This window comes from Macaca thibetana, chromosome 17, assembly GCF_024542745.1.
Source record: "Macaca thibetana thibetana isolate TM-01 chromosome 17, ASM2454274v1, whole genome shotgun sequence".
Classification (NCBI taxonomy): domain Eukaryota; kingdom Metazoa; phylum Chordata; class Mammalia; order Primates; family Cercopithecidae; genus Macaca; species Macaca thibetana.
In genome coordinates this window covers 68,236,051-68,308,139 of record NC_065594.1, presented here as the reverse complement: position 1 = coordinate 68,308,139, position 72,089 = coordinate 68,236,051, and the positions used below count along the sequence as shown (strand labels likewise).

The following is a 72,089-nucleotide window of genomic DNA, read 5'->3' as shown; positions in this document are numbered from 1 at the left end:
CCCATTCCTTTCTCTTTTTACTAAAGTAAAAGAGTCTCTGAACATGGTCACCACCATCCCAGGCTGCAAGTGCTGCCTACCATCGATGTTCACTCAAGGCCCAAAGGCTCTTTTTTTTTTTTTTTTTTTTTTGAGATGGAGTCTGGCTCTGTGGCCCAGCCTGGAGTGCAGTGGCCGGATCTCAGCTCACTGCAAGCTCCGCCTCCCGGGTTTACGCGATTCTCCTGCCTCAGCCTCCCGAGTAGCTGGGACTACAGGTGCCCGCCACGTCGCCCGGCTAGTTCTTGTATTTTTTTTAGTAGAGATGGGGTTTCACTGTGTTAGCCAGGATGGTCTCGATCTCCTGACCTCGTGATCCGCCCATCTCGGCCTCCCCCAAAGGCTCTTTAGTCGACTTGTGGTGAATACTGCCAGTCCTGAGCCTCTTCCTTCAGGGTAGTGGGCTCCCTTCTGTTTCAGGACAGGTCTAGAAACGCTGTCCAGGAGCCAAGGTGTGGAATCAGAGATCCCAAGAGCCAGCTTAGAGCTTGACTCCAGTGTGGCCAAGCTGGTACCCAAGCTGCAAGACGTAATCCTGTTTACCCTACCCTCTGCTTTCCTCAAGCAGAAGCATTCTCTCCCTAGAGCCGCTACAGCTGGGAATGTGCTGGGTCACGCCTGAAGCCAGCGTGGCTCTGAGTCTCATCTAGCACTTCCTGGGTACTGCTCCTGATTACTCAGGGCCCAAAGGTTGTTTAGTTAGAAGACAATAAATTCTGCCAGGACTGGGTCCTTCCCTTCAATGAAATAGGTTCTCTTCTGGCCTAGGGTGTGTTTATAAATGTTTTCCTGGACATAGGGTCTGAAATGGAGGCCTCTGGACCCTGTCTGGTGCCCAAAGGAGCTTTTGTACTTGGCTAAATTGGTACCCAAGTTGCAAGTTAAAGTCCCCTTTACTCTCTCCTCTAGAGGGAAGGAATCTGTCCTCCAGCTGGGACCTTAAATGCCAGGAGTTGGGGGAGGGATGACGCAAACACTCCCTAAGCTGCCCGGGCTGGTGTCTCATTAGGTCACGCGGACCCTCAGTCCAGTGGCTCCCAGCCCAGCCTAGTACCCAGAATTGCCCAGGAATTGCCATCCTTGTTGTCTAGATTGCTTGTGAGGTTTATTTAGAACCCCATAACCCATTAGTCTATGGTGGTGGGCCCAGCTGGAACTCAGGTTCTGACTGATGGAAGAGACAATTGCCCTCTGACTAGGACTGGTCTAAATACTCCTTCCATGAGTGTAGTCTGAGTTCTACGCCATTTGCTTTCCACTGTGACAGGGTAGCGCTGATTCAATGCAAACTTTCCCAATCCCTACGTTATCCCTCCCACAAGCACAAGATTCTCTCTCTGGTCCATGTGGCTGCTGCCAGGTGATAGGGGAGGGGTAGTATGGAATTCAAGCCTGTCTTTCCTACCCTCTTTAGTTTCTCCTTCCATGATATGATGTTAAAACTAGGTTCTATGGTCTGTCACCTGATTTTTGGTTCTTATAAAGATGCATTTTTTTATGTGGTTAGTTGTTCAATTTGACATCCCTGCAGGGGGGATAATTACTCGGGGCTTCTTTTTAGCTACCATGCTTTACCTCCTCTCTCAAGATTGTTACACATCTGAATGCTTTTTTTTTTTCTGTAAATACCATGTTCACTCATTTTCATAAATTAAATATTATATCTACTCTTTAAAAATAGAAATATGTATTATGTTTATAGTTCTTTTGTCTAATTATTTTCCAAGTGACTTTGTTTTTATTTTTCTTTTAATATTATTGTTTTAAATTTCATAGATTCAGGGGCTACAGAGGTTTCTCTGTTACATGGACATATTGCGTAATGGTGGGGCTTGAGTTTGTAGAGTCCCCATTACCTGAGTAATGAATATAGTGTTTAGTAAGTAAATTTTCAGCTCTCACCACAGTCCAACCATCATCCCCTCTCTTGAAGTCTTCAGTGCTTGTTATTTCCTTCTGTAGTCCATGTGTCCTCATTGTTTAGCTCCCACTTACCAGTGAGAATATACAGTATTTGATATTCTATTTTTTAGTTATTTTACTTAGGATAATAGCCTACAGCTTCATGTATTTTGCTTCAGTAGACATGATTTAAATTTTTATGGCTGTGTAATATTCCATGGTGTATATGTACCACATTTTATTTGTCCAATCATTCACTGATGGACACTTAGTTTGATTCCAAGACTTTGCTATTATAAATAGTTCTGCTATAATCATACAAGTCCAGGTGTCTTTTGATGTAATGATTTTTTTTTTCTTTTGGGTAGATAGCAAGTAGTGGGATTACTAGATTGAATGGTAGTTCTATTTTAAGTTGTTTGAGAAATGATACTGTTTTTCTTGGAGACTGTACTCATTTATGTTTCCATCAACAGTGTGTAAGTATTCCCTTCTCACTGCATGCTCACCAGTATCTTTCGTTTTTTGATTTTGATAATGGACATTTTGACTGGTGTGAGATTGTATCTCCTTGTGGTTTTAATTTGCATTTCTTTGATGGTTAGTAATGTTGAGCATTTTTTAATATTGTTAGCCACTTATCTGTCTTTTGAGAAATATTTGTTCATGTACTCTGCCCATTTTTAATGGTGTATTTTTTTTTTCCTGTTGAATTAGTTGAATTCCTTTTGGATTCTGGATATTAGTCCTTTGTCAGATGTACAGTTTGCTAGTATTTTCTTCCATTCTGTATATTGTCTGTTTTCTCTACTGAATATGTATTTTGCTGTGTAGAATCTTTTTAGTTTAATTACGTTCCATTTGTATATTTTTGTTTTTGCTACATTTGCATTTGAGGTGTTAGTCATACATTATGTGCCTATGTTAATGCCAAGAATATTTTTTCCTAGGTTTTCTTCTAGGATTTTTATAGTGTTCAGGTCTTGCATTTAAATCTTTAATCCATTTTTGTTACTTTTTGTATATTATGAGAGATATGGTCCAGCTTCATTCTTCTGCATATGGCTGTACAATTTTCCCAGCACCATTTATTGAATAGAGTGTCTTTTCCTTTCCTCGTTGTATATTTTTGTAAACTTTGTTGAAGATAGGTAGGTTGTTGGTATGTGGCTTTATTTCTAGGTTCTCTATTCTGTTGCATTAATATAGATGTTGATTTTTATACCAATGTCATGCTGTCTTGATTACTACAGTCTAGTAGTATAAATTGAGGTCAGGTAATGTGATGCCTTCAGCTTTGCTCTTTTTGCTTAGGATTGCTTTGGCAATTCAAGTGCTTTCTTGTTTCCATATAAATCTTAGGATTGATTTTTCTAATTCTATAAAAAGTAACGGTAAATTAATATGAATTTTGCTGATCTGTAGATTGCTTTTGGCAGAATGGTCATTTTGATGAAATGTATGCTTGCAATCTTAAATATGTTTCTTCTCCCCTTTGTTTGTGTCATCTATGATTTCTTCCAACATCTTGTAGAGATCTCTCACCTCCTTGGTTAAATATATTGCTAGGTGTGTGTACATGTGTGTATGTCAGTGTGCAGGTGTTTGGCTACTGAAAATGAGACTTTGTTTTTGATTTGGTTCTTAGCTTGAACGTTACTGGTATGTAGAAATGCTACTGATTTTTGTATGTTGATTTTGCATCCTGAAACTTTATTAAAGTCACTTATTAAGTCTAATAGTGTTTTGGAGCTTTTAGGATATTTTATGTATAAGATCATGTTATCATCAAACAGAGATAATTTGACTTTCTGTTTTCCAATTTGAATGCCTTTTATTTCTTGCTCTTGCCTGATTAAATAAGGAATTTAAGGACTATGTAGAATAGGAGTGGTGACAGTGAGCATCCTTGTCTTGTTTCAGTTTTTAGGAGAAATGCTTTTAGCTTTTCCCCATTGAGTATAATGTTGGCTGTGCACCTGTTTTAATATGGTTTATATTATTTTGAGGTATATGTCTAATTTGTTAAGGATTTTTATGATGCCTGTTTTGTTAAGGGTTTTTGTCATGAAGCAATGTTGAATTTTATTGAAAGTTTTTGCCGCATCTATGGAAGTAATTGTGTTTTTTTGTTTTCAATTCTGTTCATATGGTGAATCACATTTATTGTTATTTATTGATTTGTGTGCCTTGAGCCATACTTGCTCCCTGGGTTAAAACTCACTTGATAGTGATATATCATCTTTTTGATGTACTGTTGGATTTAACTTGTGAAAGCAAAATGAATCTTGGGGCCCCAAAATCACCAAGCTCAATAGAAGAGTCAAGCTGAGAACTGCTTAAGGCAAACCTGTCTTCTATTCCTTTCAGAGTCATCCCTCTGCTCACTGACATAAACACATATCTGACTGCCTCCTTTAGAAAGGCTAATCAGACACTAAAAAGAACTAATCAGAAACTAAAAAGAATGTAACCATTCCAGGCCATCCTGTGACCTTGTACATCTTACATATATTAATTGATGTCTCATGTCTCCCTAAAATGTGTAAAACCAAGCTGTGCCCCGATCACTTTGGGCACATGTCATAAGGACCTCCTGAGGTTGTGTTAGGGGTGCGCATCCTTAGCCTTGACAAAATAAACTTTCTAAATTGACTGAGACTTGTCTTAGATATTCTGGGTTCACTGGCTTCCTAGTATTTTGTTGAGGATTTTAGCATCCATGTTCAACAGAAATATTGGCTGTAGTTTTCTTTTTTAGTTGTGTTCTTGCCTAATTTTGATATCAGGGTGATGTTTGTTTCACAGAATGAGTTAAGGAAGAATCCCTTCTCCTAATTTTTTAGCGATAGGTTTCAGTAAGATTGGTACTGGCTTTTCTTTGTATGATTAATAACTTTAGTTTGTTTTGTATGCCACAGAAACAGCAAAATTTTCTTGTCAGTTACACTATTCCTGTAATGAACTCTTATTAGATATTTTACTTTTGAAATTTATCATTAATAAGCTAAACAACAGTGATATTGAGTCTTTTGCCATCTAAATATAGTTATTTTGCTCTGATGTTTCTCTGAAAGCACTTGAAAATCAATGACAGTAAAGTGCTTCGACTTTAATGAAAAGTATATCAGAAACTTAGAAATAACTATGCTACCCAGGTATTCTTACATACACAAACTTCTGATGGCATTTCATAAATAATTTTGAGACCATACCAGTAGACTAACTCAGAATTTTCAGAACTCTCTTGCAGAAGCAGATGTGTTTGTGAGGTTGCTAATCCAATATCAAGCAAAACAAGGATTAAATACATAGGACTGAATGCAACTGATGAAGGATGATTATGGGTTTTTTTGAATATTGCTGCTATTTTAATATATTTTCTGGAAATACAGAACCATTTACTTTCTCTTGAGGTATCTATAACTCATAACAATTTAGTAGACTAAGCTTCTTATGAACAGAAATGAAATATTTATTTATTTTTTACCTGCTAAAACTCACAGAATTTGGAAATTGTTATTGAACATTCTTATGATCATGGCAATAAAGTTATTGGTATAGTTTCAATAAGTGTCTGCTCAACTTATTAACATGAGATAACTAGAAATTGTCTATGCAAATTTTAAATTCTTGCAGTTTCCTTCAATGTTAGCTACAGCACTCTAAACGAATGCTTCCAATTTAGTTCCAAGACTAAAACTTTAATGTTCAGACACTTATTGGGACTGTAAGGTGACTTACAGTAACCTTAGGTATTTCATAGCTGGTTTACCACTCCAGCACCTAAAAAAGGATTCTCAGCAAAAGCCCAATAATTTTACATAGTCCTTTAAGAACTCATCATTTCAGAAGATGAAGCATGGTCTGGATTTCTCCATGACTGAGCCAACGTTTTGACCACTATGTAAAATGCTTTGCTCATGCATGCTTTTATACAAATGATAATCAGAACTATAGGTAACATCTCCAAGAACATTGAATTATTTTTTTCAAAAATCTCGACGAGCAATGCTACATAACCAAAATATTTTTATCTACTAAACTCTTGGAATCTGCTAGACTAAATAGATTCAGGATTAAACTCCTGACTCTTTAAACAAAACTTTTATATTAATAAGTATTTTATTTTTATTCCAAGCATTTATCTTTTAAGAGGTACAATCTTCAGTACTCTAAATCAACTGATGTTTATCATCATGCCTCGAAAGAGTTTAACTAATGTTACAAAGACTGCACAAACAAGAGGCTGTCCAGAGACTATTTCGTAGACCCAAATTCACTCTACTCAAGGAGGCTTATGACTGTTTCTGAAATTTTTAGTGATGAATAATCACCATAAAATGAATGCCAATATTTTTACCTTGAGATGACAAACCAAAACTATAGCATGCAGCTAAAGCAGTGCTTATAGGAAAATTTGTAACTTTAAATGCCTACATTAAAAAAAGAACAAAGAATTCAAATCAATAACATAACCTTTTCATCTTAAGGCATTGGGAAATAAGAGCAAACTAGACCCGAAGCAAGTAGACAGAAAGAAATGATAAAGATTAGGATGGTTATGATGTTGTACTTTACCTGAGCCCTGTAGTCATGGAAAATAGTAATAATTAAAAATTTCCTTCATCCTCTAGTGGTCTGGGAACTGGTTTACAACAAAGAACTAACCTTTCCCATATTATTTAGAGAATACTTCCTCCTCATTCCTTCTCATGATTCCAGTCAGACTCAAAAATGACTCATTGATTTAATTGTGACATTGTCACACACAGATATTTTTCCTTTACCTGAAACTACTTAGGATGCCAGACATAGAACCACAAACTCCCTGTTTTATGCCTCATGAGTAATTAAACTTTGTCCCTGTGAAACTAGCTAAACACAGAGAGAAAGATTTCCTGTTTAGCTGATTGTGACTTCCCACCATCATAATAACAATACCAAATGTAAATTATCCAGTAATCAGTTCTTTATTTCTCCCTGTGAAGGCATAAAACAAAACCATCCTGCTGAGATACTGATGTTTAGATGTGGGGTGCTCACTCTACTGCATTAGGTTGAATAAAAGCATTTTCTTTACTTGACCAATTTTGCCTTTGCAGCAGAAATTAGTAAAATAGTAAAAATCAACAAAGCTACAAGTTGGCTCATTGAAAAGTTGAACAAAATTTGACAAATTTTTAGCTAGACTGATCAAGTAGAAAAAAAGAGAAAATTCCAATTACTAAAATCAATGATAAAGGAAGAAGAATTTACTAACAACTTAATAGAAATAAAATTGATTGCATGAACACTATGTACAACTATAGACAAAAAAATAGATAACTTAGATGGACAAATTCCTAAAAGGATACAAACTATAGAAAGTGGCTCAAGAAGAAATAGACAATCTGAATAAACCTATAACACAAAGTGAAATAGTAAATAAAAAATACCCACAAGGAAAGCTCAGCCCCAGATTGTTTAATGGTGAGTTCTGAACATATTTAAAGAATAATTAATGTCAATTGTTTACGGGATCATTCACAAAAGATAAGAGTATATTACTTCTCATTCTATGAAGCTAGTATTACAATAATACCAAAACTAGACCCAAAAAAAAAAAAAAGGCAAAAACAAAAACTCAAGGAAAACTATAGACCTATATTTCTTATAAATGTAAAATTTTAGAGAAAATACTAGCAATCTTAACTGAGAAACCATATAAAAAGTTATATACTATGACCAAGCCGGATTTATCCCAGGAATGGAAGGTTGATTTAACATCTTTAAAACAATACCTATAACATATTATTAAAATAAAGGAAAATAAACATACCATCTTCCAAACAGATGCAAAAATAACATCTGACAAAAATGAAACACCCTATCATGATAAAAATATTTAACAAATTTAGAATAAAGGGAGACTTTCTCAACTTTATAAAGGGCATCTGAAGAAAAACCACTGCTCACATGAATCTTAGTGATGAAAAATTGAATGTTTTTCTCCTAACAATATGAAAAATATAAGGACATTTGTGTCACCTCTTTTCAATATTGTACTGGAGGTTCTAGCAAGAAAAATCAGGAAAGAAGATTAAATAAAAGTCATTAAGATTGGAAGGAAAGAAGTAAAACTATCTCTAATTGCAGAACACATGATATTTTATGTAGGAAATTCTGAGGGATCCAGTGAAGAACATTATAGCCAGTAAACAAAGTCAAATCTATAGAGACAAAAAAATTGGTTAGTGATTTTTAGGGACTGGAAGGAGTGGGTAATGGGAAATTACTGCTAATAGGTATGAAGTGATGGAAATCTTCTAAAATCATGTTTGTGACAATATTTGCAGAGTTCTGAAATACTAAAAACCCTTGAATTTCACACTTTAAAGGTGAATTACATGGCATTTGAATTACATATCAACAAATTTATACCTTAAGAAAATAAAAATGAAAGAAATAGATTTTTCTGGTAGAATATATGGCAATGGGAAATAAAACTTACTATTTTTAAATTTATGTAATGCAATTAGTTCAGTTTCTGTAACTCTTGAACTAGAAAGTAAATTAAATAATGTAATAAAATGGTACATATAAAAAGTATACATTATATATACATATACTTTAATATACTTTATGTATAATTTTATTGGCATTCTGCATTATATTTTCTTACACAAACAAATTATTATAATTTTTACTTCTGAACTCAAAATGTACAGGAAACCAAAATGCAGTATATATAGTAAACAATGTGGAACGCATCTCAATTTAGGCTTTTCTTCACCTTATTAAATTTTATTGCCCTCATAAAACTCATAATTCAGTGGCAGGTTTAATAGTGACTGTTCTATGACCTGATCTTACCAAATGATTTAACTTACTTTTCAATAAAAGATATTGTTTTTTAATGCCCTCTTTCCACTAGTTTCTACAATAATTTAATAATAAATTTACAATGACAGAGGCAACCAGCATTTAAAACGATTGGGGACCAATGCTAGTTAATTGTGTTAGCCAAATCAGTCAAAACAAAGAGCAGAAGTGAGCATCCATATTAAATATTAGTAAATTAATTTTGTTATATTTATATGGATACTTTTAGGACAAAACAGACTATTTTAGTAAATATGGTAAATTGGTTAAAAGTTGGTTAAGATAATTTTTATACTAGCCTTTTTTGAGTTCAATTCATGAGAATTTATGTTGATTATGTAAAATTACGTTAAAGATTAATTAGAGAGAAGGCTGGATTGAAAACCCCTGTTGTTTTACATACAATAATAATTATCATTGGGCATAAGAAAAGTAGTTTTCTTAATCAAGATTAAATCATTTCAGTTAATTCCATAATGGTGATAGACTGTAAAAGGCAATTCAATTCAACTATATCTTCCTAAATTTTGGAAGCCAAAAAAATGGGATATAATTATTTGCATTCTGGAACACTTAGTAGAAATAAAAACACATAACTTATTATTCTTATTAATAGTTGAGGTTAGTCACCAGATATCACATCTTCTCAGTTGTACCAAGATAAATTATGTTGACACACCAGCAAGTCTTTTCTAATTAGGGTCAGTGGAGCTGGGGGAGGATTGTTACTCAGCTATTTGGCTTGGTCATGGAGAACTATGATTTATCTTTTAGACTTAGGCTAATACAGATAAAATAGATCTACATATGGTAAATAGCCATCATAGTCTGAGAGATGCCCAATATAAGAAGCTAAAATTTATGTGCAGAATTCTAAATAGAATTCAAAAGAGTTCCTGCCAAGCCACTCAAAATGTTATGCTTAATAAATTATTAAACCTATCTGAAAGAGTATAAATAATGTCAATAGGTATTGAGCAGTTACATGTATTTACAATCTACAAATTTATGGCATAACTTTTTGTCATTTAACCATTTAAAATTAGACTATTAATTGAAACAAGAAACAACTATTGTTACTTAGGTTTATTTAAATTATGAGAAAGTTTTAATGGCACTGGTGGAATTCAAAGGGCTTGTCTTTTCAGATATCATAAATCTTGTAAATTTAGAAATATCTTTGAAAAGGGAATCCCATTTATAGACTTAATCATTAAACTAATTATTACACTGATTGTAATTAAAATAGTTATTATATGAATAGTTATTAATGAAGCAATCTCCAATTATAGTTTGACTCCAGTTCATTTCCTATCAAGTGAAGTGTGATTTCCGATATAGTCTATACTAATTTTCCCAAATTTTAAAAATATAGTTTAAACGATATTTCTAAATCCACTAGAATCCACTAGAAATTCCATCACTGGTTCCCTTATTTTTTAAGTAAAGTCTATTGTGAGTTAAAAGTTCATATGAAACTATTGCAGTTCCTTTCTCCCACTAATACCTAACTACATTTAAAAATCACATCCCTGGAATAAATGAAGATGTTCACCATGTAGACATGTAGGCATGTCTGTTTATGTTATGCCTGCCATTCATTTCTCTATTGACCATGGCATGTATAATAAGTCTTAGAGAATGCAAGCAAACCTCTGATTGCCAATGCAGTGCATTCTCTGGCACTCAGCACCCATAAATTTGGGAAATTTATTTTTATATTTTTACTAAACTGTGATCCTCAATAGCAGTATCTTTTACCTGGCAAGTGTATCAGACTGCCCTTAATTTTCTTGCCTTAGTGACAAGTCAAATTTCCAGAACTGCAATATGTTCTAGTTATAGGGACCTAGAGCAAGTCATCATTATATGGGAGATCTTCTGTTTCACCGTATTTATGATGTAATCGTGATTGAACCTGCAAATAGCATTAATCCTGTTCTTAGTTATGTACCTAAGATATAAGTCCCGTAAGTAGTGCAAGGGAAAAAATATCCCATCAGGATACAGAAGTAGGCTACTATAGTGGCATGTTCCTGCATGTCATTCAGAGCCATTTGTGACACATGTGTCTTAAATGGTCATTAAAAATTCAAGCTTAAAAATAAGCTTGGACTGAGGGGAAACTATGTGATGGAATATATGCCTTAGAATTATAAGTACCCTGTTTCTGTGTTTTCCTTGTTTTTAATATTATCTCATACACAATGTAATTTATATTTGTTTTCTTCTACTGTCAATAGAATAGTGATTTTTCATCAGTAGAAATATAGCTTTTATGTGAGCGAAGGAAATGAAAAGACACTTCTCAAGAGAACACATACATGCAGCCAACAAGCATATGAAAAAAGCTAAACATCACTGACCATTAGAGGAACGCAAATCAAAACCACAAGGAGATATCATCTCACACTAGACAGAATAGCGATTATTAAAAAGCAAAAAGTAATACATGCTGGTAAGGTTGTGGAAAAAAGCAACACTTATACATTGTTAGGAGTGTAAATTTTTTCAAGCATTGTGGAAAGCACTGTAGTGATTCCTCAAATACCTAAAAACAGAGCTACAATTACTGGATATATACCCCAAATAATATAAATCATTCTATTATAAAGACCCATGCAGGTATATGTTCATTATAGCACTATTCACAATAGCAAAGACATGGAATGAACCTAAATCCCCGTTACTGGTAGACTGCTTTAAAAAATGTGGTGCATATACACTACGGAATATTATGTAGCCATAAAAAGAATGAGAGCATGTCCTTTGCAGGAACATGGATAGAGCTGGAGGCCATTATATATTGTTAACAAACTAATGTCAGAAAAAAACCACCAAATACCACATGTTCTCACTTATAAATGGGAACTAAATGATGAGAACCCATGGACTCACAGACAGGAACAAAATGCATTGGGGTCTACCTAAGGGTGGATAGAGGGTGGGAGGAGAGAGAGCCTCAGAAAAAAATAACTAATAGATACTAGTCTTAATACCTGGATAGTTAAGTAATCTATACAACAATCTCCCATGACAGAATTGTACGTATACAACATACCTGCACATGGATCCCTGAACTTTTCCCCTAAAGGGTTTTTTTAACCCCTAAAAGTTTTTTAAAAAAGAAATACACATTTTATGAATAAGGGCTTCCATTCTTACATTGTCATGTGTCTATTTTTAACATAGTCTGAGAATTCTCTGAAAATCTTACATGTTATATTTTTAAATACACTTATCTTTAAAAAACTTTCACTAAAAAAGATACATACATATATATACATATAAAGGTATGTGTATGTATGTGTATCATGTATATGTTTCTCTCTCTCTCCATAGAGAGATACATGTACATAAGCTAATAGGCCTATCTCTGTGGAGTTCCTTAGTCTAATTCTATTCTTAATTTATACAGAAGAGATAGATCTTATAGAAAAGCAGATTGGTCCACTAACATTTGGCTAACGGGTCAACTTAGAGAAAAACAATGTAATTTCATTTTATATGTGCTATTTTATGTGAACAAATATTTAATATTTGGTGTGTTTCATAGCAAAATCATAATACATTGATCCAGAAACAATATATTGAGAAAGGGGTTGAGATACTCTTGGTCCTTTCTGCCCCTGCTGATGATAGTGATTACAGCACTCACACTAATTCCTTTTAATTCTTCTGACTAATAATATTTATTTTATTGTATATAAGTTTTAAGACTAGATTGGGCGTGGTGGCTCATGCCTGTAATCCCAGTACCTTGGGAGGCTGAGGTGGGTGGATCACCTGAAGTAAGGTATTCAAGACCAGCCTGGTAAACATGGTGAAATCACGTCTCTACTAAAAATACAAATAATTAGCCAGGCGTGGTGGTGCATATGTGTAATCCCAGCTACTCGGGGGGCTGAGGCAGGAGAATCGCTTGAAGGGAGGTGGAGGTTGCAGAGAGCCGAAATTGTGCCACTGCAATCCAGTCTGGGCAACAGAGTGAGACTCTGTCTCAAAATGACAAAACAAAACAAAACAAAACAAAATTTTAAGACTAATGGGCAGGAACATTTTAATCAGAACACAATAATATATGCATTCAATTAGATGCTGACACTAGTGTAGTGTAAGTGAGACAAATGGGCAAAATGTTGGGTATTTCTTGAGGTAATTGACTTTTCCCTTTCTAAAATCATTTTATTGAGGTATGGCTGACATATAAAAAGGTATACATGTTTAACATAGAGATTTATGAATTTGGGGATAAACATGCATGCTTAAAATCATCATCATCCTGATGGCCATAAACATCCAACACCTCTCAAAGCTTCCTCCTTCCCTTTTTATTGTTATTTTAAATTTGTTTTTGTGGTAAGAACATTTCACAGGAGATATATCTTCTTAGCATATTGTTAGTCATAGGTACTATGATTTATAGTAGATAGATCTCCAGCTTATATTTTTCTTGTATAACTACATTTTTCTACTTTTTTTTTTTAAGATGGGGTCTCACTCTGTTGCCCAGGCTGGAATGCAGTGGCACAGTCTTGGCAGACTGCAGCCTCAACGTCTCTGGCTCAAGTGATCCTTCCTCCTCAGCCCCCTAATGACTGGGACTACAGGTGCATGCCACTACGCCCTGCTATTTTTTTTTTTTTTTTCTGTAGAGACAAGGTTTCGCAGTGTTACTCAGGCTGGTCTCAAACTTCCAGGCTCAAGCAATAGTGTGCCTCAGCCTCTCAAATTGCTGGGATTACAGGCATGAATTTTTTACTCTTTAAACATCATCTTCCTATTTTTCCTTCCCTGCAGTCTCCGGCAACCACCATTCTAATCTCTGTTTCTGTAAGTTGGACTTTTTAGATTCTACATATAAATGTGATTGTGCAGTACTTGTGTTTCTGTCTGGCTTATTTCACTTAGTACCCTTTAGGTCCATCCATATTGTCACAAATGGCAAGATTACTTTTTTAAGGCTGAGTAATATTCCATCCATCCATATTTAGGTTGATGTCAGAAAAGTATGGTGTTAGCTGTGGAATTGTCATATATGGCCTTTATTATCTTGTGGTACATACATTCTATATGTAATATGTTTATAATATTTTATGAATGGATAATGGATTCTGGCAAATGCTTTTCTCCATCTTTTAAGAGGACTACATGTTGTTTATACTTCATTCCATTAATATGGTGTATCACATTAATAGATGTGCGTATGCTGAATCATCTTTGCATCCCAGGGATAAATGTCACTTTAGAAAGCTGTATAGTCATTTTAACATGCTTTCCAGTTCAGTTTGCTAGTATTTTGTTGAGGATTCTTGCATATATGTTCATCAGATAAGTTGGCATGCAATTTTTTTTCTTGTAGTGTTTTTGGCTGCCTTTGGTATCTGGATAACGGTGCCAAAGCAGGTGGATCACTTGAGGTCAGGAGTTGAAGACCAGTCTAGCCAACATGGTGAAACCATCTCTAAAAATAATAATTTTAAAAAATGAGTTTAGAGTATTGTCTTCTCTTTAAATTTTGTTAAGGATTGACAATAAATTTTCTTTAATTTTTTGATAGAATTCTCCATGAAATGTATAGGGCCCTAGGGTTTCTTCATTTGGGGAGATTTTAAATTATTGATTAAATATCCTTATTCATTATTAGCCTGTTCAGATATTCTATTTCTTTATGATTCTGTCTTAGCAGGTTTCATGTTTCTAAGATGTCATCTATTTCTTTCTAGGACAAATTGTTGATGTGTAACTGTTTATAGGAGTCTCTTATGTCCCTTTTTACTTCTGTGGTACCAGTTATCTCCTCTTTCATTTAATTTATAACTTTTTATATATATTTTATAACTTTATATATATATTATTTTTATAATTTATATCTGTTTAAGTTTTCTTTTTTTCTTAGTCTAGCTATAAAAGTTTTCAATTCTGTTTTAAAAACCAAGTTCTTAATTTCATTAATTTTTTCTACTTATTTTTCTAGGTTTTATTTCTTTTATTTATTTCCACTCTATTTCCATTTTTCTACAACTTTAGACTTACTTTTTTTTTATAGTTTCTTGGAGTATAAAATTAGATTAATTGATATCTTTATTTTTGTTAATGTAGGCATTTATTACTATAAATTTCCTTCTTAGAATTGCTTTAACATCATTTCATATGCTTTTGTATATTTTGTTTCCATTTTTACTTGTCTCAAAATTTTAAACAAATTATTCTTATTGAAATTTTGTTTAACCCATTTGTCATTCAGGAGTGCATAGCTTAATTTCCTCACATTTGTGAATTCTCCAGTTTCTTCCTTTATTAATTTATAGTTGCAATTCACCGTGGTTCCAAAAGATACCCGATATGAGTTCATTCTGAAATCAGCAGACATGTTGTGTGGCCTAAAATATGACCTGTTATACTAGACAATGATCCACATGTACATGAAAAGAATATTTATTTTGTTGTTGTTGGATTGAGTGTTCTGCGTATGTCTATAAGTTCCAGTTGATCTATAGTGCTGTTCAACTCCATTTCTGCATTGATTTTCTATGGATGATCTATGTTGAAAGATCACCTTTTGTTGAAAGTGGTGTATCACTCTCTATTTATTCTTTCAGTTCTGTAAATTTCATTTTATATATTTAGGTGCCCTAAAGTGAACACATTCATACTTAAAATTATAATCATTTCATGTGTCATTATATAATAATATTCTTAATCTCTGACAGCATTTTTGACTTAAAGTCTATTATGTCTAATGTAATACAGCCACCCGAGCTCTCTTTGGTGACCTTTTACAACATGTTTTTAAAACGCTTATTTCAGCATATGTGTGTTATTCACTCTAAAGTGAGTCTCTTGTAGGCAGAATATAGATTTGTATTTTCTTAATCTTCTCATCGGCTTTCTGTCTTTTGATTGAAAAATCTATTTACTTTTAAAGTAATTATTTGTAGGTAAAGACTTACTATCACTATTTTGTTAACTGCTTTCTATAATCTTTCTTTCTACTGTCTTTCTTTGTGATTTGATAATTTTGGTAGTGATAGGCTTTGATTCCTTTGTGCTTATATTTCATGTATCTACTACACATTATTTTTGTAATCAGATGAGGATTACCTAAAACACCTTATAGTTATTACAGTCTGTTTTAAGCTAACAGCAATTTATTTTTTCCATACGAAAACTCTAGGCATTTGCTTTTCCCCTCTACATACACATTCTATGTAATTGATGTCACAATTTACATATTTTCATATTACATATTAAAAATATTATAAACATTGTAGCTATAGTTATATTTAATACTTTTGAGTTTTAACTTGTATACTGGAATTAAAAATAATGTATGACCTCTAATTGAAATATTAGAGTATTCTAAATATGACTATATATTTTAAAATAATTTCCACTTATATTTTAAATTCAGGGGGTACATCTGCAAGTTTGTGACATGGGTATATTCTGTGACACTAAGGATTGGGGTATGAATGATCCCATTACCCAGGTAGTGAGCATAGACCCTAATATGCAGCTTTTCAGCCAGTGCCTCCTCACTCTCCCCTCCTAGCAGTTCCCAGTGTCTATTGTTTCCATCTTTATGTCTGTATGTACCCAATGCTTAGTTCCCACTTATAAGTGAGAACATGCGGTATTTGGTTTTCTGTTTCTGTATAAATTCACTTAGTATAATGTCCTCCAGCTTCATCCATGTCACACAAAAACATGGCCTGACCAAACAAGCATTGTTCTCAGACATTTACAACCTTGGAGGGCAACTTTTAAGTTACCCACTCAGAATGTGACCTAGACTACCAAAAGTGCTACTGAGAGTAAAGAATGTTAGAATGGGTGGTAGATACTCAGAAAGGAGAGGATTAGTGTTTGTTTCAGATTTAGGATTAGCTGCATCAATCATCGGGGACTGTGGCTTGCCCTAATAATTATTCTTTTATTTTTATTACTTTTTGAGTTGTGACGACTTACTACTACTTTAGAAAATTGTTGACAGTACAGTGTGAATTTTATGTGGTGTATTTGACTGGATCCAGGCAGTGCATGATGGACTGTAGCGGATTCTGAGTCTTACTCATCCATACTCCCTCTACCCTTCCCATTTCCATCTATGCTTGCCCGACTTCCAGCTACCAAATCTTATGTGTCTTTGTCTGAAAGTTTTTTCTTTTTTCTTTTTTTCTGACACTGTAATTCTATCTGTTAAAAGTCCAAAGATACAGGGGAAATAGCAACTTTGAAAACAATTCTCTATGTGGCAATGGATAAATACCCTCACCATCTTATAGTTATGCTTGAGAAAACAAAATCATATAGTATACTCTGACTATAATGATTAGCAAGCAGAATTTACCTCTAGATATTCACAATGGTTGCTTGTCTAATAATCTACCTTTTCTCTTGACTTTCTTACCTCACTTTCATTCTCTTCTACCACAATTTCCTGGTATCTCCTCACACATAAAATATTAGCATCCAAATCATTCTTTCAGCGGACTCTAACATGGGCGACCCTAGCATAGAGTTAACTTGGATTCATGAAGGTTTTTTTTTTTTTTTTTTAATTCTTATAGAGACTTGGTAAATCACAGAAAGAAAAAGCGATATTCATAGGAAACACTGACATCCGAGGGAAGAAAAAAGGAGTAATATGTACAAAGACTCCAGGAAATAGAAAAACAGAAGGAAACACAGTGAGAATTTTCTGCCAACAAACTGAAAGAAGGAACATTCAGGGAGCCAAAATTTTAGAAATGTAAAGTATTTTAATAACTAAAAATTGTCCATTGTTTTTAGTACGTCGATTATTTCTGTGTAGGCAGCAATCAGATTCTGGTACACTTAAGAGATCAGTGAGAGGGTGATAGTGAGAAGGTCACAACGTGCTAGCAGCCCTCGCTTGCTCTCTGCGCCTCCTCGGCCTAGGCGTCCGCTCTGACCGTGCTCCAGGAACCCTTCAGCCCGCCGCTGCGCGATGAGGACCCCTCCGGGGCTGGCCGAGGATGCAGCCAACTCCCTCTGCACCTGGGAGGTGTGGAGGGAGAGGCGCGGGCGGAAGACCGGGCTGCACGGGGCGCTCGGGGGCTGGCGCGTTTCCAGGTGGCGGTGGTTTCCAGGTGGCAGCTGTTTCCAGGTGGCAGCGGTTTCCAGGTGAGTGCAGCTCAGCAAGCCCCGCACTTGGGGCGGCCAGCCGGCGCCTGCTGGACTTGATGAGGGAACTAGCTCCCTCTGGGCTGCCTACACTGGGCGCGGCTGGCTGGCACCTGCTGGGCTTGATCCAGGAACGAGCTCCCTCTGGGCTGCTGGAGTGCCAGGGCTAGGTGCCACAAAGTCCCACTGGCTAGCCACAGTGAAAGGTGAAACCTGCTTGGCTTTTGGGATGGGTGGGGACTTCGAGAACTTTTGTCTAGCTAAAGGATTGTCAACGCACCAATCAGTACTCTGTGTCTAGCTAAAGAGCCCTCTCTGTTTAGTTAATCTGGTGGGGACTTGGAGAACTTTCGTGTCAAGCTAAAGGATTATAAGTGCACCAATCAGCACTCTGTGTCTAGCTAAAGGTTTGTAAACACACCAATCAGCACTCCATCAAAACGGGCCAATCAGCTCTCTGTAAAATGGACCAATCAACTCTCTGTAAAATGGACCAATCAGCTTGCTGTAAAGTGGACCAATCAACTCTCTGTAAAATGGACCAATCAGCTCTCTGTAAAATGGACCAATGAGCAGGATGTGGGTGGGGCCAGGTAAGGGAATAAAAGCAGGCCACTGGGCCAAGTAGTTCCAACCCTATTGGGTTCGAATTCATTGCTTTTCAAGCGTTGTTGCTGCTATGCTCACTCCTCACTCCACTCGTTGGATGCACACTACGTTTGTGGACTGTAGCATTTTGTGGTGAAGGTTTGTAGTTTCCGTTCTGAAGTCAGCTGAGACCACTGAACCCACGGGGAGGAATGAACAACTCCAGAGCCCTGCTTTTATGAGCTGTATACAACTCATCCTGAAGGTCTGCGGCTGTTAAGCCACCAGGAGTGAACAAAGAATTGCGGATGGGTGCCTTTGAGAGCTGTCATGCTCACCGTGAGGGTCGGCAGCTTAACTCTTAAGTTAGAGCCGCGAACCCACCAGAAGGAAGAAAATCTGGCCATGTCCCAACAGCGGAAGGAACACACTGCGGACACGCCATCCTTAAGAACTGTAACACAGTGGGGGTCTGTGGGTTTGTTCTTGAAGTCCGCAAGACCATAGAACACACCAATTCTGGAGACAATAGACCAAGAACCTACCAATTCCGGACACACTAGGCTGAAGGTAATTTCTGAATGAATGACAGAGAAAGGCAGTGAGTAAATAGTTATTTGCAAGGAGTTGTAGAAGAAATACTTTAGAGACAGAAGGCTAGTAAAGACAGATAGTAATTGATAAACAGTAAGACACCTGAGAGTAACAGCGAGTGTAATCAAGGAATCTGAAAGGATAAGAATTTAGAGCAGAGAATGCCACACTTTAGACTTAGAAAAGTCAGAGGGTGGGAAACGGCTTCTTTGTGAAGGTATATATATATATATATATATATTTTTTTTTTTTTTTAGAGGAAAACAATTTGACATAAAATCGCAGAAACCTGAATTGGCTCTTTGAGATAAAATAGCCCCTGCTTCAAGTAATTACGGAAAAAAAAATTACATAAGATACATTTTTTTACCTGAATTTCAGGTATTCACAGCCAGTATAGCCTAGATTTCTGAAGTAAATAAAAGCTACTTAATTAAGGCTTGACAGAATTATTGCCTGCAGGGCTCCTTGGGCAATTGGCATTTGCCAAAATTACTCCTAGACAAGTCAGGTGGTATGGAGGAGTCAAGCAATTCATGTAGAATGTGTTACTAAATAATTGGTGACCTAAGTGTCCCAGGTTTATTAGGTAACAACTGCTTTTAACTTTTATTTCTATAGCTTTACATTGACAAATTTATCTTTAAGTTGTGAAGTGTATGACCTGTGTTCAAAAACGAAAATGTAAATACTGATTTCAATGGAGTATCATATAAAGACCCTGTGTTTAACCACCGCTCAGGAAAGAAAGCACCGTTTAGAAACACAAAATTAGTTTCACTTTCCAATCACTATCCATTCTCTACTACCCACAAGTAACTACTATCCTAACTCCTAAAATTATAAGTCAGAACTGCTTAATTTTGTACTTTTAAGTAGAAACGTATAGCTTTATATCTAATTTGCCCAATATGAAAATAATCCATGTTTATGTAGCTGTATTACATTATCTTTAAGTGAACTACAATATTCCATAGTGTGAATATAATGCTATTTATCCATTCTATGTATGACAGCTATTTGAACTTTATCAGTTTTTGTCCTGAAAATGTCTTCTGCCCGATGTGGCTTGTAATTGTTCTTTTTGTCATACTTAAATTTACATAATGAGTTTTTATTCATGTGATGTACAAATTACAAATGGCACTGGTGTGAATATTCCCTTACATTCTCTTGGTATACATAAACCTGTTCGGTAGCAGGTTACATATAAAAGTTTAATAGGCAAAGTTATCAGTGTGAGGGTTTTGGTTATTCACCATTCTATGCATACGTTAATATTGACATTTTTTAAGCCATTTTGGTTGTAATACAATGCTACTTAACATTTGATTTGAATTTGAGGTTTTCTAATAGTCAATTCCTCAGGCTCCCGAGTAGCTGGGACTACAGGTGCGTGCCACCACGCCCAGTTAATTTTTGTATTTGTAGTAGAGACAGTTTTACCATGTTGGCCAGGATGGTCTTGATATTCTGACCTCGTAATCTGCCCGCCTCAGCCTCCCAAAGTGCTGGGATTTACAGGTGTGAGCCATGGCGCCCGGCCAACCTCTTCTTATATGGACCATTTGTATGTCAATACAACCTTTTTTATATTGACCATTACTTACATAAGAAAAGGCCAACCTTTTCTTGACTGTTTCTTAAATTTTCTTACGTTGATCATTTGTATGTCTTTGATTTTTTTTTTTCCTTATTTTTTTGAGCACTAGTTTTGTTTTTTGGCTTTGTCTTACGGAGTTTGTTTTGAAAAGTAACCCGTTTTCAAATACATGATATGAAAATATTTTCTCTCATTTCTTGGGCTGCATTTGAAGAGATGACTGCACTCCTATGTTTACTGCAGCATTATTCACAGTAGCCAATGTATGGAAACCTCCTAAATGTCCATCGACAGACAAGTGGATAAAATGTCATCCTCTCTCTCTCTCTCCCCCTCTCCCACACCACAATGGCTGTTATTAAGCTTTAAAGAAAATTCTACCATTTGCAATATGGATAGACGTTAAAAACATTTTAAGTGAAGTGTCAGTCACAGAAGGACTAACACTGCGTGATTCCATTTATATGAATTATAAAAGTAGTTAAGCTTATAGAAGCAGAAAATAGAATGGTGGCTGCCAGGGAGGTATATAAAGTTATTCAATGAGTATGAACTTAACCATTATGCAAGGTGAATAAATATAAAAGATCTGCTCTACAACTTGGTGCCTATAGTTTAGGAAACAATATTGTGCACTTGAATATTAAGCAGATCTTACGATAAATCTTGACACACACAAAGGGACCGAAGATTATTTGGGGGATGATGAATAGGTTTAGGTTTATTACATTGGTTGTGATGATATCACGGATGTATGCATATGTCTGAACTCGTAAAAATTATATACGTTAAGTGTATACATTGTTTATCAATGATGCCTCAAAACTTTAAAAAGTAGGTAGAATAGAAATTTTGGTTTTATTCTGATCTCGGTATAATTTTTTGATAGGCATGATTTTTATTCAAAAGTGCTTTCTAGAATTCATTGGTAAAACAACATAGGTGTAGACGTTTTATCTGAAATACTTAAATTATATAATATTCTGTTCCATTGTTATATTTTGAGTTTCATTTTAAGGTATCGTTTAATTTATATTTTAAAATGTTATAATTTGCCAATACATGCTTTATAATCTTTTTAATTCGCATGTATTTGTATATTTCCTTTTTTCTTCAGTCTCAGCTTGGGCAATTTTACTGGCTTTTTATAGAATTTGTCAGTTATTTCTATTTAATCTTCAGTATTTTACCTTTCTCTCCTTCATGTTTAAATGTTTAAAAATATTTTAATATATATAATTGATATAACTTGGATATTTGTCCCGTCCACATCTCGTGTTGAAATGATTACCAGTGTTGGAGGTGAGGCCTGGTAGAAGTTATATCATGGGGCAGATTCCTCATAAATGGTTTAGCACCATTCCCTTGGTTATAAGCGAGTTTTCGCTCACTTAGTTCACTCAAGATCTGGTTATTTAAAATATTCTGGAACCTCATTTTCTCTCTTCTACACTCACCAGGTGACATAGTGGCCTCCCTTCACATTCCACCATATTTGCAAGCTTCCTGAGGTCCTCAGGACAGCAGATGCCAGCATTATGCTCTCTACAGCCTGCAGAACTGTGAGTCATTTAAACCTCTTTATAATTTACCCACACTCAGCTGTTTCTTTTTAGAGATGCACGAACAGACTAATACAAGAATCATCTTAGCCTGTGTTACTTTTCTAATGTAGACATTTGAAGCCGTAAACCTCTAAGCGCAGATGTGGGTAGATTACTAAAATTTTGATATGTCTTTGTTTCCGTTAAATGTTTTCTGATTTGTACTGTGATTTTCTTTACATGAGTTATTTGGAAGCTTATTTTTCATCTCCCAACTTATGGTGCAGTCACGTGACTTTAAAAAAATTGATTTCTAACTTATTTCACATTGGTCAGGAACATAACCTGAATGATATAAATCATTTAATATTTGAGACTAGTTTCATGGAATATGTGGTACTTTTTATAAATGGTCTTAGTGTTCCTAAAATATTTTGTGAAGTTATTAAGGTATTTCAAGTTTGTGTGTATAAAAAAATATACATGTTATACTTGTATATTTAAGTGTAATATATACATACATGAATATACACATTTTGTGTTTATCAGATGGTTTACAAGTCGTATTAAGATCTTCAAAGGCACTATTAAAGTCGGCTTGTATTTTGTTACTTAGAGGCTAGGTTAAAATACTCCACTTTCATTGTGAATTCTTATTCTATTTTTTTGTAAATTTTTGTAGTTTTTTACTTTCTTGAAGGGCAGTTTTACCTAGCACAGAATCTAGTATGTCAATCATTTTCTTTCAATACTTGAAGATACCAATTTTTTTTTTCTTTTGATGGAGTCTTGCTCTGTTGCCCAGGCTGGAATACAGTGGTGCCATCTTAGCTCACTGCAAGCTCTGCCTCCCAGGTTCATGTCATTCTCCTGCCTCAACCTCCTGAGTAGCTGGGACTACAGGTGCCTGCCACCACACCTGGCTAGTCTTTTTGTATTTTTTGTAGAGGTGGGGTTTCACCGTGTTAGCCAGGATGGTCTCCATCTCCTGAGCCGTGATTGATCAGTCCGCCTCAGCCTCCCACAGTGCTGGGATTACAGGCGTGAGCACCGTGCCCGGCCAATATCACTTTAATTCTTATAGACATCCAGTTTCTGTTGAAGTACTTGAGTTGTCCTATCATTACTACTTTAAAAATATTCTTTCAATTCCGTGTTGCTTTTTTTCCTTGTTTCATTGGGCTTCTAGTATTTTTTGTATTCTAATTTTGTATTAGCATTAAAAAATTGTGCCTTTTTTTAAAATTCAGAGTTTTGGGGATTTTTTTTAATCTGCCTTGATATATTTTATTTGAATATTCTCAGCATTTATTTCTTCAATTACTGCTTCCCTTTTTTCTGTGTTCTCTTGGTGTGACTTTAATTATAAATGATTATATGTATTAAAATGTATCTATTTTAATTCTTACCACCAGTGGCAATTAACTTAAGTGGGCTAGGCTATGCTGTTTGTTCAAATACTATAGATGTATATTTAAAAGGTTTCACATTTACAGTCCGTAAATGTTAAAGTTGGCTATCCTCAATAATGTAGGTAGTCCTCATCCAATCAGTTTAAAGCCTCGAGCAAAGATAGGTTTCCTGAAAAAGAAAAAAAAAAATTCTGCCTCAAGGTTGCAACATAGAGACCCAGCCTGATTCTGTCTGCTGCCCTAAGTTTCAAACTCAAGACTGCAATATAATTTCTTATCTGAATGTACAGACTGGCAGCCTGCCCTACAGAATCCAGGCCAAAAAAGTCTCATAATCTTATAGGCCAATTTCTTAAACTTTTTCTGTGTGTAAGTATATGAATATATGAATATGAATTGAATATGAATATTATAAATATGTAACATACACACATGCACACTCATTCTCTGTTCTCCAGAGAAATAGATGAGTATAATAGGATTCTATTGGTTCTGGTTCTCTGGAGAACCTTTAATACAGTACCTGCTTTTATTCCACCCTATAGTTTCTGTAGGCTTCAGTCTGGATAGTTTTTCTGATTTGTTAGTTTACTAATTCTCAACTGTTAGTTATTGGTTGAATTATTTCAGTTTCAGAATTTGCATTTAATTTTTAAGCATTGTTCTTCCAAAGCTAACATCATTTGCATGTATATCTTTAAACATATTAAACATAATGAAGTTAGAATAGTTAACTATCTGGAATCCAATAAGCTCTGTTTCTATAATCTATTTTTCTCATTTTCTCATGTTATGTCCTATGTCCCCTCTTGCACCTGATAAGTTACATAAAAAAAACACAAACTGAAGACTTAGAAAGGGTTACCTTCCTCGAGTAATTCATTATTTTTTCAAGCTAGTAGGTAAATGATTTATCAATTATGATTACCTTCATCCAATTTCAGGTACTGAAATGACTGTAAATGGCCCTGCTAGTTTGTTTACCCTTATTCCTATTGTCTATTCAATCCAGATATTGATAGTTTATCAGGACTCTCAATTTTGCTGAGCGCTGAATTCAAATTTTCAGTGTTTTCTTCATGACTCTGTTTAAAGATGATTTCCTTTGGTTTCCCAGCAGCTTTTCCTGGAATTGTCAGATATCCCTGGGGGAAAGCTGTCTGTAATAATGAGCTCCTCTCTCTATTTTTAAATCCTTGACCTTATTCCTATAATTTGTCACTGTATTTTAATCTTTTCAATGCCTTTCAATAGAATTCAAAACTAATATTTATTATACTTTGTAATGCTCATTTTGAAGCACTGATCCAATTTTAAGTATTCATTTCCAGAAGGGGATATCTTTTGAATGTAATATTACGACAGGTGATTTAAAACAATCTGAAACTCTTTACTACATTTATATTTAGTCGTAAAAGTGAGCATATCTAGAAATACACTTGGACATTTCATAGTAGAAAATATTCTATAATTCATCTAGCCTATCCCTTCCAGAATAATAATCATATTTCGAGTTAGACTGTAGTTAAGACTTCAAACATTCAGGCACATTATTTGACTTCTTTGAACCTAAGGGTTTTCCCATTTAAAACAAGACAAACATGATTTATCTCATAATGTTGACTTAAAACCATATTAAGTAATGGAATAGAATGGGAAGGCCGTTGGACAGTAAACATAGTTGACAGATCTGGTTCTTTGCACCTTTTATCTTTCAAATGTAGAAACAAGGCCAATCACTTAAGTTGATTACAGGTACATTACTAAAAATTTCTAACAAGCCCATGCTAAAAAGCAGGACATCCTAATTTACTCCCTAGCATTCCTCTAATTAGTGACGGGCATTTGTCAACAACAGCAAACTAACAGCTCATCTCGGTTGTGAAATAGGAGATGGACTCCCCAAGAATATCCTGTCAGCACTGGGTCCTGTCATCTCAACATCAATGTGAAAAACAGCAACTTCTGCAGAGAAAGATTTAATTTAGATCTAATGTCCATCATTCAAGTAGACATTTTTTACATCCCCTTGCAGTTCCTGCTACACATTCAAAAAAAATCTTTTAGTGCTGCGCTTACAAAATATATCTAAGCATTGTACATCCATCTATGCCCAGCTATTAAACATACGCAGCAAATTTTCTATCCATGTTCTTACAATGCTTTCATTAAAGTATAATAAAATTTTGATAGTTTTATTGATATTAAACCACCATGATTTTCTGTTTATTCATGGATTCTTCAGGCCTACTCTTAAGAGTTTTAAGTGCTTCACATAAATCCTTGGTTATGTAAACATTATTTGGCATATGTTTAAACAGACCACTCGCATTTATTTCATCATTCTATGGGATAAAATAAAACAATATTTTCTCCTTGGTTTCTTCAAATGATAATGTAAAAGATTGAAAATAAGTAGAAGAGTAAGTTGCTATTCAGATGCTCCAGACATGTTTCCTCTGAAGGTCACATTAATAATACAAATTTAAGGTAACTTGTATGCTTAATGAGTACAATTAGCCAGTCAATTTGCTGTACTCTTCTATCTGACCTTCTATGGATGAAGTTATAACCTAATACTTTTATTAGCTTTTGCTTTTTTTAATAATGCACATTTTAGAGTGACAGTAAGTCACACACCATGGTCTAATGATGCTATTAAAATTCAACCCACTGCTCATAAAACAGTTTAAGTCTCTTTGCCCTTTGTAAGCCACATTTCTGTAGCTGTATCAGTTGGAAGTGGAGAAGTTATAAAGGTGTCTCTAGGCTCTTCTCAGTAGGTTAGCATGATTCTTGAATATTCACTGGCACCAATTTCTTCTGTGCCACTGGCTCACCTGGAGCTATGTGAATATACTGAGGTGGATGACTTTAGTCATCATTGACTACTCTGGCTGAATCTTTAGTTTTTGGTTGAGGTCTGATACCTGCTTTTGAGCTTCATCCTGTGTAGCCTCTTTGTCGCTATGGAAAATACATTTGGATTGGATATTTTGTTGAAAACAAAAGCATATTAAAATTATAATGTCAGGTTCCTTAAAATACCCAAATACTTAGGGATGACACTCAAGTCTGCATGAAAAGAGCTAAGAGATATGTTTGATGTTTGGCACTAATAACATTTCAAATGGCTTCATGTGTCAGTCTGAGAAATACACTGAAAATCCTCTTTAATTTACATGTCACTGAAAATTTGTGTCACCTCTAAGTGTATATTTTATTATAACTGTTCTTTTAGTTTCAAACATGTTGCCTCCGGCCTGAAGACCTTTTACAAGGTCAGAGATCAAAGGGATTCCTCTAAAGTCCCACATCTTTCCAAAGTCCTATTTCAAACACATCACACATTTAAAAAGAAATCAGATTAAACTCATGAAATCTTGTCTCTGAAATCCTATTACTACAAACATAGCACATATTTTTAAAAATCTGATTAAATTCATGAAAGTTTTATCTACTTTGGAAGTAGTTTGATTACTTTCTCTTTTGAAAATGCCACTACAGTTACATATAAAACTCGGCATATGTTTATAACTTTTTGTGTATGAGAATCTTCTCAGTGAATAAACATGTTAGCTTCTATCAATTTTTCCTCTAATTTCTTGTGATATATTATTTCCTGGATTATCAATGAAAAGGGCACTACAAGCTGATATTAGAAAAAATACAAATGTAATTAGAAAGATGTATATCTGATACGAAGTGAATTCAGCATCAGAAAAGTTTTCTACTTTATGTGGCATTTATTCATTTACATTAATATAAGGTGGGTAGTGGAGGTACTTCTACCCTCAATAGGTATAGAAATTGAAACTGATATATTCAGATGTATTTATAATGTATATTTTAAATACAGTGTATGTCATATATGAGGTTATCCACCTGCACACTGCAGAAAGACGAAAAACTGACTTAAGAAAATTTAGATCTCTCATACAGTTGAGGTATTGTCATTCCAGGTTTGATACTGTAACTCTTGTTTTCGGTTCCCAGACTTTCTTGCTACTTTTCTTAAAATCCAGCTCTCGTCTTTATGGTTCAGTGTATCAGTTGGAGTTCAAATGAAAGAAGAAAATTGTATGTGGTGTGTGTATTAAAATATATTTGTATATATTCAAATGTATTTATATATTACATGTCATATATGTAACATACATAAGGTTATCCACCTGCACATTACAAAACAAGGACTTAAATAAGAATTTATCTCATACAGTTTACTTATGTATTATAAAGTACTTAAAATATTTATATGATAAATAATTTCATGACATAAGTTCATTATACATATTTATAATATGCTTTTATCATTGCCCAAAATGTAGTAACATGGCCACATTCAGTTGCAAATGTGGCAAGAAAAGGTGGTATTTTCACTCAATGAATACAATTAGTGCAAATAAGATAAAGGGGGAGATCAGATTGCCCAGTAGCCAAGTAAAATTATTTTCCTCACAAATGAATTACAACATTTCTCTAAATTTAGAATCTCTTGCTCTTTCCATTAATCTTCTCTACATATTGTACTATTGTTTCTCTCTGTGAATGTGAACTCTTGTATTTACTTTCACATATAATAGTTGAGGTAAAGGAAATATAGTAAAATCTAATAGCACGTGTCTAAAATAGTATATACATTATATGTTTTGCATTTAATATGTGAATCTGATTACATATGGTATAAGATGTGAAAAATAGGTAAATTTAAGGGACTATTTTCTTATGACAGATACAAAAACTATTGTAACAAAACATTTTCACATTTCAGTTTTATTTACAAGCATTCCTTAATGATGATCTAGCCTTATGTCTGGATTGCTTCCAAAAGACCCACAAAACATATTAAGGTCTATTCTGGACTTGATGTTAAGATCTGCTATACATTAATAACCAAAAATCACAATAACATTAACAGCTGCCTAATTTAATGGTGATAATGATTTTCAAATGCTGCATGTTTCTTTTATACTTATATTCAATTTGAAGTTAAAAAAAAAAAATTAAGAACATTTAAATGTGTATGTCAGAATTTTTAAGTGGGTGTCTTTATACTCCAATATCTTTAAAGAGCAACATATTCCTGTGTGTGCAGAAAAATTTATTCAGTTTGATATTCCCCCAGGAACTTTTTAAAATACACTGTCCTCCTCTAATCCACTTAAATAATATACTGCTATTTTCTTTAACTAAAATATAGTCTTAGTTTTACCATAGAGGGGGAAAAAAATCTATTTTAGTAAAACCTTAACTTTTCTCAAAAATTTAGGGCACAAAATTTTTAAGGCTATAAAAAACTCACCCAACCTGACGTATTTTTTTAAAGAAGACTTGTCCTCATCTAGGGGAGAAAACTGATTATTTTAAATTGCTAGTTAAGAAAATTTAAAATATGACTATAACACAAATTTAACAATTAGGTTAATGTATTTGCAGTGTTTTAAGAGATTGCAGAAAATTTTGTAAGATCCTAAAGTCAATCTTAATTACCCTGCATGATTTGAAAGGTTAATCTTGTTTTATATCCCTCCAGTACAATGAGAAGTAGAATAGGTAGTATGGAAATGTTAAGGAACTTAAAAGCAGCTCTAAAAAGTCTGCCTTCATCTATTATGGGCAGATTTCTACTCTGAGTATCATAAACTCACTTATACTCATTTTTCCCCCCCCTACAAGCGACAACTACAACCATAAGCCAAGATCAACCGTTTAAAAATCAGTTTCATGTCTTTAGGAATTGCAAATTAAAACATTTAGGTATTTCCACACACTTACCAGAATGACTAAAATCCAAAACTGACATCAAATGCCGACAATGATATGGAGAAACAAACTTACAAGTTACTGGGAAGAAATGCAAAACAGTACAGACATGTTATAGTTTGGTCCTTTCTGACTATAGTCATTATAGTCTTACTGCGTATTTCAGTAATCATAGTTCTTGGTATTTAACTGAAACTTACATCTACACAAAACCTGTACACAAGTATCTATCAGATTTATGTATAATTGCTAAAACTTGGAAGCAAGCAAGATCCCTTCCAGTACATGAATAAATCAGCATTCTGTGACACATCAATCCAATGAAATATTCAGTGATAATCTTATGGAAGAATCTAAAAGGTGGATCTCGTAGACACTAGAATAGTAGACACTGGAGGTGGGAGAGAGGAAGGGACAATGGGGAGAGGTTGGTCAAAAGGTATAAAGTTAAATGGGAGGAATTTGTTCTATTGCATAGTAAGATTATGGTTAACAATGCATTATATATTTAAAAATAGAAGAGAGGATTTTGAATGTTCCTACCACAAACGAGTGGTATGAGGTGATAAATTCGCTAATTACCCTGAATTGACCATCACATAATGTATACATTATAACTTCACATTATAACTCAAAAATATGTACTCCTATGTGAAATTTAAACTACAATTTAAGGAAAGGAAGAAATGAGCTATCAAACTTCAAAAAAATATGAAGCAACTTTAAATGCATCTTACTAAATGAAAGAAGCTAACCTGAAAATAGTACAGGGTGTATGATTCTAACTATATGACTTTCTAGATAAGGTAAAATTAGAGACAAAAAAATTGCCATGTGTTCGGAGGGACAAATGGTGGGATGAGTAGGTGGGGCACAGGGCATATTCAGGGCAGTGAAATTATTTTATAAGATACTGTAATGGGCCAGGTGCAGTGGTTCATGCCTGTAATCCTAGCACTTTGGGAGGCTGAGGCAGGCAGATCACCTGAGGTCAGGAGTTCAAGATCAACCTGGCCAAACATGGTGAAATCTTTACTAAAGTACAAAATTTAGCGAGGCATGATGGCACATGCCTGTAATCCCAGCTACCCAGGAGGCTGAGGCAGGAAAGAGACTGGAATCTGGGAGGCGGGGGGCTGCAGTGAGCAGAGATCATACCACTGCGCTCCAACCTGGGCGACATAAGTGAGACTCTGTCTCAAATAAGTAAAGATCATGTAATGATAGAGAAATGCCTCATTATGCATTTGTCAATAACCATAGAATGTTACTGAACAAACAGTGAAACCTGATCCAAACATGAACTTTATAATTTATTCATGTTTGCTCATTAATTGTAATGTACCACACTCATGAAATATGTTAATAGCAGGAGAACAGGAAAAATTGGGAAACAGAAGTTCTTTCAGCTCAAATTTTCTGCGAACTCAACCCTTGTAAAAAGTTATCTATTGGTTAAAAAAATAAAGCATCTCAAAATTTTACACTCTGATAGAATTAGGTAGAATTGCTGCTATGAAAAGGATAACGTAAAACATAAAATGTGGTTTGTAAACCAGTGTCTGGCAAATTCTGTAATTAAATGTGGATCAGTCCTAATGTCCTAAAATTTGAGTTTTTCTAATCGCTGTATATATTTTATTTTTGCTACATTTCCTTAGCTTGGTAATTCACTCAGTTAATCTGTTTCCTCAGTGGATCTTATAACATTTTATATTGGTGGTCCCTAAGATCAAAATAGCCATATCTTTGAAAAATTTTACATTTTAGGAGGTCAAAAGATTAAGCTTAAATATCTCTAAGGAAGTTTACACATCAAGTCTAAGAGTTTTTAAAATCATCCAAAGTTTGTTTTCATTCGGACGAGCACACCAGCACAGAGGTATTCTTCAGTTACTTTTCAAACATTTTTTTCACCAAATGTACGTACATTATAGTCTCGGTAAGCAGATGCTAAGAAGACAAACTTATCTGAAGCTTATGTGTTGAGGGAGACAGAGTTAACATGGAGACAAATGAATAAAATAGTAATTCTAGACAATGTTAAGTGCAATGAAGAAAAATATATGAGAATGGGAATTATTTTTGATCAGATATTCATGGAGGACCATATTTGCTTTTGATTCGTTATCTTCTCTCTCGGTTGAGATACGTGTTTGTAACCATTATGTTGCCTTTCAGAAATTGTAAATTGATACAAATTTTGTACCATAAAAATTTCTTAAAATAGCAAATATATTTGGGTAACTGTGGACCAAGTTAAATACATTGCTCCCATGTGGACATAATACCTTAACAGAGTTTACAACGAAAATCTCATTAAATAAATGTTGCTGAAACCTAAATCACTTATATTCAGAGATTACGATTGCTCTTAATCATTTATGTTGAGATATCCCTTTTCATGATGCCAACGTGGATTTCTCTTCACTCGTAATTCCCCATTTCCTAACCCTAGTCTGCACAGGAAAAATTTGATTCTCTTGCCAGTGCTTCTCTGGTTCGCTTTCAGCTCAATTTAAGCCATGTTAAAAATGTTCGTTAATCTTTACCTCAGGAAGAGGGGAGAACTGCCCTGAGAGATGTTTGTGTTGTCCAGAATTAGATCAGTTGAAATTGACAGTTCTCATTGCTTTCCTGTATCAGAGGTCCCTCATGGTATCCCAATAATTTTAATGTTAATCTTTTCTTACAAGGAGCCAGAGTTCAAAATATGCACATGTGCATGCACGCACATATATATATATATATATATATAGCTTATGGAATTAGAGATATCTGTTCTCAGTGGAAGCAGTATTCAATAGGAAAATTCAATGTATTTATAATAGTATACTTGCAAGTAGAAAAACTCCATGATTAAACAAGTGTTTAAATGATTTTATTTACAGCTGATTAAATTTGTTGATGTTTTCTCAAATAATGGATCAATGTAATAGGGAAAATAACTTACCATATTGGTCTATTAATGTAATATACTCCATTAACACTTATACTGATGCACTTTGAAGCTGTTTGGATCATTGGTGAGATAAACAGACTAACCTGGGTCCTGGTCTGTTTCCCATCAATTAGTTGGGATTCTTGAGTAAATTTGGTTATATCAATTAAAATGGTTTTACATTCCCTATGTCATAGTTTAGTATGTGTGATGCACATGAGCTACCACATATTAAACATAAATACTGATAAAATATTTTCTGTATTATTGTACTGATATTTTCAAATATTTTACTGATAAAATATTTTATATTTATTTAATTGTATGATGTAATATAGTCTAAAATAGTTTTCATTTTAACAATGGGCAAATGTGACCTCCTTATACATATTTGTTTTAATTGGCTGTGGGATAATTTATATTTTTGATGATACACAAATTTCAAAAGGTTAGCCATTATTGAATTCCAGTTTCACTTCTGTTTAATCAAGGGATGCCAAGTCAGAAAAAGTAAATACACATGAAGACCACGTTTCTTATGAAAGTTTCTCTTAATATTTAGTTTATAAGGGTTTATGTCTTCGCACATCAGTAAGCAACTTTTAACTTTCTTCAATGCTTAGTTGGGACTTTTTGATTCACGAGGTTTTATGTGAATAAACCCATGAATATTTAACTCATGTTAATAAAAGTTCAGTATTTGCATCTCGAAAGACAATCCAGGTAAACATCCTCACATGCACAGCAAGAGCTCTTTTCTGTTATATGTCACATGCTAGAGTTGCTAATATATATAAAACTTAAAGCAAGAAAATGATTCTTACTCTTCGTTAGCATGTAACATATTGCCAGTACTTAGTCTCCCCGTGTGCTCCTGTACTTTTCTTAACCACCTCATTCTCTGTTTCAATCTGTCTGTATCCCCATGTCCAGTGGCCCCTAGACACACACTTTGTATTTTTCTGTTTTTACACTCCATCGATAGAAAATCTTAGAGGATATATTCTATTTCTTGCTTTTTCGTGCTCAACATGACACATTCTTGGGGTAAATGAACTCTATTTGGTATGTTTCCTTTGATATATTACATAAACTTAGTTATCAATTTTGATAAATTAGTCATTCCAGTTATGATTTCATACTGATTCATCAATTAGTTTGGTATTGATGGCTATTTGGATTTTTTGCAGTTTTATTATAAAATATCTACTGTTGAACATGGGTTAGTTCCCTGTAATTGTCACCTGTTCTACAGGAGTCTCTTTGGCGCTCTCTCGCTCTCTCTCTCTCTCTCTCTCTCTCTCGCGCGCACACACACACACACACACACACACACACACACACACACAGGCAATTTCATCTTGCAAGTTCTTTGGAAACCTTTTTTTACCTGTAGTAAGAAATTCCCGTTTCTCAATTTGTCAACCACCTGATTTGTCTTTTCCAAGGATTACCAAAATGGTTAGTTTAGATGCTGTTTGTTATGGTTTTGTATGTCATTGTTTCCATCACGTATCACACACCCTCTTAAGTGGGAAGAGTTAATGGGATGACCAAACACTGGACAGATGAGACTGAGACTAGTCATATATATCCACAGCCCAGGGAAGAAGGCATCACTTGCCACTCAGGGCCATATATGTGTTGCTCTTGAGAAGCGTGAAAAACCAGAAGCTATGGGAAGCTGACTTTGTGATATCAAGATGATGAAGTGCCCCCTTGGACCCAGTGAGGGATGTGATTGGCATGTTTGCCTATTTCTAGTGGGTGGTGAGAAACTGAAACTCACTATTCAGTGATAAGCAGTACTTGACTTGGTCTAACTGGTAATGAAGGTTGATTGGCTAGGAGAACAGGAGAGCAGAGTGAGGAGGGGAAACTGATTAGGTCATAGTCCTTCTGATTTTTCCAGCTGTCAAAGCATAAATTGCTAGTTTTTAGACCTTACCACATTCGTTTACAATTTTCATATGGTTTTAGGTCACTGATTATCTGTGCATTGCTGGTTTTTTGACTCCTCCTACTTATCCTTACTGTTATTTTATATTTTGCTTTTTGATTGACAGATATATTTTACATATTCTGGATACTCTTCCCTTATTGCAAATTTGCTTTCCTAGTGTTTGATCAGTCTTCTCTTTCAATTTACATATTTTGATATACAAACATCTTAGTTTAAATATAGTCAAAGGTATATTTTTAACATTATTAGTAAATTCAGTGCCATGTTTACTATATCCTTAAACTCCCTAATATTAATCTGTATTGCATCTTAAAATATATAATTTTGACTTTTCCTTTTTTATTTTTAATTTACATGGAGTGAGTTTTTGTGAATGCTGTAGAGTAAGAATTCAATTTGGATGTTTCTTTATTCCCTTGCATATACACAATGGTCCTGAGAATACTTAATATATAGGGCATGCGTTTCTCAGTCGTTTATAATGCCATCTCTACAACAAAACAAATGTGCATATGTATATCCATTTTCAGATTATTTTGGTTTTTCAGTGGTTTCACATTGTCCTATTCCTGTGCCAATGCAACACAATATTAAAATATTCATATTATAAATCTCATTTTTGCCACTTTTATGGATACATAACAGTTGTATGTATGTATAAAGTACATGTGATATTTTGATACAAGTGTGCAATGTGTAATTATCAAATCAGGGTAATTGGGATATCCATCTCAAGTATTTATCGTCTAATTCTACTTCCCTAGTTATTGTGAAATACACAAATTATCGTTAACTGTAGTTGCCTGATTGTGATTAAACACAAGATCTTATTCCTTCTATCTGTATTTTTGTACCCATCAACTATCTTCTCTTTATCCCTCCCTTCCCACTACTCTTCCCAGCCTCTATCAACTTATTCTACTCTCTATGAAGTCATTTTCTTTTTACTTCCCACATATGAGTGAGAACATGTAACATTACTCCCTCTGTGCCTGGATTATGTCATTTATTATGACAGCCTCCAGTTCATCTGTGTTGCAAATTACAGGATTTCATTCTTTTTATGGTTGAATAATATATATATGTCTGTGTGTGTACATACATATATACACACACGTAAATATTCTTTATCCATCAATGGACACTCGGGTAGATTACATAACTTGTCCAGTTTGAATAGTTCTGCAACAAACATGGGTGTGCAGATGTCTCTTCAATATACTGATTTTCTTTCTTTGGATATATACACAGTAATGAGATTGTGGATCAAATTTTAGTTTCATTTTCAGGTTTTTAAGAAACATTAATACTGTTCTCCATAATAGCAGTACTAATTTACTTTCCCATCAACAGTTTGAGGGTTCTTCTTTCTCCACACGCTCACCAGCATCCGTTGTTATCTTTTTGATAAAAGCCACTTTAACTGGGGTGAGATCTCATTGTAGTTTTGATTTGCATTTTTCTGATTAGTGGTGGTGAGCGTTTTTAATACACTCGTTGGCTGTTTGTATTTCAGAAATGTCTATTCAGATCGTTTGCTCATTTTTTAATCACTTTTTTTCCTATTGAGTAGTTTGAGCCTCTTATATATTCCTGTTATTAATCCCTTGTCAGATGAGGAGTTTGAAAATGTATTCACCCATTCTGTGGGTTATCTTTTCACTTTTTGCAGATATTAGAAGGAAGGTTTCAGTTTTTTGCTCTTCGGTGTGATACTACCTGTGGGTTTGTCACATGTGGCTTTTGTTGTGTTTAGGCATGTTCCTTTTATACCCAGTTTTTAACGTTTTTATCATGAAGGTATATTACATTTTTTATGTATTTTAATGAATTTTAATTAAATAAATTTTAATTAAAAATTTAAGAAAGTATTTTATCAAATCCTTTGACATCTCTTGAAATAATGGTACGGTTTGTGTCTTCTGTTCATGTCGTGCATCACATTTATGGTTGGCATATGCTAAAACGCAATCTTTTCAGCCCTAGGATACCCCCTTTTGATCACGATGAGTGACATTGTTAATGTGTTGTTGAATGAAGTTGCTCATATTGTGTTGAGGATTTCTGCATCTATATTTGTTAGGGATATTGGCCTGCAGTTTCCCTTTTTTGGTTCAGTCTTTGTCTAGTTTTAGTATCAGGGTAATTAGTAGCTTTGTGGAATTAGTTTGAAAGATTTCCTTGCTCCTGGATTGTTTGAATAGGATCAAACCCTGGGCTTTTTCTTTGATGGAAGAATTTGTATTACTGCTTTTATCTCATTACTTGTTATAGGTATACTCAGGGTTTGGATTTTCTCATGGCCTTATCTTGGTAGGTTGTACGTATTTAAGAACTCATCTATTTCTTTTGGGTTTTCTAGTTTATAGGCTTTTAACTGCTCATAAGTCTCTAATCCTTTGCTTTTCTATGGTGGCAGCTATGGTATCTCCTTTTTTGACTGATTTTATTTGGGTCTTTTGCTTTTTTCTTAGTCCAGCTAAATGTAAATTTCATTTATCTTTTCAGAAAACTTGTGTGTATTTTGTCTCCATAGTGTATGTTTCTGCTCTGATAGTCATTCTTTTATTCCACTAATTTGGGGGTTCATTGTGCTCTTTTCTAGTTCTTTATGATACATCATTAGGTTATTTGAAGCTTTTTTCTTTTTTGATGTAAGAATTTATTGCTATAAACTTCCCTTTGATACCAGTTTTGGTATATTCCATAGATTCTTGTATGTTTCCATTTTCATTTGTTTCAATATTAAAAATTTTTTTCCTAATTTCTTACCCACAGTCATTCAGGAACATATTATTTTCCTTGTGCTTTCATAGTTTCCAACGTTCCTCTTGTTATTAGTTATATTCCATTGTGGTCCAAAAAGTTACCTGATATGATTTCAATCTTTTTGATTTTTTTTTTTTTTTTAAGACTTGTTTGTGGCCTAACATATGGCTTAGCCTTAAGAATATTCCATGTGTGAAGAGAGAAATATGTATTCGGCAACCTTTGGATAAAATGTTCTATAAATGTCTCATTAGGTTCATTTGGTTTATAGTACAAATGAAGTCTGATGTCTGCTTGTTGAATTGCTATTAGATAATATATCAAATGCAAGTGGATTTAGAAGTCCCAAACTCTGTTGTATTGGGGTCTATCTCCAATATTTGTTTTATGTATTTATGACTTTTCACTGGCTGCTTTTATATTTAAAATTTTATATCCTCTTGCCAAATTCAGTCCTTTATGATTATATAGGGATGTCTTTTGCCTCTTTTTACAGTTTTTTGTCCTAACATTTATTTTTTTTGATTGAAATATGTATACTTTTGCTTTTTTGTTTGCATTTGTGTGTAATATCTTTTTGTATACCTTCATTTTCAGTTTACGCATGTCTCTGTAGGTTAAAGGATTTTCCCGTATGGAGAATATAGTTGGGTATTGTTTTCATTATTCACACATTCTGTGTATTTTGATTGGAGTATATTTTTCATTTCTGTGTAATGTTATTTTTGGTAGGTAAGGACTTCTGTCATTTTGTTGTTTGATTGGTAATGTCTTTTTCCTCCCCCCCTTTTTTTATTTTTATTTTTATTATTTTTTTTTGGTCGTCTTTGTGTACTAGTGATTTTACCTGGCTATACGTTTTAACTTCTGGCTTTGTTTTTTGGTATTACGGGATTTTGCTTTGTGTTTACCATGATACTTAAAATAACATCTGATAACCAATTATTTTACACTGCTAACAACTTAAATCTAATCATAAAGAAAGCAAGCAAAAAGAAAATTTTAAAAAACCTCTGCACTTTAACTCCATCCCTTTCTTTTTTTTACTTTTTCTGTTCACTATTTAACTTTTTCAAATTATTGTCATTATTCCTCTGTGTGTAGGCTTATCTTTTAGTCTATTACTAAAGATATGAGCAGTTTACCCACCGCAATTATGATACTAGGGTATTCTTTGTCCCTATATTTTTACCAGTGAGTTTTATTCATTCATGTAATTTCTTTTTTTTTTTTTTTTTTTTTTTTTTTTTTTTTTTTTTTTTTTTTTTTTTTTTGAGACGGAGTCTTGCTCTGTCACCCAGGCTGGAGTGCAGTGGCCGGATCTCAGCTCACTGCAAGCTCCGCCTCCCGGGTTCACGCCATTCTCCTGCCTCAGCCTCCCGAGTAGCTGGGACTACAGGCGCCCGCCACCTCGCCCGGCTAGTTTTTTGTATTTTTTAGTAGAGACGGGGTTTCACCGTGTTAACCAGGATGGTCTCGATCTCCCGACCTCGTGATCCGCCCGTCTCGGCCTCCCAAAGTGCTGGGATTACAGGCTTGAGCCACCGCGCCCGGCCCATGTAATTTCTTATTGCTCTTTAACATCTTTGTCTTTCATACTGAACACCTTTTAGCATTTGTGTATAAGACAGTTCTGGCAGTGATAAATTCTCTCACCTTCTGTTTGTCTGGTATAGTCTTTATTTCTCATTCATGTTTGAAGGATAATTTTGCTGGACATAATATTATAGGTTGAAAGGGTGTGTGTGTGTGTGTGTACGTACGTACGTACTTTAAATATGTCATCCCACTCCCTCCTTGCAAGTAAAGTTTCTGCTAAGTCTGCCGCCAGATGTATTAGAGGTTTAAATGGTGTTTTTTCTTTTGCTGCTTTTGAGAATATTTTTATCTTTGACCTTGATAATTATATATGCCGAAATAGTCTTATTTGGGTTGAATCATCTTGTACGTGTCTATTCACATCTTTCTCTATTTTGTAAACTTCTGTTACTATTTGAATGTGTTTTCTACCCCAATCTTCCTTTCCCCCTCTCTCTGTCTCCCCCCATCCTTTTTTTTTTTTTTTTTTTTTTTTTTTTTGAGACGGAGTCTCACTCTGTCGCCCAGGCTGGAGTGCAGTGGCCGGATCTCAGCTCACTGCAAGCTCCGCCTCCCGGGTTCACGCCATTCTCCTGCCTCAGCCTCCGAGCAGCTGGGACTACAGGCGTCCGCCACCTCGCCCGGCTAGTTTTTTGTATTTTTTAGTAGAGACGGGGTTTCACCGTGTTAGCCAGGATGGTCTCGATCTCCTGACCTCGTGTACCACCCGTCTCGGCCTCCCAAAGTGCTGGGATTACAGGCTTGAGCCACCGCGCCTGGACCCATTCTTCTTAATCCCAATAACTCTTAGATTTGTCATATACATGCATGTATCATGGACTGCCTTCTGGTTCAGAATGAGTCTAGGAACATAGTCCAGGAGCAAAATCCAGGAATCACAGCGTTTAGGAATCTTCTTGGTGCTTTATTTTACTGTGCCTGAGCTGCTGGTACCCAAGTTGCGAAACAAAGTCTTCTGTACTCTCTCCTCTAAGTGGGAAATGCCATTCCATGAACTTCTCTGCCAGGAGTTGGGGGGAAGGTGGTGCAAACGTTCCCATGGCCACTGCAGTCGGTGTCACACTGGGTTACATCCAAAGTCCACTGCCTCTGAGACCAGGGCAGCTCCTTGGCTTGCCCAAGAATTGCAGTCCTGTGGACCAACTGCCACACAAATTAATTCAGGCCCCCACTATTTAAGTCAGCCAGTAGTGAAGCTGGCCAGGATTTAGTTTCCTTCCACTGGAGCAGAGGATTCTCTAGTCCAGGGCTGGGCTATATGCCTCCTCCAGGGGCGCAAACAGCTACATTATTATTCCACTGTGACAGGGAGGCACTGAGTTCCACTTCTAAGTTCCACACTCACTTTCCTCTCCTTCCCCCAGGCACAGCTTCTCTCTCCATGCTTACACTAGCTGGAGGAGAGGTGGTGCAGGCAATGTAAGACTGTCTTTGCTACTCTCTTCAAATGACTCTTTACTTGTTACTATGTTAAAAGTAGGTACTGTGATCAGTGACCTGAATTTTTTGTCCTTAAGAAGGTGCTTTATGTAGATAGCTGTTCAATTTGATGTTCCAATTTGATGCTAGAAGGTTCTACTCAGCCATCTGGTTCTGCTTCTTTCTCCCAAATGTGAATATTTTTAAGGCAAATATTTTTATTTTAATGCCTTTTTAAAAAAATTTATTAATATGAGCTTGTCAAGTTTCTTGTAGCCTCTTATAGAATTTTGATCACATTTTAAAAAAATATATTGTTTAAATTGACAATTTATAATTGTATAAATATATAGGGTACAAAGTAATATTATAATGTGAGTACGATGAGCAATAATTAGCTAGTTCACATATCCATTACCTCAAATATGTAACATGTTGTAGTGAGAATAGTTAATATTTACTCTTAGCAACTTTGAAATATATAATACTCTATTAACTACTCTCACTATACTGTGAAATAGAACTTAAGGGAAAAAAAACACACATCTTCCTCTTAACTGACACTGTGTACCCTTTAACAATCATTTCCCCATTTCCTTGAACTTTCTCAGCATATGTAATCACCACTCTACTTCCTTAGAAATATGTAAGCTATTTTATTCTAAACGCTCTTTGCCCTCTGATGATAGTATGTTTTTATTTTATCCACAAGAAGAAGCTAAAAGATTGAGACCAAAAAAACCACATGGAGTTCCATAATCATTTGTGTCATCAAAATATGCAGGAATTTCACAAGCTAATTAATTTGCTCTCAGTCTTCTTTATCCTACTGACATTTGTTTTACTTTTCCCCTTATGCACTCCTTCTGTCATAAAAAATAAATGTATTCTATGTGCTAAGAGAAACTAATTTTAACAGTAAAACTAATCAATTTTATTTTAATTATAAGATTACCTGAACATTCATTTATAAAAGGGATTTTTTTCTGAACTGAGTATGATTGTGAGTAGTCATATTGTAATCTTTGTACACTTATATTATTGTGGCTGAATGGAAAACTAAGAGTGGAGGTAATAGGTCAGGAATATGCCAATTTTAAATTGTGGTACATATTATCAAATAGTCCTAACGACTGTATCAGTATAAACCTCGATCAAAAATTTACAAGGGTAACTAATTTATTATGCCCTTATAATAGTGTATTTCAGTTATTTAAATTACATAATTCATATAATGACTTTTCTATCATTTCATATTTTAATAATTGTTGAATTATCCATTGTTTTAGAGCCATATAATTATATATATATTTAAGTTCTAGGGTACATGTGCACAATGTGCAGGTTTGTTAACATATGTATATATATGACATGTTGGTGTGCTGCACCAACTCGTCAATAACATTGGGTATATCACCTAATGCTATCCTTCCCCGCTACCCACATCCCACGACAGGCCCCAGTGTGCCATGTTCCCCATCCTGTGTCCAAGTGTTCTCATTGTTCAGTTCCCACCTATGAGTGAGAACATGTGGTTGATTTTCTGTCCTTGTGATAGTTTGCTCAGAATGATGGTTTCTAGCTTCATCCATGTCCGTACAAAGGACATGAACTCATCCTTTTTTTATGGCTGCATAGTATTCTGTGGTGTATATGTGTCACTTTTCTTAATCCAGTCTATCATTGATGGACATTTGGGTTGGTTCCAAGTCTTTGCTGTTGTGAATATTGCTGCTGTGAATATTGCTGCTACAAACATGTGTGCATGTGTCTTTATAGCAGAATGATTTATAATTCTTTGGGAATATGCCCAGTAATGGGGTGGCTGGGTCAAGTGGTATTTCTAGTTCTAGATCCTTCAGGAATTGCCACACTGTTCCACAATGGTTGAACTAATTTACAGTCCCACCAACAGTGTAAAACGTGTTCCTGTTTCTCCACATCCTCTCCAGCACCTGTTGTTGGCTGACTTTTTAATGATTGTCATTCTAACTGGTGTGAGATGGTATCTCATTGTGGTTTTGATTTGCATTTCTCTGATGGCAAGTGATCATTTTTTCATGTATCTGTGGGTTGCATAAATGTCTTTGAGAAGCGTCTGTTCATATCCTTTAGGCCACTTTTTGATGGGGTGGTTTGATTTTTTTTTTTCTTGTAAATTTCAGTTTTTTGTAGATTCTGGATATTAGCCCTTTGTCAGATGGGTAGATTTTAAACATTTTCTCCCATTCTGTAGGTTGCCTGTTCACTGTGATGGTAGTTACTTTTACTGTGTAGAAGCACTTCAGTTTAATTAGATCCCATTTGTCAATTTTGGCTTTTGTTGCCATTGCTTTTGGTGTTTTAGTCATGAAGTCCTTGCCCATGCCTATGTCCTGAATGGTATTGCCTGGGTTTTTTCCTAAGGTTCTTATGGTTTTAGGTCTAACATTTAAGTCTTTAATCCATCTTGAATTTTTGTACAAGGTGTAAGGAAGGGATCCAGTTTCAGCTTTCTACTTACGGCTAGCCAGTTTTCCCAGCACCATTAATAGGGAATCTTTTCCCTATTTGTTTTTTTGTCAGGTTTGTCAAAGATCAGAATGGCTGTAGATGTGTGGTATTATTTCTGAGGGCTCTGTTCTGTTCCATTTGTCTATATCTCTGTTTTGGTACCAGTATCATGCTGTTTTGATTACTCTATACTTGTAGTATAGTTTGAAGTCAGGTAGCGTGATGCCTCCAGCTTTGTTCTTTTGCCTTAAGATTGTCTTGGCAATGTGGCTCTTTTTTGGTTCCATATGAACTTTACAGTAGTTTTTTCCAATTATGTGAATAAAGTCATTGGTAGCTTAATATGGAGATGGCATTGAATCTATAAATTACCTTGGGCAGTATGGCCATTTTCAGAATATTGATTCTTCCTATCCATGAACATGGAATGTTCTTCCATTTGTTTGTGTCCTCTTTTATTTCGTTGAGCTGTGGTTTGCAGTTACTTTTGAAGAGGTACCTCACATCCCTTGTAAGTTGGATACCTAGGTATTTTATTCTCTTTGAAGCAATTGTGAATGGCAGTTCGCTCAATTTGACTGTTAGTCTGTTATTGGTATATAGGAATGTTTGTTGTTTTTGCACATTGATTTTTGTATCCTGAGACCTTGCTGAAGTTCCTTATGAGTTTAAGGAGATTGTGGGCTGAGACGATGGGTTTTTCTAAATATACAACCATGTCATCTGCAAACAGGGATAATTTGACCTCCTCTTTTCCTAATTGAATACCCTTGTTTACTTTCTCTTGTCTGATTACCCTGGTCAGAACTTCCAACATTGTGTTGAATAGGAGTGGTGACAGAGGGCATCTCTGTCTTGCACCAGCTTTTAAGGGGAATGCTTCCATTTTTTTTTCCCATTCAGTATGATACTGGCTGTGACTTTGTCATAAATAGCTCTTACTATTTTGAGATACGTTCCATCGATGCCTAGTTTGAGAGTTTTAGCATGAAGGGCTGTTGAATTTTGTCAAAGGCCTTTTCTGCATCTATTGAGATAATGTGGTTTTTGTCTTTGGTTCTATTTGTATGATGGATTACTTTTACTGATTTGTGTATGTTGAACCAGTCTTGCATCCCAGGGATGAAGCCAAGTTGGTTGTGGTGGATAAGCTTTTTGATGTGCTTCTGGATTTGATTTGCCAATATTTTATTTTTTGCATTGATGTTCATCAGGGGTATTGGTCTAAAATTCTTTTTTTGTTGAGTCTCTGCCAGGCTTTGGTATCGGGATGATGTTGGCTTCATAAGATGAGTTAGGGAGGATTCCCTCTTTTTCTATTGATTGGAATAGTTTCAGAAGGAATGGTACCAGCTCCTCCTTGTACCTCTGGTAGAATTTGGCTGTGAATCCGTCTGATCCTGGACCTTTTTTGGTTGGTAGGCTATTCATTATTGCTTCAATTTCAGAACCTGTTATTGGTCTATTCAGGGATTCAACTTCTTCCTGGTTTAGTGTTGGAAGGGTGTGTGTGTCCAGGAATTTATTTCTTCTAGATTTTCTAGTTTATTTGTGTAGAGATGTTTAAGGTATTCTCTGATGGTAGTTTGCATTTCTGTGGGATCGGTGTTGATATCCCCTGTATCATTTTTTTTTTATTGTGTCTATCTGATTCTTCTCGTTATTAGTGTTGCTAGCAGGCTATTAATTTTGTTGATCTTTAAAAAAAAAAAAAAAAAAAAAAAAAACCAGCTCCTGGATTCATTTTTGTTTTTGTTTGTGTCTCTGTCTCTGTCTTCAGTTCTGCTCTGATCTTAGTTATTTCTTGCCTTCTGCTAGCTTTTGAATGTGTTTGCTCTTGCCTCTCTAGTTCTTTTAATTATGATAGGGTGTCAATTTTAGATCTTTTCTGCTTTCTGTTGTGGGCATTTAGTGCTATAAATTTCCCTCAATATTGTTTAAATGTCTCAGGTTCTGGCATGTTGTCTTTGTTCTCATTGGTTTCAAAGAACATCTGTATTTCTGCCTTCATTTCGTTATGTACCCAGTAGTCATTCAGGAGCAGGTTGTTCAGTTTCCATGTAGTTGAGTGGTTTTGAATGAGTTTTAGTTCTGAGTTCTAGTTTAATTGCACTGTGGTCTGAGAGACAGTTATAATTTCTGTTCTTTTACTTTTGCTGAGGAGTGCTTTACTTCCAACTATGTGGTCAGTTTTGGAATAACTGTGATGTGGTGCTAAGAATGTGTGTTCTGTTGATTTGGGGTGGAGAATTCTGTAGATGTCTATTAGGTCCACTTGGTGCAGAGCTGAGTTCAATTCCTGGATATCCTTTTTAACTTTGTCTCATTGATCTGTCTCATGTTGACAGTGGGATGTGGTCTCTCATTATTGTATTGGAGTCTAAGTCGTCTTTGTAGGTCTCTAAGGACTTGCTTTATGAATCTGGATGCTTCTGTATTGGGTGCATATGTAGGATAGTTAGCTCTTGTTGAATTGATTTGTTTACCATTATGTAATGGTCTTCTTTGTCTCTTTTGATCTGTTTGTTAGTTTAAAGTCTGTTTTATCAGCGACTGGGATTGCAACCCCTGCCTTTTTTAGCTTTCCATTTGTTTGGTAGATCTTCCTCCATCCCTTTATTTTGAACCTATGTGTGTCTCTGCATGTGAGATGGGTCTCCTGAATACAGCACACTGATGGATCTTGACTCTTTATCCAATTTGCCAGTCTGTGTATTTTAATTGGAGCATTTAGCACATTTACATTTAAGGTTAACATTGTTATGTGTGAATTTGATCCTGTCATCATGATGTTAGCTGGTTATTTTGCTCGTTAGTTGATGCAGTTTCTTCCTTGCATCAATGGTTTTTTACAATCTGGCATGTTTTTGCAGTTGATGGTACCTGTTGTTCCTTTGCATGTTCCATGCTTTCTTCAGGAGCTCTCATAAGGCAGGCCTGATGGTGACAAAGTCTCTCAGCATCTGTTCGTCTGTAAAGGATTTATTTCTCCTTCAATTATGTAGCTTAGTTTGGCCAGATATGAAATTCTGAGTTGAAAATTCTTTAATAATGTTTAATATTGGCCCCCACTCTCTTCAGGCTTGTGGAGTTTCCGTCAAGAGATCCGCTGTTAGTCTGATGGGCTTCCCTTTGTGGGTAACCCAACCTTTCTGGCTGCCCTTAACATTTTTCTTTTTTTTCAGCTTTGGTGAATCGGACAATTATGTGTCTTGCATTTGCTCTTCTTGAGGAATATCTTTGTGGCGTTCTCTGTATTTCCTGAATTTTAATGTTGGCCTGCCTCGCTAGGTTGGGAAAGTTCTTCTGGATAATGTCCTGAAGAGTGTTTTCCAACTTGGTTCCATTCTCCCCATCACTTTCCATGGAAAACCGATCAAATGTAGATTTGGTCTTTTTACATAATTCCAAATTTCTTGGAGGCTTTCTTCATTTTTTATTTTTTTCTCTAAACTTCTGTTCTTGCTTCATTTCATTCATTTGATCTTCAATCACTGATACCCTTTCTTCCACTTGATCAAATTGGTTACTGAAGCTTGTGAATTCATCACATAGTTCTCGTGCCATGGTTTTCAACTCCATCAGGTCATTTAAGGACTTATCTAGACTGTTTGTTCTAGTTAGCCATTCATCTAATCTTTTTTCAAGGTTTTTAGCTTCTTTGTGATGGGTTCGTACATCCTCCTTTAGCTTGGAGAAGTTTGTTATTGCCGATCGTCTGAAGCTGCCTTCTTTCAACTCGTTAAAGTCATTCTCCATCCAGCATCTCAGATTGCTGTGCTAGCAGTGAGTCAAGCTCTGGGCATGGGACCCTCTGAGCCAGGCACAGAATATTATAATCTGGTGTGTCGTTTGCTAAGGCCATTGGAAGAGTGCAGTATTAGAATGGGAGCGTCCCGATTTCCCAGGTACCATCTGTCACGGCTTCCCTTTGCTAGGAAAGGGACTTTCCCTTCCCCTTGCACTTCCCTGGTGAAACGATGCCTGCCCTGCTATGTGAGCTGCAACTCCTGTCTGTGACAAGCCCCAGTGAGATGAAGCCGGTAGTTCAGTTGGAAATGCAGAAATCACCAGCCTTCAGCATTGCTCATGCTGGGAGCTGCAGACTGGAGCTGTTCCTATTTGGCCATCTTGGAACCTCCACACTGATTAACTATATTTCAATGTCAAAACATAATATATAAATATATACTAATACTTTAGGAAGAGTCACAGTGTGTCTGAATGAAAAAGGAAGTTCAAAGCAGTGTGTATTGTAGAATGCCAATTTGTAAATTACGTTAGTTTGTGTTTCTAAGTGCACTAATATGCACACATCTATCTATATATATACTGAAAACTTTGAGAGATACCACTGGTATTAATAACAATGGTAATTTTAAGAAGAATACTTAGACTTTTAAAAATTTAATAATAATCTCCAATAGTCATTGGCTTCCCTGGGCTTCTCAAGATGAAGCTAATACAGAATCTATGACGACTCTTACAATGTTACAAGTAGGTACTATGACTGCTACCTTCATATGAAGGTGATGTCTTGTGTTGATGGTTGTTCAATTTAGTGTTCTTAAAGGGGAATGATTGCTAAAAGGTTCTGCTCAGCCATCTGACTGTCTCCCAAATCTCAATATTTTTAAGGCAAAGATTCACACCTGTGAAATCTGAGCTTACTCACTGAAAATACAATGACTTAGTACCTACTGATAGAAAAGCACTGATGTGTTTTCATTAGACCGTAATTCATCACTAGGATAAATCTAGACAATGTAAACAAAGTCTGTTTCAATAGATGTTGAGCTCTGTTAATCTATAATGTAAAAATATATGAATATAATATGTATGTAACCTATTACATGTATTCATTAACTTGGATGCCAAAATTCTTAAATTTAAAATTTCAAATTTCTAATATATATTAATTTATGCTTCATAGTAGTTTATCTTAGAGATAAAATTACATTCCACAGTTGTAAAATTCACATTCCATATATCAACATTGATATGCTGGGCATGAAGAAATATGACTGTTCACTGCAATAACTTCTCTTGACACTGCACTCATGTACATGTATACGTTCATACATATCTCAAGAAATGTGTTTATTCCAGTGTTTACAGAACTGTTAGCAATATAAGTGTTTAATGATACTGATGGAAACAGTAAATTGAAGACAGAGTACAAGTCAATGTTCTGGTTCTGAAAAAATGTTTTATGCAAATGTGTTAACTCATGAATAAGTTATTACAACAGCGTTACTCTTTTTATATTTGCATGTATTATTAGCTTATTTTAAAGCTATCAGGCCAGTCCTATAATTTAATATACTATAAATTGCATTTTTATTTAAATTAAGTGGCATTTTTCTTTTTAAATACGGATTTACAAAAGAGTTAGATGTATGATGAATATCCTTAACCTTTGGATTATTAATATTCAGGTTTATCCTGAACTATTGAACAGAACAACTGGACTTTTCACTAAGTGGTTAAAAATAACTGAGTTAATAGAAGTATTTTTTGTTGCCATTTTAGTACTTGATTTTTCTCTTAAGCTCAAATTCACCTTTAATCTTTGCACCTAATAGTTATTCTCTTCTATCAAACTTTTTGACAAATACTGGGTATCTTTTTAGTCATAATAAGATATGATGAACAGAAATCAGAACAATGACACTTTTAACAAGTGCACGTCTGATTTATCTTCTCACTTAATAAAAGATCACTTTAGTGATTTACTGTCACTAGAATTTTGCCACATATGAATACAACTATTAAATTTTAAAATTATTTTTAAGTTTGTAAAAAGGCATTTATGGCCTTATCAGATATATTCTGATATTTGGTGATATAACTAGAAAGTGACTAACATAGAAATTATAAAGCTATTTTGGTACTTTCGCTGGAAATTTTTTAATGGCCCTTACACTATGAATGTAAGATAAAATCAAGTAAATATTAGTAAGTCTTAACTAGCATTGATGGAATTTATGCATGAGAATTAAAGAGAAAGAGTGGACTTCCTTAATTTTGAACATTAAAATAATGTGAGTATTTAAATTGAGTAAATATTTTCAAGAAATGTCTAAAAGCCTGGAATATTAGGGCTTCAGGTAATTTTCCCTTAATTTATGTTGTAGCATGATGCATTTTTCTTACTGTAAATTTGACCATTACCATATAAATCATTTATTCTGCTAACAATGGAGTGTGCCAAGTTCTTCCTATTTAAGACACCAATGCCATACAATGCAAGTTGGCTTAATGCCTACTTGTTTTTCAAGGTCTAGTGCTAATGTTATTGCTTTCCTGAAGCTTTTCCAAAATCCATCATTTCCAGACAAAATTAGTTATTAGCAAAACCTGTGGTATTAAACATGAGATTCACAACTTTAATATAGAATAAAGTGCTATGGATATAGTTCATAAGCTAAGAAATTATTATGTGAAAACATTTCTATATGTGTTAAGTTGAAGTATGTATCACATGAGGTGCCTTGATTTAATACGTTGGTAAGATTTTTAAGAAATTTCTATTGCTTTTTATTTAAAATTACTGTATTTAAAATTTCTTCAGCATTAGTAGCCATTAGACATCTTTTAGCTCAAGAGTCAGACTCTCATTCAGTACAGAGTAGAATTTGGGAAATAATACTCTCACAAAAATACCAGATTTAGATATTAGACATTAGAATTAGAGAAAACTTTTAGAGTACTATGGCAAAAAAATGTAACAGGAGGAAAAAAGAATCATTGCTCCCTTTTAGAATATAAAATTTTAGGATGTAATCCCTTTTTTGGGTAAGAAAAACACAACTTAGTCATATGTTTTCCTTTGGGAAGAGACCAGCTCTCATAAAGACATGGAAAATTCTCTCTGCCAAAATGAAAAAAAAAGGAATCTCTTGCCAATTTTTTTTTTTTTCTTCTTGGTTAAGCCTTTTTATTAAAGGGGGGGATAGAAAATTGATTAGAAGTATTTAAATATTTCGTTTGAATGACATTATTTTTGTTTCCTACTTGATACAAGATTTACTCAGATTGATTTAATATTATACTAATCTCCATTTTAAAATGAATATTCTTAAATGAATTATGTAATCTACACAACAGTTTTCTTGTCAAAATTTCTCTGTCAAAATTCTCATACAGTGTTCAGGCATTTTGTTACTATTCAGCATGGTAATTTAAATTAGCTTTTTTTATTTGCCTTTGCTTTTCCAAAATTTGCTGTTTGCCCTTCCAAAACAATGTCTTTTTGGCAGCCTCTCTCAGGAAAGGTTTGATTAACTTATGAATGGGCATCATGCCATGTAAACAGATGAGGTAGAGTATAGCCACTGTGCTGGTATAATCCATGATTTCTTTCTGAGTAGCTGTATTAACGTACATATTAAGCCATAGTCACCTAGAGCATAAACTCTTTAATGATGAACGGGAACTTTTAGAACCTGCTAAAAAAAAATTTATGCCTGTAGGATAATGTGCTATGTATTAAGGCAGCTTAATAAATTATACTAGCTAAAAAAATTTGCACTCTACCAGTCCATCGGTAGAGTAGTGATGATAGCCTAAAGTAGTCTAAATTCCCGTGCATCGTTTTCTTAATCAAGTATTAAGGTCTGCTAATGTTCAGGCAGTGTGATACACACTTAAAAATGTTCTCATTTACGAGGCACGAAATTCAATCGAGCAAATATTCCTATTTTTAGCAGATGAGGAACACAGGCACAGATTATTCTGCCTCCTCCTCTCTCGGTCATTGTAACGATTTTTGTATCTTTTCAATTATAAGTAAGAGTTTATCTTAGCTCTGTGTAAATCTGAATCGGCTGCTAATGGAGAGCTTGGATTTCTTTCAGAATCTAAATATGTGATTGAGTGTGGATAAACCATCTTAGGGTGCTGCTGAAATTGAAGGATAAAATTCCCCACAACTAAGATTGTGGTTTCAGTGAAAGTTGAGCAAAGTGTCGTTAAGTAAAAACAAGTACCTTCGATAGACACATGTTCACCTCTGAAATGGATGATATGCTATAAGTACTCAGAGTGGTCAACAAGTAGATGTTTAGGTTCCTGTTTCTCATTTCGGGGCAGAATCCTTGGACAATTTTCACTTGACACCAAGATTATGTAAATCAAGACCAGAGTAAGACAGCTCTCCCTTTTACCTTCCCAGTTACTTGAAAGTGAATAAAATTCTTAGAAACAAATTTCAATGTGCAAACCTTTACTCGCACAATATTCTGCAGCCGTTTCTCTTCATGCTCATCATTGAATCCTGTACATGAAAAAACAATAGGCTGGGCGCTGTGGCTCACGCTTGTAATCCCAGCACTTTGGGAGGCTGAGGTGGGTGGATCACCTGAAGTCAGGAGTTCAAGACCAGCCTGACCAACATGGGAGAAACCCCCGCCTCCACTAAAAATAGAAAAAAAAAAAAAATTAGCCAGGTGTGGTGGTGCATGTTTGTAATCTCAGCTCCTCGGGATTGCTGAGGCAGGGGAATCACTTGAACCTGGGAGGCGGAAGTTGTGGTGAGCTGAGATTTTGCCATTGCACTCCAGCCTGGGCAACAAGAGTGAAACTGTCTCAAAAAAAAAAAATTTAACCATGTCTGACTTCGTTTTTTAAATGCCATGTTTAATGGACGCAAAAATGGGAAAAAAGAGTCAATGAAATGAAAGGAGTTAGAATTTAAACCCTACCCTGTTCTACGTAATGAATAGTACTTAAGGTGGATAAAACTCAGAAAGGTGAGGTGTACTAGAGTTATAAAGTGAGACATTAAAAGTACTCCAAAACATTAAAGCATCAATCTGTTATTAGAGTAAATATAAAGAAGTCTGCGGTGCCCTGTCCGCACCAAGTGCTTAATAAGAGGTGCAAGTCTGGACAGACTAAGGAAAAGAGTATTTGCAAGTTTGGAGAGAATAAGGAGGAGTATTTACATGAGAAATAAAGCCACATAGCAATGTGCAGGTGGCACAGAAAATATGGTGAGTGCTCCCTGAATGCTAGCTGTATGAAGTGGCAAACAAAAATTTGTTTTTAGGTGGTAGTACTTGTACTCCATTTGTTCTCTTTCCAGCTTGCTTGCTTCCTCCCTCTCTCTCTCTCCCTTCTTCCCTCCCTTTTTTTCTCCCTCCCTCCCTGCCTCCTTCCCTCCCTCCCTGCCTCCTTCCCTCCCTTGCCTCCTTCCCTCCCTCCCTGCCTCCTTCCCTCCCTCCCTGCCTCCTTCCCTCCCTCCCTGCCTCCTTCCCTCCCTCCCTGCCTCCTTCCCTCCCTCCCTGCCTCCTTCCCTCCCTCCCTGCCTCCTTCCCTCCCTCCCTGCCTCCTTCCCTCCCTCCCTGCCTCCTTCCCTCCCTCCCTGCCTGCCTCCTTCCCTCCCTCCCTGCCTCCTTCCCTCCCTCCCTGCCTCCTTCCCTCCCTCCCTGCCTCCTTCCCTCCCTCCCTGCCTCCTTTCCTCCCTCCCTGCCTCCTTCCCTGCCCTCCTTCCTTCCTTTTCTTCCTTTGAATAATAATAGCTAACTAATCTTCAATATTCCGCCCCATTCAGTGCTTTCCTGTTACTATAAAACCTAGATCCCCCCAAAAGGTGAGTATTCCCAAATCTTAGTTAAGAAAAAACAAGTTAATTTCTTGAGTTGAAAAGGGATTACTTAGTTTTGATGCTAGAATAGGTATCAGTGACTTAAATCCTAATTTTGACTTACTCTTTTCTGTAAATAGCCAAAAGTGTTTAACATAAACTGGTTTGGGTTACATATGAATTGTGTGTAAATGACATTTGAATAAGGATTTATTAGATGGCAGTAACTTGAGTTCTCTAAAGAAAAATATTGAGAAGTCTTCATTATCTTGTAATAAAAATCATTTAAATATAAAATATAAAAATAAAACCTATTTTGGTACTTGAGCATACTATCATTGGCCAGTATTGGCTGAAAGCCATTACTGTACAGCTGTGAGCGTCCCACTATAGAAACTATCATTTCACCTTAAGTCATATTTCATCCAGACCTTGTTTATAGTCTGCTAAACCGATGTTTATTGCTTCACAAATGTCAGAAAATAATTTGTTCTCAAATAAGTTGGTTAAGAAAAATTTGTGAGTATTCCACTGTTTGGGTAATATGTTTTAGATAATTTGGCTAATCAACATTTTGGTACTTCTGCAAATGTAACATCAGTAAACGAGCTTGGCTACAAGGAGTTTATACATAACAAATGAACAACTTATTAATTGAATTATTTTCTGGGAAAGAAGGAAGGAGTTTATCTTCCTCATGGTAATATAAATGTATTTTTTAACAACAAATCAATATATAGTGCACAGTATCAGAAAACATGTTACACTGTGTTCTTATCCTGCCGTATGCCAGAAAACCTAAATATAAGCAAGATGTCATATATTTATGTTCTAACATTATAATGATCTAATACGCAATTTTTCAGTTGTGCTTTCAAGGCTTTTCTGTTTATATCGAGTGATAGTAAAATAGATTATCTTCTCTGTTTCTTACATCACTTTAGGCTACTTCAGAAAAATCAATGTAGAACAAAGAAAAATGACATTTTCTTTTCAGAGGACGTTTATGGTTAAGCTCTATTTTATAATATGCTAATGGATATTAAGTATGTTTTTACACTTGAGTTGAAAAACTCTGGCCTTATGTAAATCTGAAATGATCTGGCTAGCATCTTCGTAGCAAAGATTGACCAAGCATCTATGCTTTATATCTATATATGTATATTTATCTCTTGTCATTCTGTCTGTACACATTTTTGTATAAGAATATATACACACAAAATTGATATGTGCATATTTATAAAATTCAGGTATCTGTGTTAATATATCTATAAGAATACTTATATTTGTAGGTATTTTATCCATATATAGATAGCTAACATTACATATGATACAGTTGTAGAGTGTTGGTATTCAACTCATCTAATCACTGCTTAAATGTTGAACCTAGACTTACCTTTGGCTTTTCACATTGATAACCTGGAGTAGTAATGTGTTCCAGTTACCATAAATATATGCAGCTTGTTTGCATTAGGTTTCCTGTCCCTTAGACCCAACAATGCACTAAAGAACTTCCCATCAACTCCCGTGTGACTTAAAACTACTTCTACCTCGCCTGTAAATCAATCCCACCGTTACCATTCTTCAATAGTTTTTTTGTGTGTGTTTTTTATTATACATTGTGTTGTAGGGTACATGTGCACAATGTGCAGGTTTGTTACCTATGTGTACATGTACCATGTTGGTGTGCTGCACCCATTAACTCGTCATTTACATTAGGTGTATCTCCTTAATGCTATCCCTCCCCCCGTCTGCCCACCCCACAACAGGCCCCGGTGTGTGATGTTCCCCTTCCTGTGTCTAAGTGATCTCATTGTTCAGTTCCCACCTATGAGTGAGAACCTGTGGTGGTTGGTTTTCTGTTCTTGCGATAGTTTGCTGACAATGATGGTTTCCAGCTCCTTCCATGAACTTACAATGGACACAAACTCATCTTTTTTATGGCTGCAGAGTATTCCATGGTGTATATGTGCCACATTTTCTTAATCCAGTCTGTCACTGGTTGACATTTGGGTTGGTTTGAAGTCTTTGCTATTGTGAATAGTGCCACAATAAACATGTCAAATGAAAATTGTCCAAGGATTCTGCCCTGAAATGAGAAACGGGAACCTAAACATCTACTTATTGAGCACTCTGAGTACTTATATCATCCATTTCAGAGGTGAACATGTGTCTATCAAAGGTACTTGTTTTTACTTAACGACACTTTGCTCAACTTTCACTGAAACCACAATCTTAGTTGTGGGGAATTTTTCGTTTTCACTAAATATGTGATTTCACTCAATCACATATTTAGATTTTCAAAGAAATCCAAGCTCTCCATTAGCCGATTTTCAGATTTACACAGAGCTAAGATAAACTTACTTACAATTGAAAAGATACAAAAATCGTTACAATGACCGAGAGAGGAGGCAGAATAATCTCTGCCTGTGTTCCTCATCTGCTAAAAAATAGGAATATTTGCTCGATTGAATTTCGTGCCTCGTAAATGAGAACATTTTTATGGTATATGGTGAATAGGAGTGGTGAGAGAGGGGGCGGCATCCCTGTCTTGTGCTAGTTTTCAAGGGGAATGCTTCCAGTTTTTTCCCATTCAGTATGATATTGGCTGTGGGTTTGTCATAAATAGCTATTATTTTGAGAAGTCCCATCAATATCGAATTTATTGAGAGTTTTTAGCATGAAGGGCTGTTGAATTTTGTCAAAGGCCTTGTCTACATCTATTGAGATAATTATGTGGTTTTTGTCTTTGATTCTGTTTATATTCTGGATTACGTTTATTGATTTGTGTATGTTGAACCAACCTTGCATCCCAGGGATGAATCTCACTTGATCATGGTGGATAAAGTTTTTGATGTGCTGCTGGATTTGGTTTGCCAGTATTTTATTGAGTATTTTTGCATCGATGTTCTTCAGGGATATTGGTTTAAAATTCTTTTTTTTGTTGTTGTTGTTGTTGTTGTTGTTGTGTCTCTGCCAGACTTTGGTATCAGGAGCATAGTTTCAGAAGGAATAGTACCAGCTCCTCCTTGTACCTCTTGTAGAATGCGGCTGTGAATCCGTCTGGTCCTGGACTTTTTGGTTGGTAGGCTATTAATTATTGCCTCAGTTTCAGAACCTGCTATTGGTCTATTTAGGGATTCAGCTTCCTCCTGTTTTAGTCTTGGGAGAGTGTATGTGTCCAGAAATTCATCCATTTCTTCTAGGTTTTCTAGTTTATTTGCGTGGAGGTGTTTATAGTATTCTCTTATGGTAGCTTGTATTTCTGTGTAGTTGGTGGTGATATCCCATACTTTATCATTTCTGATTGCATCTATTTGATTTTTCTCTTTTCTTCATTAGTCTTGCTAGTGTTCTATCAATTTTGTTGATCTTTTCAAAACAGCTCCTGGATTCATTGAATCTTCTTTTTTGAAGGGTTTTTTTTTGTGTCTATCTCCTTCAGTTATGCTCTGATCATAGTTACTTCTTGCCTTCTAGCTTTTGAATGTGTTTGCTCTTCTCTAGTTCTGTTGTGATGTTGTAAAATCCTGTTTTTGACTCCACTAATTATACTTAGTACATCATCTCACTTTCTTCATTTCATTCCTTGTTTAGATTCATTCCTATACTGTTGTTGCAAAAGTAGATTTTGAAATACATTAAATTTCTCTGTGTTGATGTACTTCTAGAATACTTCTAACATAATATGTATTAGTTTGGACAGGTTAGTTTGATTAATGTACTCCAAGTGATTTCAGTGTAGTACTAGATGTCAGCAAACCTATGGTGTGTTGATTTGACTCATGGTCTGTTTTAGTAAATACGCATTTATTGAACACAGTCATTTTTGTTAGGGTTGTCTCTGGCTGCTTTTTCATTACAATCGCACAGTTAAGTAGTAGTGACAGAGACCTTGTAGCCCACAAAGTTTACATTATTTACTATCTTCCCTTTTTTTTGAATAAACAAGTACCTACCATTTATCACAATAAAAATTTATTTTCTGTTGGCAAAAATATTTTGAATAGGCATAAATTTTGCTGGAAATTTTTCTGTCACATGGTTATTCAGGAAACTTGTTTGATGGTCTCTCTGCCATCTTCAGCATGTAACTACCAAGGTTTGCTGACATACTTTTACCCCAGTCACATGAAAGAAATAAGAGCACAGAGGAATGGATGGGAATATTTCATGTGTCAGAACTGAACTTACCTAGGATAAATTTCACTGTTTTTGACTGGAAATCAACTGCTGGCCTTGTTCAGATACAAGGGAGAATGAAATAAGTAGCCCAGTTGTGTACTCCAGAAAAGAATACAGATTTTACTGAACACCCTGCAGTATTTGCCGCAAGCTATCTGTTAGATTGTTAATCTCGAAATACCTTAACAATGTGATTTTTCTAGGCCTCTCACTGAACAGTCTAACAATGCTGTAGAAATTCACAAAACAAGGTTAATTTTTGACACAATACAGAAAGGCATCAGATTCCAGTGGGATTTTCAACTTGTTCTAAAAATCATGTTAGAATTCTCTGGTGTTAGAATTCTCTGGTGAACTCTCATACTTCCAAGTAACAATTTCAAAAACTTTCTTTACTTTAGTCAACCTTTCACTTCTCTTTCAGCACTACCATCCCCCCTCTTAGATAACCTTATCACTGGCTTCAAGGGGAAATATAATTCATCAGATGGTCAGTCTTGAAAACTTCTGTACCAGTGATATCAACTTACTTGGCATCTGCAGCCAACCTTCACTTCTTCCCCCCTCTAATAAAACGGGAGTTCTTTCACTGAAGGACAAAACATTTACTTGTACTGGAGATCCTGTATTTCTTACTAATTAAGAATATTACATAGCTGACATATTATCCACCTGACAATAATTCCTCTGATAATAAGCTATGTAACTGATATTCATTTAAAATATAATTCTCAAGTTATAACCCTTTGGATAGTCTATTTCATCTTAAATGAAACCAAATAAATGAAATTATCCAGTCATTACCTTATGTAATCATCTTAACATGGCCTCTAATTTATGGCATTCTTTAAAACTAAAACTTAACTCACTGATCTCTACTTACATGATCTTAGACACAATATAGAGATGGTCTTTGTATCATTTCCTTTCCCCATTGTCTGCTCCAGATTCATGTATCATATTGTACAAAACTACATTAATTGCCATTCTGGTTATTCTCCCCATAGTTCTTCCTTTAATATTACATAGCTCAAGAAATGTATGGACACCCATTTGATTGAAATGGGAATCAGCAAACCCGGGGCCCATCTTCACAACTTTCTCTATCTTCATAATACATTTTTAAAACACATATCAATGTCAGAATATACAGTCTTAAAACACCTCAAATTTTGTACAAGTGTTTTTTTCTACTTTTTTCTATTTCGAGCTATTGTCATTTACTAGAAATGATAGAGTAATCTTATCTGATGACATCCATCAGTAAGCCACCCTTTCCATTTCTGTTCCCCACAATGTAGGCAGTGCAACAGTATTCACCGGCAAGACGATTACTTACCCACATGCAAATTTTACTATTTCCCTTTTCACATTCCACAAAATGTTTAAGACAAAGTTGTCCCCAATGCTGTTACTGTTGAAAAATGTTTATATACTGAATAATCAAGTTATTTCCTATCCTGAAACTCGCCCCTTGTAAGCCCCCCTACATTTTAGCTTCATGCATCTGCTTTTCTCCATGGCCACCTTTGTCCATCCTTTTTTTTTCCCTTCTGTTACTACATACCATTCTACTCTGAACAGTTTAAATCTGCTTAGCTACCAGAACTCGGCTCTAGAATTAGTTCCTCAAGGAAAGTTAGAATTATACCAGGTTTTTGTTTTGTTTTTTGGTATTTCTCTCTAATAGTACCATTACTTTTCTTGTATAGCACCTAATAGAGGTGTCATTTGGTTTACTGTAACCATTATTTATGTCCTCATTCAATTAATGTGTGTCTAAATTAGTAGATTGTGAATTCCAGGACCTTGATCTGACTTTGCTCTCCCTTTTATTTTTAGTGCCCTGGAGAATTCTTGAAACTGAGTAGCAAATAACAAAATCGTTAACATAAAAAAAAACTCACAAATAATCTGAATAAAATCAAAGCAACTAGACTGTTGAATAGACTCATGGCATTATCTAGTCCAAGCTTAGCAAATTTTCAACTCTCAACTCTTAACTTCTTATCAAATGTCAAAGTGTTTTTCACTTGTGCCCTTTTAGTAATACAGTATTTAAGAAGGCAGTGCATTCCATGGTTGAACTTCTGTAGTTTATTGGATCTAGCTTTGCTGTGCTGACTTAATCTTCTAAATTGTCACTCCAATGATACTGGGCCTTGTGTGAGCAGTAGTGTCTGCTTTATTGACCACAACATGATAAAAAATTTTTTCTTTGTATCCTTTTCATAATACTGTAGGGTAGAATTTTTAAAGACAAAAATTGGGTATTTAAAATTGATAGTTGTCGACTCACATGCACATATAAGGAATAATAGAGACAGAGCCCATGTAAAATTTTTGTGGCTCCTGCATGACAGCATTTCACAAAACTATAGTGCAGTTTCACAATGAAAATAGTAATTTTAATGAAACCTACTGATTACACTCCAATATCCTCAGATTTACCTTCATTCAATTTGTGTGTGTATTTACTTTTTCTTCCTTTTTTTGGGAGGCGGAGTCTCACTCTGTCGCCCCGGCTGGAGTGCAGTGGCGTGATCTCGGCTCACTGCAACCTCGGCCTCCTGGGTTTACTCCATTCTCCTGCCTCAGCCTCTGGAGTAGCTGGGACTACAGGCGCCTGCCACTATGCCCTGCTAATTTTTTGTAATTTGTAATAGAGACGGGGTTTCACCATGTTAGCCAGGATCGTCTCGATCTCCTGACCTTGTGATCCACCCGCCTCAGCCTCCCAAAGTACTGGCATTACAAGCGTGAGCCAACGTGCCCGGCCTTAACTGCATCTATTTCTATACAATTTTATCAGATATGCAGATTCTTGTATCCATCACCACATTCAAGTTACAGAAGGGTTCACACACCAACTATAACTTTGTTGTTCTATGATAGAACAGCTATTCCCATCACATCTCAAACTTCCAAACTTACCCCTAGAAACCACAAATCTGCTCTCCATTTCTACAATTGTCATTTCAAAAATGTTATGTAAATTAAACAGTATATATAACCTTTTTGGAATGACTTTTTACACTGATTACATGGTGTTATGTTGTAATTACGAATCATTCGTTTTTAGAGCCGAGTATTCCATGTTAGATAAATATATACTAGAATTTAACCAGATGTTCATTAAAATATATTGAGGCTATTTCCAGTTTGGGGCTATTATGAATACTGTTATGGGCATTCATATACAAGGTATCGTGTGCAGGAATGTTTTTTAGTGTCATGGGGTAAATGGCAAAAAGTCAACTACTGGGTTGTATGGTAATTGCCTAGATTCATCTTTTAAAAAAATGTACCCCTAAACTTTCATCACTTGTCATAATGTGATTTCTGAACAGCAGAATTACTTGAAAATATGATTAATATCTTTGAGTAGTTCATATGCATATTTTCTTTTAGAAACCTACCCCCAGCCAAGAGAAGTGGTTAGTGAAGGTACAACTCCTGGGAACCACGCTTCTCTCATGGATCTTTGCCACTCTCAGATTCCCTTGTGAGCCCACACCACCTTGGGTTTGACATCCAGAGCTGTGTGGAGACTCAGCAGAGCAGCTGCTCAGGCACACAGAGACCCAGGAGCTTTACATACTCCAGCTCTGGGATTCCCTTCAAGGCAAGAGGTCTCTGCATGTCCCTAGGAAGGGGGATGAATCCAGGTGGCTGAGCAGCGTGGGTCGGGGGCCTCACTTTGATGGCACCTTAGAAGATAAGATACCCTGTCTGGGAATGCTAGCCACCAGCAGCATTGGGGAGCCTGCCCTGAGACTAGATGGAGGCGCTCCCCCACAACACCACAATCTGCGCAGCTGGGTGTTGGAGGTGCCAGCCGGCTCTCTCTTATCTTCAGGGTCAGCAACTTAACTTTCCCTCTCTGTCTGGGCATGAGTGCACCTGTATGTACGGTGTTAGCAGGGCAATTATATCTTTTACAGGCAGTAGTGGTGTAGAGCCAAGTGATGACATTCCCATGTTATGACTGCATTGCTGTTTTCATGTTAAAGATGGAATTGTGTGCCTGTGCTACAAACTGAGTCATGCCTGTCCTGCAGTACAGCCATGTTCCTCACAAGATGGTAGCGAGGTTACAGAGAAAAGTGCTGTTATACTCTTGGTGGGAGTGGAAATTACTTCTGTTCAGGAAGACGGTGATTCCTTAAAGATCTAGAGACAGAAATATCATTTGATCCAGCAGTCCCATTACTGGGTATATATCCAAGGGAATATAAATCATTCTTTTATAAAGATATGTGCATGCATATATGTTCACTGTGGCACTATTCACAATAGCAAAGACATGGAATCAAACTAAATGACCATCGGTGATAGACTGTATAGAGAAAATGTGGTATGTATACACCATGGAATACTATGCAGCCATAAAAATGAATGAGATCATGCCCTTTTCAGGGATATGGATGGAGCTGGAAGCCATAATCCTTGACAAACTAATGCAGGAACAGAAAACTAAATGTCACTTGTTCTCACTTATAAGTGGGAGCTAAATGATAACACATGGACGCATGGGTGGGCACAGCACACACTGAGGCCTGTCAGAGGACAGGAGGCGGGAGGATAGAGAGGATCAGGAAGAGATAATGGATACCTGGGGGGTGGGATGATCTATGCAGTAAACCACCCTGGCACATATTTACTAATAAACCTGCACATCCTACACATGTTCTCCTAAACTTAAAAGTTGGAAATTAAAAAAAAAATTACATACTCTTTCCAGCCTTACTGACATAACACAAAAGTCAACTCAAAAGAAAAAAATTCTTACTGTCAACAAAGTTTTACTAATAGTTCAAATGATATGAACAATCTCGGACTACTGGTTAACAAACTGTGATATTTGAGACCAGCTTTTTGGTTTTTTTCTTCCCACATTAGGACAGGCTCTTATTCAGATTAATATGCAAGTTTCTAAGATACATTTCAGGGTACCACCTGCACAATGTAGTGATTTTAGCTGTGCGATTTTTTTTTTTTTTTTTTTTTGGATATGGAGTCTTAGTTCTGTTGTCCGGGCTAGAGTGCAGTGGCACGATATTTTATTTTATACTCTTGGCAACTACAAACTGCCACTATTCTGGCTTTTCCTATATTGCATAAATTTTGTTTGTTTTTAAGCCATTTAGACGGACAAGATACATTCTGTTCAAAATATTTCACAGATAAATCTCAGATTTCCACTAGTATGTACCATCAGGAGGTCAGATTAGCATGTTTAAAAGCAAAATCGATGACATCATTATTTTAATTTATGAGCATTTCTAGGGGAAATAGGGAATTTGATTTTATTCAAGCTATTTCTCCTTTTCGATCCACATTCTCAGTTTGGAAGATCCTAAATGTATTTTTATGAACATATTTGGAATATATTTATATCTCTATATGTGCCTCATGTACTTTTCATGGTTTAAAAAAAAAAAATTGTCTCCTGTCCATAACACCATTGTCCAGTGGTATTTTTTTCCCTAGATTTTACCGCAGCTGCTTCTGAGAGGAAAGTACTGATAACTCTCATTGTAAAGGTGTCGTCAACCTTTGCTCCCATCTCTAAAACTCATTTGCAATCTTGCGCTACGCCTAATTTCAACAACACTCCTATGTTGATGTGTTTGTGTGTGGTCATGTTTTGCAGTATCCGTGGTAGGAATCTTACATCATGTGCTATTGGAACGTTTTTGAGAAACCTCATTCTGCAGGACATCTTTTATTTAGTATTCAATATGAACTTTAACCTGAATATTGCAGTGAGTGTCATAAAACTGGCAAACATAAATTAATTAAAATAAGCATACATTTGAAAATAATTGCTGTAGCCAATGCCTCTAATATTGAATAAAATAAGCAAAATTTTTAAAAGGACACAAGAAATAGGCTTTGTGCCTTTTAAATAGATTCATGTATCAACTGGAATCCCATATTAAGTCAAATGCATTTCTTTAGATGAGTTATTTAACATACATGTTGTCATAATGGTGACACAGTATATTAGTTTAGAAGAAAAAGCAGTTTTGGAAGATAGGCCTGCTCAACTCTAATAACTGTATAAATATTTTTTCAATTGCATGGCCTAAGCTTTCTGTGTTCTAAAATCATTCATTTAAATAAATGTGTTATTAAGAGAAACATTCACTACATTTAAATGATATTTAAATGCTAACTTTGACAGCATCAGCAAAGTAAAAGAGAAAGGAAACATTAAAAGACCAAAGAGGGAAAGAGCAGCCAGCCATGTTAAATTCATAACATACACCAAACATTAAAAAATGACTGTCAAATAAACATGGAGGTATTTTCTACATTTGTGATATATTTACACTTAGTTTTTCTTTATGAATCATAAAGACAAAATTGAAAGTCACATTTCACTTTTGAGTGTATTTTGTATTTATATACTAAAATGTACTTTTCTTTGTTTTGATTTAAAAAGAGATCCACGCTTCTCATAGGTTTACTAGATATTTTTTTCATGAGCCAGAAGGTCGTCATCCCTAGCTGGGAAAAAACAAACCACATTTAAGCTCTTGAAGTTGACTTTTTGTGAAAATAAGGAACAAATAAGAAAATTCTTTTATTCTCAGACTCCCTAACGAGGCAATTTCCCGAGAATCCTTGTTTTGAAAGGTTGGGGGAGCTATAGAAACTAGACACTTTAAGATATTAAGCAAAAACAGTATATGTGAGTATAGATTATCTTTAATATCGCTACCAAACCTGATTCTGTATGTTCCTGTGATAGTCTTTTATAATAATTTAGCTAATGGAAAATGCAGTTATCAAAATATTACGTAACTATATCCCATCGTGAACTTACGTTACGCTACCCAGTCCCTCCATCATCCTGTTACACATGTATTAATTTACTAATCTGTTTCTCTTTATTCTTCCTTCTCCAAAACTCATTGAAAACTTGAGAAAATTTGCTTTTAAATGACTTACGGACATTTTGATACACAATTCTAACTCATTCTTTCAAATATGCCTTGTAGGTTTTTTGTTTTCGTTTTGTTTAAATCAATCTCCCTTTTCCACCGCTTTTTACAGATAATAAGCCTTGGATATTTCATGTAGTTTAAACTCAAATTTGACAACTAAGCTTTCAGCTTCTGGAAAACAAACATATTTTATTGATCTTGGTATGCTCACAGTATAGTACAGTACTTTTCCCACATAAACACAGGTGTTTTAACCCTCCACGTGCTGAACACATGATTGCATAACGGAACTGCAAATTATCCAGGTCAAAAGATTTGTCCAAGTAGGTTTACAGTACCATTTTTTAATCTCTGCAACTTCATTTTCTCACTTAAGAGGAAGACTCTTCTGAAAAATATTGAATGGAGACTTTCCTACAGTATTATCATAAAATGTTAAATATTCCCAGTGTTAAATATTTTTTTTTATTGAACACTGCAACCATCTCCAGAAAGATGGAAAGAAAAAGTCCAAATTGATAGGTCTCCACCCAAATCTTATCTTGAATTGTAGCTCCCATTAATTCCCGTGTGTTATGGGAGGGACCAGGTGGGAAATAATTGAATCATGAGGGTGGTTTCTCCATATGGTTCTCATGGTAGTGAATAAATCTCATAAGATCTGATGGTTTCAGAAGGGGTTTCTGCTTTCACTTTCTGATTCTCTTGCTGCCACCATGTAAGAAGTGCCTTTCGCCTCCTGCCATGTATTCCATAGGGAATAAAATATTTAGCCAGGCATGGTGGCCTCACAACTATAATTCCAGCACTTTGGGAGGCCAAGGTGGGTGGATCACCTAAGGTATCAGGAGTTCGAGACCAGTCTGACCAATATGGTGAAACACCCCATCTCCACTGCAATATATTGAGCAATATCAAACTGCTGGGATTGGTGATTTTCCTCTGACTAGGGCTGGTTTAAATGCTCCCTGGGTGGGCAGGCATCAATTGAGTTTGCTCTCGTTTTCCCTTTTTGCTCTAACAGGACAGCATTGAGTTCAGTGCCTCAAAATTGTTGTGTTCTCCCTCCCTCATTGCCCAGAGATGGTCTCCTCACTGTACCACGCTGCAACTCCCAAGGGCAGGAGAGGATGGGGATGTCAGAAATTCGGGACTACTTTTTTCTACCTCTTTACTGCTTCTTTCAGCAGTATGAAGTTAAAACCACATACCATGAGTCCTCACCTGATTTTTGGTTCTTTTGAAGACTGTGTGTGTGTGTGTGTGTGTGTGTGTGTGTGTGTGTGTGTGCGCTTAAATTGGTGTCCTTGTAGGAGGGATGATCGGTGGAACTTGCTACTCTGCCATCTTGCTGTTCCTCGTTACTACTTATGTCTAAATTTAGGGAGAATTTTTGTATGTTTGTTTTATATTTAGCTGTACACCAAACTCTAAAAAGAAAACGTATCATATTAACTTCTTAATGCCAACAAGATTAAAATCTCTGCCCATGGTCTCATGCACATGCATAGCAACTTTGTTGACCTGAATTGTTTGAATTTGGAAAAGAGAGAGCTGATGATTTCATACATTCTGGGTCATTTGAAAATTTCAGCTGTGCTTGCTATAGAGCTTGCCAATCAACCCTGCCATCACCTAGGGCTTTTTCAAAGGCTGAGTGGTCATGAATTTGGAGACCTAGTGATAAATAATAAGTTCACTTGGCAAAAATAGCATTAGTTAGTTTATTTTTAATTTATTTTGTTTTACAGATTATGTGACAGAAACAATAGCTTGTATTCTCGGTGAATGAATACAACATAACTTTTAGAGTTCCAAGTTTGCTTTATATGAAGAATATTATGTAGCATATTTTTGTACTCCCTGATCAAACCTTTGATTGTACTCCCTGATAAAAACTTCATTGACTTCTTGGTGCACTGGTGGTCACAAAGAGACATGATACTTAACGAAAATCTGGTCAAAAGGCACTGATGAATCAAAATCCGATAAATATATTCTTTTATTTCCTTTGTCTATAGGTTCAGCGTTTTAGGTAAGATAGATATTTATGAATTTTATAATTTAAGATTAAATAATGCAAAATTACTTAATCTAACAGTGTGGTCTTAACAACCAAACCATAGACTTAGCCAAGTCTATTTTTAGATAACGTAAAGTCTGGTCAATCCTAGAAAATGTCACCTTTTTCTGTACGCAATTCTGCCTATTTAATCCTAGATGGTTTATGTGTCAGAATCAGAAGTAAATTTTAGAGTTACCTTTGACATATCATGGAAATTAAGTTTTAAAGAATTACTAGTTTGAAAATTATAGTTTAAAAATGTATAACAATATGTATTCATAAAGTAAAAAATTGAAAAAGTTTGGATAATATGAAACTGCTTAGAAGAGACCTTTTCAAATAGTAAAGACACTTGATGAATTCCCCTCCTAATCTGAAATTGTGGCACATGTCAAAATTTGGTTTGTTCTTTCACACTGAAAGCCCTCAAACTTTAAATGAAATCTCTACCTATTATATAGAGGTTAGAGTAGATACAGATATTAAAGATTCAACTGATTTACTTACAGAAAACTAGGAAATGAATATGCTGAAATGTACTTTACAGGTAGTAGTTTAATATACCACAGACACTGTGATAGGTACAAACTATAAAACATAACTGTTACTAATATCCAAGATTCCTACACTAGTACTGCTGTCAAACTTATTAAATACATATAGCACTGTATAATATATGGTGTAATAGCACCATGTCATGGCTTCAGAAGTAAGACAATGTGTATTTCTGCCTAGAAAATATCAAAGGAGCAAATTTATGCAGATAATAAAGGAAAAAAGTTACTTAATGGTTAATACATTATTGAACTAAAACTGACAGTACAAATTTCGTTATGATAGCGAAGTAGATAATAAAACATAAATCATAATTTAAAAGTATATTTACTTATCTCTTATCCAGGGAATTGTCTTTCCCACAGCAATGATTCTGTCTCCCTCATCTTATTTACAACGGAAAGGCCATAAAATATAATCCTTCAAGTAATAGAGATTCTATACCTTCAGTGCGTATTTTGGAATTTTCCTACTCGGTTAATACCTGTTCTCATAGCAGACGTCCTCTGTTCAAATTGTTCACTTTCTTATAGCTTTTAATACAAAAATTTCTTTTAACTGGAAAATTTTCCTCCTTTTTTGTTTTTCTTGATAAACTCCCTCCCTGACATTGTTGTTGCCTAAAAAGATAATATGGTTCTCTGTAAGGCTCAATTTATTTATTTATTCTAACCTCTCAAATTGTCAGAGGTTATATAATCTGCTTGTTTTTAAAAAAAACAAAAAAAAATGCATTATGTGCTAATAAATTAATCTGTTGTAGAAAATAAAATACAGATGCTCTCTTCCATAAACTCAGAGGATAAAAAAATCATACTAAGATATTTATATCCTACAGATGTGTGAACATAATGACTTTTAACTTCTACTACAATTATCCTTCAAGATAATATGGTAAAATTGAGACCACTCCAACTGCCCAATAGAAATGATGTTTGTTTCCTTTTGAATACACATAAATTGATCATCCCAGTCTTAAAACTTGTTAAAATTGTCTTATCTGAGTTCCTTTCTCAGGAAACCAAACATCATGACTTCCAGATACTATAAAGGCACTAAAACTTAACTAGATCACCCTGTGTGGACAATGAGATTCCAGACATCTCATCTGTCATAATTGCCTAAATGACCACCTGGTTCCTGTTGACCAACTTTGTTCTTATCCCTCCCTAATTCCTATTCTCTCTCACATGGTTATATTTTTTCTCTCCTATATAAACCCTTAATTTTAGTCTATCCAGGGAGATGGATTTGAGAGTTATTCCCCAACACCTCGGCTACAACATTTGATTAAAGCCGCCTTCTCTGGCAATGCATATTGCCTCAGTGATTGGTTTTCTGTGCAGCAAAGCACAGTCAGTAACCCCTGGTATTTTGGTAAAAAAACTTATCTTTTAATGGGTTTAAAATACTAGAGAAACATGGGAAAGCAGTTTGTCTGTCTGATCCCTACTTTGAATGTATTTCAAGGGATTTAAGAAAAACAACCACAGACATTTTTCAAAACTTTATGGGTGACTTTTCTGCAATTAAACACATTTATTGACCTATGAAATACTATTGTCTGTCCTTTCCCCTATAAATTTTAAAGTATGGTATATGTTCTAGTTTTCAGACTAATAGCAAACATATTAATAATGTTGCCAGTGTTTGAAAATCTAGGTAATGAACATGACTGAGGGCCAAGATTTATTTTTTAAGTCTGAGTTACTGGAATATATAATGTTTAAACTTTTTTTTTTTTGTCCACCAGTCTTTGTGCTATGGATGGGACAAGTTTCTTACCTGTTTTTACTTATGAGTAATCTTATTTTATGTAAGAATAACCTCATTTTATTAACTTTTTCCAGTTAAAACATTTGATGTACAAACGAGTAATTTAGTAATCAATGTATTTATTAATACCTGCTTGTGTGTGCATTTTTTATATGCAGTTTATCCTATGTATAATTTACCTTGCACAGTTATGTGTTTTTTGTTTTTGTTGGTATTCTCATGGTTTACTTACGAGCACAACCTCCCAAAAGCTCATCTCATAGTACATATCGCTAACCATATAGGGTTGCTATATCATATACAAAGTAGTTCTTCATTTTCAAAAAAGTTTAGTGTACTTTTGGGGAGAATATGAATAAAGTTATACAAATATTTCAAATGTACCATGAATATTGAATTGTTTCTAATCTGATTTTTTTTTTGGAGGGGAGGGGATACAGAGTCTTGCTCTGTTGCCCAGGCTGGAGTGCAGTGACTCAATTTTGGCTCACTGCAAGCTCCACCTCCTGGGTTCACACCATTCTCCTGCCTCAGCCTCCCAAGTAGCTGGGACTACAGGTGCCCGTCACCACCCCTGGCAATTTTTTTTGTATTTTTAGTAGAGACGGAGTTTTACCGTGTTAGCCAGGATGGTCTCGATCTCCTGACCTCATGGTCCGCCCGCCTCAGCCTCCCAAAGTGCTGGGATTACAGGCATGAGCCACCGCGCCCGGCCTCTAATGTAAATTTTAACCCCAAATGCATTGGCTTTGAGGAACCTAATTAGTAATAAAGTACTGTTAGCATCATTGCCCTGGAGAGTGATACTGGATTACTCAAGGCTGTGTAAAATCACCAGGGTCTCAGCTTTTAGTAATATATTTTTAAGCAAATTCCTCAAAGCAGTGACATTTGGAAGATATGCTACAAAATTACAAATGATTGCACAAGGTTGTTGGAATCGTTCCTCATTTTTATAGACAATTTTGTGTTTATTATACAAACAGGAAATCAACACATTACAAAACATCAGAGTAAGTCTGAAACCATTACTATAGGCACTTACCCAGCTACTGGGTTTACTTATCGCTTGCGTACAGATTGCCTTGTCGTGTTCCTTCAAACAAAACAGTCGTATTTTAATGGTAAAATGTAAGCATGCTGAACATCATCAGTGTTTCTCCCCAGTCTTTTTCAATATTCATTCTTTCTCTTTTCCTTGGACGCAATATGTATTGCTGCCCTCTGGATAACTTAAGGTCCCCTCTACAGATGCTCCTGGCATCCAGCCAGAGCTCTTTGATTTGACACCCAAAGTTCAAATAGGAACATCATTTCAGTTTCAAAATACGGAAAGCCTGATAATATATGTGTATATGTGAGTGTTAATATACATAAATATATATACAAAAGACTCATTGTATTCTTGAGATAATGGCCTTCTGAGCATTGTTTACATTGTTTTTTTACAGCTTTAATTGACATATAACTGAAAAATAAAAATTGTATATATTCCAAGTATATGAAGTTATGATATATGTATATGAAGTTATGATATATGTATACATTGTGAAATGTTTACTGTGATCAACTTAAGTTGGCATATCCATCGTCTCATGTAGCTCCTGTTCTGTGTATGTTGATGTATGCTGAGGACGATGAGGATCTCTCTCCCTTGCTTTCCCTTGCTCTGGCTTTGCGTGTGTGTGTGTGTGCTTTTTATTAGGAAAATTTAAGCATTTTTCCAAATTAAAATGAATGCAGTGAAAAAACAGATCCAAAGTAGCAGTAGCTGTTATGTTTATCTCAATGTGTAATTAAAAGTAGTATCTGACAGGCCGGGGGTGATAACTCATGCTTGCAATCCCAGCACTTTTGGGAGGCCTAGGCGAGTGGATCACCTGAGGTCAGGAGTTCGAGACCAGCCTGACCAATACGGTGAAACTTCATCTCTACTAAAAATACAAAAGTTACCTGGGTGTGGTGGCGTGCGCCTGTAGTCTCAGCTACTCTGGAGGTTGAGACCACAGAATTGCTTGAACCCGGGAGGTGGAGGTTGCAGTGAGCCGAGATTGCGCCATTGCACTCCAGCCTGGACGACAGAGCGAGACTCCATCTAAAATAATAATAATGCTGGGAATAATGCTCAAAATCCTAAGGAGATTGAACACTTAAAGGGTTCTTAGCAAAGCAATTTTATTTTTGTGTAGAGGGGTAGTCACTACGAGAGCACACCTGAACAAAGGGGCACGAGAGCCTTTATTTCTGATGCAAGTCCTGCCCCTGTACCCTTTCCCCGTTGGCTGGTGTTGGGTAGCACAATCTGAACTAATACCAGTTGGCTGGACATCTAAAGTTTCTTTAGAGAAGGTGGCACGTAAGGGAGAGAGGGAAAGAAGGGGAAGGGGGGGTGTCTGCAATGAGCTAAAGAGCTAGTCTCCTTTCTAAATGAGGGAAAGGAATGTGAGCTGGTACTGATAAGCTGGTACTGTTGCGTGTCCAGGCATGTAACAAAGGCAGAAAAGAGAGAAAGGGTTGGTGGGGGCGTACTATGAATTAAAGAATAAAGGATTGATCAGGCTCTTTGAAGTGAAACCTCATCATATCCCACAATAATAATATCTGACTACATTAGGTGTCCCAACTTTCTGTGTGGTATATGCTTCTCCTAATTATAACTTAGACTACTGTTTTTAAGAAATCAACATTTAAAAACTGGAAGATAATTTATAGTACTTTAAACAATATTATTTTCAAAAAAAAAATCATTACATCCCTTTAACTTATTCAGTTATTCTCTGGGCTTAGTCTTTTTTAATCCCTCGGAATGAGTATGCTGACTTAAACTCAACATCAGTAGATTAAAAAAACATGGTTTTTAAATATGGCATGGACTTTAGAAAACTGGTCATCACCTAGATGGAATCTTTTTTTTTCCCCCTCTAAAATGTATAATTGTCACGTAAATAATTTATTTTGTACAATTATTTATTTTTCTAGCTTTGAATGTTGCCCACGGTCTGTATTCATGGCAGCATAAATCATCGATATTTTGCCATACTCCAGTCTCTGTTCTTTCAGTGAAAGTACAAACTTAAAACCATTTGTAACTGATCTTTCACGCTGACTGTTGTCATTCTGGAAGATGGGCTGTGATAGCTGCCGAAAAAGCATTTTAGGACCAAGAAAAGTCAAGGTTTGAGAGCCATGTGTAGAGTATGTATTACAACATTTTGTATTTTTGTCTGTATGAGACAAAACCGTGAAAAGTAGGCCAAAGGAACAGAAGCAAACTTAAGTTTTCTTCTCCTCCTGCCTTTGCCCTAGTGATAACTTCTGTGATTCCTCACACATCGATGAGACAAAACAGAAAAAAGACCACATTATTTCTCCCTAGCTCGTGAAATGTTTTATTTAATAATCTTGTTCATTTTTTTCTCCTGTGAGCACAAAGTATCACTCAAGACATTCTGCCTCTTCATTTTTTTTGCAAAATATATGATCAAGCAGTTTTTCCTATGCTATGTAGCAATTTTAGCATCGTGAATTTATATTCTGAATATATACATGTAAAAAATGAAGATTCCTGATCATAGATTATCCATTGTACTCCATGTGACTAAAGTACTCTAAATCCTGGACGTCTTTAGATTACTAGTTTCCATAGTTTATAGCATTTATTGGCCTTGTGTAGTGACTAAATCATTCATGCCATATTGATGAAAGCAACTAAATAAATGTATATGATTCACTATGTATTGAGTTATGACTGTACCAATAAAGAGGTGAGGGTACTTAACAGGTATCAGCATACATTCTGTAATTCCTGTATCCCATGTAAGCTCTTTGAGTTATAATAAAAATACAACACTTTAAACATTCAGGATTATAAAACATATGCCTAGTCTACTTCTGGAATATTTGTGTAAGCCTACCATAAACTTCTTATCTTACAGTTAACTAAAAACTGTGGGTAAAATACAAAAAGAAAATCAATATTCAATGGTTATACAACATGAACAAGAGCAGGTAAGTTTTGAAGCGATTTAAAATTTTGAGGGAGCTATAAACAAGGTATGAGCACTGGATTTTGTGGCTTTGTCACTGAGAGAAGACGGCGGTTGTTTCATGCAAGAAGGCTTAAACTCCAATTAATAGTTTGCCCTCTTTCTCAAATGAAGAAAAAGGGGACAGAGTCCAGGCAACAATGACTGCATGAGTATAAGTCAGAAGAAAGAGTAGAAGAAGAGGAATTGAGATTCAGTTGAGAATTAAATGGATGTTCATAAATTTTTCAGTTTGAATGTAAAGGAACTAAACAAAGCCTCAACATTTATAAGA

At 35.4% G+C, this 72,089-nt stretch overlaps 1 long non-coding RNA gene across 1 annotated transcript; it reads left to right on the top strand.

Annotated features, from left to right (window-relative positions):
- The first annotated feature begins 18,580 nt into the window (after positions 1–18,580).
- LOC126940662 (uncharacterized) lies at positions 18,581–64,639 on the top strand. Its single transcript, XR_007720860.1, has 3 exons — positions 18,581–19,113; positions 22,201–22,302; positions 64,398–64,639. It is a non-coding gene; the product is annotated as an uncharacterized LOC126940662 (long non-coding RNA).
- Positions 64,640–72,089: the final 7,450 nt, after the last annotated feature.